The 72,089-nt window shown below is 40.1% G+C and overlaps 3 protein-coding genes across 3 annotated transcripts; 1 reads left to right on the top strand and 2 right to left on the bottom strand.

The window, feature by feature from the left end:
- Positions 1-10,953: 10,953 nt before the first annotated feature.
- Positions 10,954-23,613, bottom strand: LOC119725004 (G-protein coupled receptor GRL101-like). The gene is made up of 14 exons (XM_038196370.1): positions 23,601-23,613; positions 22,946-23,074; positions 22,122-22,487; positions 19,980-20,102; positions 18,584-18,955; positions 17,558-17,668; positions 16,237-16,398; positions 15,548-15,668; positions 14,587-14,658; positions 14,241-14,312; positions 13,537-13,608; positions 13,181-13,252; positions 12,710-12,793; positions 10,954-12,245 (listed from the first exon to the last, which is right to left on the bottom strand). The coding sequence occupies exons 1-14, from the start codon at positions 23,611-23,613 to the stop codon at positions 11,075-11,077; spliced, it is 2,940 nt and encodes a 979-aa protein (XP_038052298.1). The 3' UTR covers positions 10,954-11,074.
- Positions 23,614-26,787: 3,174 nt separating this feature from the next.
- Positions 26,788-35,547, bottom strand: LOC119725007 (CUB and sushi domain-containing protein 1-like). The gene is made up of 10 exons (XM_038196371.1): positions 35,511-35,547; positions 34,763-34,873; positions 33,565-33,930; positions 32,769-33,134; positions 31,989-32,117; positions 30,911-31,276; positions 29,710-29,838; positions 28,641-29,006; positions 27,867-27,995; positions 26,788-27,161 (listed from the first exon to the last, which is right to left on the bottom strand). The coding sequence occupies exons 1-10, from the start codon at positions 35,545-35,547 to the stop codon at positions 26,788-26,790; spliced, it is 2,373 nt and encodes a 790-aa protein (XP_038052299.1).
- Positions 35,548-56,063: 20,516 nt separating this feature from the next.
- LOC119725008 (little elongation complex subunit 1-like) lies at positions 56,064-65,936 on the top strand. The gene is made up of 4 exons (XM_038196372.1): positions 56,064-56,214; positions 61,002-61,280; positions 63,438-63,533; positions 64,154-65,936. The coding sequence occupies exons 1-4, from the start codon at positions 56,064-56,066 to the stop codon at positions 64,339-64,341; spliced, it is 714 nt and encodes a 237-aa protein (XP_038052300.1). The 3' UTR covers positions 64,342-65,936.
- Positions 65,937-72,089: the final 6,153 nt, after the last annotated feature.

Here is a 72,089-nt window from a genome sequence, read left to right on the forward strand (position 1 = left end):
GAGATCTGACTGGCATAAAACCACTGTCTGGAGTATTCTGAAAATATTGAAGAAAAAAATATGCAACGATACTTCTAACGAAATAAGAAATACCCCAAAAATTTTGAAAATAAATATCAGGCAAATATTAATCACATAATTATTGTATGCAAAGACATGATATACGGGTTTTTTTTCTGGGAAAAAAAATAGATTTTCTTCATAACTACTTTTCATATGTTTTAATATAAAGACCTGTAAACAATACAAGTTCCATTTTACAAATAAATCTCTCTTTTTATGAGGGGCGGGTTATTATTGCTAGACGTTTATCTCCTTTACAGTCAACGCACTTTTCTGAATTTCAAATTCACTTTTAATAAAAATAATACCAAAACATAGTTGAATTCTCTTTTGGTCTTGAGTATCTTTCTATATGAAAATGAACAATATTCAAATTCATGTCATAATGCTGCTGTGAAGTCATATTGTTTGTTTGTTTGTTTGTTTTTTTAATCCAACAGCAACTGGATGAAATATACTATGGAACTGAGGCACAATGGACGTACAAACTTTGACATAATCGTGGGCGAAGAACTGGTCTGGTTCCCAGACTTTCAGTCATGGTAATGCTGTGTTCATAATAATCTGGCACCAGACATTTGGATGGTCTGGTTCCCAGACTTTCAGTCATGGTAATGCTGCGTTCATAATAATCTGGCACCAGACATTTGGATGGTCTGGTTCCCAGACTTTCAGTCATGGTAATGCCGTGTTCATAATAATCTGGCACCAGACATTTGGATGGTCTGGTTCCCAGACTTTCAGTCATGGTAATGCTGTGTTCATAATAATCTGGCACCAGACATTTGGATGGTCTGGTTCCCAGACTTTTAGTCTGCTCCTGCTACAATCACACAACGTGGCATCAGACTTTCACTTCAAAGGAACGCTGGCAAAATTGACAAACTTTGACATAATTGTTGCCATAGAGATGGTCTGGTTCCCAGCCTTTCAGTCATGCTAATGCTGTGTTCATAAACAATTTGGCACCAGATTTTTTGATAGTCTGGTTCCTAAACTTTCAGTCATGCTACTGCTATATCATGGAATGTGGCATCAAACTTTTACTCCAGATTCGCAATAAGGATATAGACACACCAGCCAATGCCTCGGTATATGAATTCTTGCCAAAATAATGTTATATTTGTGAAATATATCTGCCAAAATGTACTGTCTTTACTTCCCAAACAAATTCATGTTGTTTTTGTCCTAACAAATCTTCAACTATTTTTCATGTTCACAAATAATTAGTTTTTCTCTGTTTTGGTCATCTGCACTAAAAAAAACTGTAATTTTGGATTGTCCGAGTAGACTGGTTCCGGATTCCTATGTTATCGCTTCTAATAGGAGGTAGGAACCAGCCTGACGCCCCAACCATGGTATCTGAACTAATTCCCCAACTATTGTTGGGACTGGTCGGGTCTGTCCCGTAGTAGGGCCTTAACATCCCTACTTTGAAACATTGTGGATAGCACCAACGACCTTTTCCAACATGCACAGCTTGTCCTCGATCCTCATCGGGGGCACAAACTGGGCTTGGCGTCTCCACTTCTGGGTGACCTCCAGGGCAAAGGTCGGGTTGCTAGGCGACAAGCAGAGAACGGCTTCCGCGGTGAAAACCTGCACTGTCCAGGGAACTGCAACAAGTTCAAGCAATTCAAAAATAGAGATTGATTACTCACCAGACACAGTGACTTGAAATAGTGGCCCGAGTGATATGGGCGCCGTGCGTAAGTACCCCTAGTCTACGGACAAGTTTGCGCAAGGACTATAGTTGACCAATGGTTAACCATAGTTCGACTAACGCTTGCCCGAACTCTGTCTAGTCGACGGTGGTTGACTACGCTAGTCCACTATTTGGAACCAACCTACTGGGGCTGGTTGCATCGCTGGTAACCAATAGCCGCGCGCATTCATAACACTAGCAGAGAGCCAGGATCCAGAAGTTTTGCGATGACATTTTGACCAGCATTTGACACGTTGCACGTTGCTTTCAGTGCGCAGGCGTAAGGTACGTCACAAATCAACCACTAGTCGACTAATGGTCCTTGCCCGAACTTGGCCTAATCAATAGACCACAGCGAATGCCGTGGTCTTTGATATGTGAGCAGATTCGCTGATTAATTAGGCAAGACAACCGCCTCTTGACCTCCTAGATTTGGACCAATCAGTGAGCGCCTTCTATATCGGGTCTTTAGTCATTCACCACTTTCGCAAAATAGACAATGGATAAAAAAAAAACCTGTGTCACGCACTCTGTATCATGTTATGCGATAATGCCCTGCTGTTGTTGTATTATAAAACACTGCATTCGAATTGACCAATCAAACCATTTAGTCCTGATTTGGGAATGAAATGACATCACGATTTAGTAAACTAAAGTAATGCTTAAAGTAAAGCAATGCATATATACAGGAGACTCTTGGCTCCGTGGATAACGGGTGATACTCAGACTAAAGTACCCCCTCAATGGTTTACAAAGGGAGAGTTGGTGGTGTTTGACGCTTGCGCAAAGTTGCTACAAGCTTGTGCGGAATCAAAATTAAAGACATATAGGACTATTTGTAAATACTTCAAACTTAAACTGCAAAAAATATTACGAAATAAACCACTTGATATTGTACGAACTAAACAGTACGAAACATCCTGCAAAATCGTTGAGCCTGGTATGCTGTCGTTCTCAAGAAGAGAGGAATTTTGTACCAGTACCAACAATGGTGCGGACCTAAACATCACCTAACCATCACCCACGGAGCTCGAACGAGTCGTCACGAAGCGCCACCTACTGTTCATGTACCGAGTCCAGGGTGTAGCCCTGCATATTTTTACTTACCACTGGCCGAGGGTTGTTGTAAGACGGCCGCCAACATCTTGAGTAGTTCGCACACAGACTCTTTGTGACTGTCCAGTCCTAAACCGGCAACATCTCCTGAAAAAAGTTCAGTAAAAATACAGCGCAAGTTAAGTCTAGTAAAGCTGGTCCCAGAGCACACAAAAGTTTTATTCAATTGATTCAGAATGGCTATTCTCTGGGAGTCTTTTCATGCATCTGGTTTAAACACAGTGGGCCGGATAAACCCATTCATTAGTGTTACTGGGTAATCATATACAATAGCACTGCCCGATTCACAGGCAACGGTCGGTGGGATAGGCACAAAGAGGACACTGCAGTCTTGCGGTTGCCAAGGCGTTGAATCGTACGTTGCTAAGGCAATTTTATCCGATTACGTAACTGGACGCCACAGACCAAAGAAGTGAACTGATTGCACCCCATAAAACATTGCTTTTTGAACGTTCTGTTTTTGAAAAAAAAAAACATGCTTAGTATGATTTAAATGTTAAATTATAATAGTAGAACAAATCCTAAGCTTCATGTCAGTTCCAAAAAATTGTCGTTATTGATGCAGAACCTTCAATACTAGTTGCTGGTAAAAGACAGCTAATAATCTTTTGAAAAGGTCCCCAAATCGATTTAATTATATTTACTCATACCATCTTAGTACATTCCAAATTTCAGCTTCATCTGTTGTTGCAGATGCTTGTGTTACACTTTCTACTATCACCAAGGTAAGTTTCACCTCAGATTTTTGCCAAGCAAAACAAAACGTGGTCTTCAGGTACGTTACCACGGCCGATTTAGCCGAAATGATTTGGTCAATTCGGCCGCAACGGTGATGTAGCTTGTTATTAGCATATTTATTAGCATGACTCAGGGTGACTTACCGTGGGTCTCGTATATGGACCAATGTTAGCACACCATAGGCTTGGAACGATTCACAGATATTGAAAATACCATTTGTTACGGCTTTGAAAAATGGACACACCCCAAACTATTTTTACAATTTTAATGAAAAATACTGAACACATCGAAACAATTTTTGGGGATCATTATAAGGGAAACAAACTCCAAAAGTGGCATGATGATACTGTCTTCAAAACAGGAGAAATTGATGTTCAAAGATTTTGCCCGCGAACATCAAAAGGTCTGTGTAACGGTAATTTGATCTTGTTTTATTCAAAATAAAGTGTTATGTAAGTGGCCAAATCGGCCGTAGCAACCACAAGACTGCTAGCCTGGCTCTCTTATTGAACTTATTTAAGAATCTGAGTGAGAATAAAACTGTATAAAAATCAGATTACCCACCGATAACTTTCATAGCAGCACAGGCAGAGGCGTCAGCGGGAGACTGCACACAGTGGCCAATTCCGGTTGGCACCGGTTTGTTCTGGCCTGATCCGGTTTGAGGACCGGTTGCTGCATGGGCGGCTTGTTGTACTTGGTGGCTCCAGGCCTTGAGGATCGGCCAGAGTTTTTCCCGAATGAGACGATTGTTGGTCCACTGCAAGCCCAGGTGGTAAGCCAGCAACTCCAGGGCCTTCACAATTTCGTAGGACTTTGGGGTCAGCGCTTGAGTAGGAGATCCTGGGAAAAAAATGAAATTAAAGGGCCATTACGGCCTGAAATCCCGGAAAATTTCATGTTTTGGATTGTTTACTATTTAAAAGGTCTGGTTGAAAGGAAACTGACCTAACGTCATACTGTTACCAAGAAAAGATGGGAAAACCCTGGTCGTTTACATCGGACTCAATGCATGCATGTGCATTGAGTGCAGGTTCAACCAATAAAACGGTAAAAGGCACTGGATTTCATGGAAGTCCAAATTTCACGTGACACTGGAAAAGTGTTTAAGACCAGCCAACCATGTCTTTATCATCCGTTTAAGACCGGCCATGTGGCAGGTTCTTGACCAATGGGAACGGGTAAACTGTCTTAGGTATTTATGAATGTCCCTTTAATAATAGCAGGGCAATTCCACCGAAAAGTGGACATGGCTGAAAAGTGGAAAAGCTATGAAATCTTCAGAACTACAAGCATTGTCGAGCGAGGGCGCGAGTTGCAAATGCGACAGCTGTTTCCTGTACCATGCATTTATCGTCTGGGGGCCACGTGCACTGATCTCTATTTAGGATCTACGGCCCAGGAAACAGCCGTCGCATTTGCAACTCGCGCCCTCGCTCGACAAGCAATTTGCATAAACGCGACGTCACAGCTTGAGGTCATCTCTTGTCACATTCAAAATGGCTGCCATCACCGGACGTTTCACGAGTGCATAATTATGGGCTCCAGAAAGATTCAAGAATATCTCGGAAAATTGAACATCATTACACCTAAGCATCCCAGAAGTGATAGATGGGACATCGTAGAATACAACCATATGTAAGAAATTCCCTGCAAATTTTATGAAAACGTCCTCAGTAGTGCGCGGACCACGGTGTGTGGCCTTAGGTTCAGCGCAGCATACCGCGGCCACACTAGTGGGACTAGGGTTAATATATTACTGAAATGAGAAGGCGCAGACGGAGGAAGCCTTCTGATTTCAGAAGTAGGGTTAGTACAGCCCCACTAGTGTGGCCACGATATTGCTGCAATTATGTACAGTGAAGCAATACTAAGGCCACACAAGTGGGGCTAGGGTTAGTATATAGACCCGTGAACTTGGCGTTGTATACAACGCCACGCGCTTCCCTCGCATAAATACAAGCGAAATCATTATATCTTTTGATCCGCTACATATAAACCTCGTATAATTTTGCCCATAGGTAAATCACTTACTTGTTAGGCTTCCTGTGAATTTACGCGAGTGTTGGATCTGTCATTGTCAAGAAATTCGAAGTAAAATACGGCACAACTTTGTCACAACGAATGTTTTCAAAATGATCAGAAAATCAAAGACAGGCATGACACTCTGGTACCCCGAGTTTCGCATGCGCAAAACGGTAGGAGTCCCACCAGTGGGTACCCGGCTAACAGTCTTACATGGCAGGATGACCGTAATACCATGTAAAATTCTGCTAAACATGCTAAATCCACTTCGAAAGTCTGCCAATCGCCCTGTATATATTGCTGTTCCATTGTGTAAGGGTTTGTTTCAGGGATCTTTCAAAATACTAAGGTTTTTCAAACCAAATGTGCCCATATTTTTCCTGATCTTTTTGATTGTCCTTAATTCATGTAATTTATCTGCATAATTCTGCCGAAAAAAATATTCTGCTTGATTTTCTGTACAACTCATTTTTGTATGCAAATATTCCGTCAAATGTAGCCAAAATTCGGCTAGAACGGTCACTCGATCACAGTAACCGTGCCTGTGGATCACAATACTAATAATAGAGTGTTTTTACTATAGGCCTAGATTGAAGCGTAGCAATGTATATAGCCACGTTCACGGGTCTAGGCCTACAAATGGTACAACAAAAGTGAAACGGAACAAAAACAAAAGAAACGAACAAAGGAAAAGAAAAACTCGTGGAGAAGGAATTTTTGATGGGTAGGTAGACAAAATACGACATTCGCTTTAGTATAGGGCCTACGCGTAACTCACCAGTAAAGAATTTTCAGAGAAGGACCGCTAAATTGTGAAAGTTTCATCGCTGGCCGTTCATTTGGCGTGGCCTCTGTCTGCGTTAATTCCCGTAATGTGAGAAAACCTAGACATAGGAACACTAAACCGTAAATAAGTGTTCCGTTCGCCATGATTGTGGCAGGATTTGTACGCAAATACGACTCCAGAATTTTCGTCAATTCATCATCTGATCATTAAGTCGATACCGGCGATTAAAAACCCATGTCAATATATAGAGGGCTCCCTCTATAGAGGCGTGCGGCGCAAACAAGAGAGGGCGCTTATTAACCACCTTCGAGAGAATCATGACAGCCACGCACGGCAAACTTGCAATTAGCAGGTGTGACCACACCTGTAAAACAGAATTGCTGTTTGGAATCCATACAGATTAAACCACATCTCATCTCTTGAGAAGGTTCAAAGGAGAGCTACAAGATGTTGTTGTGGAGAAACAGTAGTGTGACTAACACGCCGACAACCTTAACCCTAAAGGGGCGGGGGCGGAATCCGCCCCCCCCCCTCAACATTTTCCGTGATAGCCTCTAAAAAAAAAAAAATTTCGCGACCCGAGCTGTTATGACTTTTTAGCCTCGAGCTTTGCGCATCTTTTGATACCAAAAACATAAAAATCGAACCACGGGTTGCCGCGAAGCGAAAAATTTTCCGGCGCTACGCGCCGTGAAAACTGAATTTTCGCATATACGTCGTGTACAAAGAGCAAAATTGCCATTCGTACATATGAATAATTAATTAGCCATAATTCCAAAACCCTTTGACCTATAGTCATGAAATTTCTTGGGTATGTTTAGGAAGAGTTGCTCTATGCATGTGCCGAGTTCCAAAAATTTTCGTCACTCGATGGCCGAGATTTTAGGGGGGGGCGGAATCCGCGGTTGATTGAGCGAATTTCAATATTGGAGGCATCTCTGCGGGCCAGGCAAAAGTGGATACGAGTTAAGGATATTTACTGGTTTGGATCCAGTCATCTGTGAAAATAAAAAAAGGAACAGTCGATTTGAGCGAGATGGTTCAAAGGTTTTCGGGGTATCAAGAAGTGCACCCGGCCCCAAAGAGGTACGTGAGCCAGAGCCGATCGATATACATTCATCTGAGGCTAACAGGGGCACATCCAAGCCGAAGCGCAAACGCTCTCAGAACCAGAAAGAGACTCGGCAGCTGGCCTGAGCTGGCACCTCCAGTAAAGTGGCTGTCCTATGGCTTGTTCAATTGGTCGGTGAGGTCCACCAAGATCTATTTGTTGATTGACACCACTGATCTCTATATAAAGACTGGATAGCTAATACAGAGCCGCACAATGTACGAATTTGACGCCATATTGGTGAGACCGGCTGGTGATCTACAAAGGACAAGTTGCCGTTTTTATAGACAGCATGATTTCTTTTGTAACGTCGCGGTTCACTTGACTTATATTTTGACCACCATCACTGACCAAGGTTAACTACAATTTTTCTAACGTCGTGGTTACTAAAATGCCGCAAATATAATTTTTTCGGCGTTTTGAAATAATAATCACTACGGAAATGTGTCCCTTTTAGAACATCATAATATGTGTACGTGACCAAAATGCGCGTCAACTGTTGATACAACGCGCGCGTATTTACGTGTAGAACGTTCGTATTATACGCGGCCATCTTCGTGAGACCGGGGGCGAATTGGTCAATATGCGAAGTCTACTGTGTGAATGTTGTATGCATATCCGCTATCCAGTCTTTATATAGAGATCAGTGATTGACACCGGTGCCAATGACTTGTTCATAAGATCAACACTTGTACGTACTACCCGTACTACTACACACTGTCGAAAGAACCGCGACCTGATTTAGAATGATGGAACACTGGGGTGAGACAAGTTGATGGAAGACCACTGAAAGTGCTCCGCGCGGCACGCATAGACCTTCGTGTTGGAGAAACTGTTTCCAACATAACTATCCCAGCTATATGTTTGGGATGGATTGGCTGATATTAACTCAAGGCAGCCTGGATTTCCGAAGACTGGAGCTGTGTGTGCACAGGGCCGAAGAGCCCCGCGGTCACATAAAGCCATGGAGGATGAGGTCTACTGTTCAGTGTTTTGTGATACAAAGCAGAGAGTGTTTATGCATCGAAAGTTGTTGAGTCAAACTACATTCATGTACTAATTTTTGACCTATACCTCACCGACTTTAAAGACTGTAACCAGGAGCATCTATGGTCATAAGCCAAATGCCAGTTCAAGGGTAAAACGTCATCTGGAGCATATTTTGTGCCCTTCATCTACAAAGTGTAGTTGTACTTTAGATGAGTTACAGTATTGATTTCAAAGCATACTATCTTCTATTACTGATTAATAACAAGATTTTATTCCAAATATATGAAGGTACAATTTACCGATGGAGTATAAACGCTAGAGAGTTTCCGAATAAAGGAAGCCAATAAATGGAGGCAAAATCATTAATATACCTGTACATGTACCATAAATTCTTGATTACTTACATACATTTTACCGAGCCTAATACCTTTAAGTTACAAAAATAAAAACCAGACACTGAGTACAGCTATAAAACATGTAAGATGATTATTATAATGAAATAATTTGTGCAATTCAAAGGATAAGCCTTTTTCTTTACAACGTTCATTGTTATTGTAAGGCCTATTGTAAGATGATTATTATAATGAAATGATTTGTACAATTCAAAGAATAAGCCCTTTTCTTTACAACGTTCATTGTTAATGTAAGGCCTACTGTATATAAAATAACATAAAAAATGGCAATTTAAAAAAAAGCTGCAATTAGTGATTAATAACAAGATTTTATTCCAAATATATAAAGGTACAATTTACCGTTGGAGTATAACGCTAAAGAGTTTCTGAATAGTTGATATAATAATAATAGTGGATATTAATATAAAGCGCACGTATCCACCAGGACTGGTGCTCAAGGCGCTACATCATTATTACCCCTGCTCATTGGGCACATAAAATATTCCAAATACCATCTCAGCTCCCTGGGGAGTATACAGCTCGATGCAGCCTGTTAGGCGCAAGGAAGCTAATTCAATCACAATAACCATATCTGCCCTCACATGAGGTACCCATTTACTCCTGGGTGCAGAGAAGCAATGAGTGACAAAGTGCCTTGCCCAAGGGCACACGTACCATGACTCCGCGAGGACTCGAACCCACAACCTGCAGCTTTACCCTTAGACCACGAATCAGTGCCCTTAACCACGAGGCCACAGTACTCCACTGAATAAAGGAAGCCAATAAATGGAGGCCACATCATTAATATACCTGTACATGTACCATAATTTCTTGATTACTTACATATATTTAACCGAGCATAATACTTTTAAGTTACCAAAATAAAATTAGAAACTGAGTATAGCTATAAAACATGTAAGATGATTATTATAATGAAATAATTTATACAATTCAAAGGATAAGCCTTTTTCTTTACAACGTTCATTGTTATTGTAAGGCCTATTGTATATAAAATTGTAACATAAAAAACGCGAGTTTGAAGAAAAAAAAGCTGCAAGAAATTCTTTTTAAAGGTAAATGGCACTGACGTCTTTATCTTCATCTATTTTGGCGTTTGAAGTTACACATGCATCTTATTAATCTCAACTGACGTTGTACTACTCTCGAGCTGCAATTATGTACATGATTGCGGAAGACGCTCAGAGTCACACCAAGCCGAAAGAGCAGCACTGTGCCTTGAAAGTCGACATCGAGCAAGCGTGTGAGCCGCAATGGGTTAATTATATTTCGGTATATAAAAGGTCTTAATTGTCACCGTGACAAGACCTTTAATATACCGAAATATAACCTATTGCGGCTCACACGCTTGCTAGATGCCCTGACTCAGCTGAAGATGGCAATGTAGCAGATGAGGATTACAGTGAAGCACAGACCGTAAACACTTACAACTACACAATACTGTTTGGCCAACATTGCTTATTCAGACAGATTTTTGTTGTCTGCTATTGGCACAAGATAAGCAATGTGGGAGCATCGTGCTGGCCTCTGCACAGTTACAATTATGGTGAGGTCCTCAAGATGGGTCAGACACGTCTGACGGATGTATGATGACAGGTTCCCAAAACAAGTCCTATTCAGAGAGCTCACGACAGGAACATGTACGTACCGGACCTCATGGAAGATGTTTGAAATACATGTATGCCATCAAAGGGGATCTTAAAGCATTTGGGATCGACCAAAACTGTTCCTCCTCACAAAATATGCAAGATTCTCAGAATCACACCAAGCTGTGAAGAGCAGATCTGCGCCGTGAAAGGCGACATCAGCGTTGTCCCCAATTGTCCACCAGGAAGGGGATGTAACGTGACCTTTTACTTTACCAAAATAAAACCAAAAACTGAGTACATGTGATTATATAGTATATAAAAGACTAGATGCAATATTATAATGTATACATTAATTTGTTGGTATTACTCTGTTTATAATTTTTAAACGTTTTGGAAATAAATCTGGTAGATTAACAAAAAAGATCCGGCAATAAGTAAATGTTGTTTTATAAACTAAATAACATGGCATCTTACTTTACAGCTATTTTGGGGTTGGAGGAAGTTATATTCTGCATCACCCATATCATCTTTGCTATCGACTTATAATTGGGTTTCTGAGGTCACAGTTTTCACAACAGGAACATTTGATCGGTTCTCTGAATTGGAACGAGCGTTCTTCATGGCCAGCTCATACTTCCTCCTTACAGAAGCAGCCTTCTGTTGTTGGTAGCACAGATCTGCAATGGTATAGAGGTAGGGGTTGAGAGAGGAGTTGATGGGAAGGATGAAAACGACAATCCAGGCATAGGCTTCCGTTGGTATCTCCACCACGCGGGCCTGTGACAGAATACCCATAATGATGACCGGTACCCAGCAGACAAAATCCGTCAGGATGATGGCGGCCATCTTGATGGCCAAACGCTGTTCATCGTCCCTGCTACTGCTGCTCACCTTCTTGCTCGATGCCCGGACTCGCCTGAAGATGGCAATGTAGCAGATGAGGATTACGGTGAAGCACAGAAGGTTGACCCCGAGGAACAGAGCGATGGAGAAGAACCAGGAAGCTCGGTAATCGACAGGATACGGTATCCCCACAGTGATGTTCGCCACGCCCCCAGCATCAATCTGCTGATCCACCACCTCGTATTCAGTAACTTTAGTCATCAGAGGCAGCCCGATGCAAACATCAGAGAGGCCGTAAAAATCAGATGTAGAGTCGGATGCAAGTATTGTTGGAACCAGTCCAATGATCACCGTACCAATCCAGACACACAATGCAGCAATCCGAGATGACTTTGGACGAAGATGGTAAATGCTGAAGGGGAAGACGATTGAAAGAAACCTGTCGATGCTGATGAGGGTGAGAAAGAACACAGAAGCCTCGCTGCCGACGAGTGAAATAAACCCAGCAATCTTGCACATAGGGCTCGTCCGCCATTCCATAGACACCGTAAAATAGCTCTTTCCGAAATACGCATCAGCACTGGCTATGATCAGCATGTACAACCCCATAAGGGCATCCGACACAGCTAGATTAAACACCAGGAAAGACTGAACGACTCGACTCTCTCTGCCTGCCGTCCTTTCCCGACATCGCCACACCATGACATAGATGTTGCCGACGAGGGCGCTAATACCAAGAATCCACATGAATACTTTGAGGACCATTTTAGGCATCAGTTCGCTGCACATGAAAAGTGGAGGCTGTGGCTCGAGCGTCTTACACTCGGACGAGGGGAAGAAACAACACAGTCTGTGGTCATCTACATACCTGCCAGAAGACAAAAACCCAGAAAAGGTTACACAAAAACCCAGAAAATGTTACATAGTGCAGACTGATTTAAAAAATACATTCAATGGTTTCAAGGGCGGATCCAGAGCACTATTTTTTTTGGGGGGGGGGGCCAAACAATTTGTTGGTCCCCCAAAAGGGGGCCAAAAAAATTACGGTGTGGGGTTCGGGGCCCGCTTAAGGACCTCGAAAAAAAAATTGGATTCTAGATGCTCTGTGGTGCGATCTGGGGCAATTTCTGACCACTTTAACCTATTTTTTTTTTTTTTGAGGAAAAAATGGTGCTGTACTCATTGCCTGCCTTTATTGCGACGTCACATAAAAAAAAAATGGTTTCTGTGTTTTTTTTGGGGGGGGGAGGCCATGGCCCCCTTTGCCCCCCTCCCCCTCTCCCGATACGCCCTTGAATTGTTTGGCGAGCAACTTATTATTATTATACTTACAACTCTGTCACATTATCAAGTCCTTGAAATGCATTATCTTCTACTACAAGTCGTGGTAGGCCTTCGATGTTGCGGACAATTATCCTGAAATGAAGTGTTGGTGGTTGGTCAAAATTTGCACCAAGTGAGGAATTCGTTTATTGAAGATTGAATTTATATCAGAAGTATCTAGATAATTATGTATCAAGCTAAAGATCTCCTACTCAATGCTGGAAGATGGACCTTGAACTTTCAAGTTTATACTTCCCCGTTCAAATATAAATGCGAATGTGTGCATTCTTGTCAAGTTTGACTGTCACTGCTGTGAATGTTAAGAGAACTAATGATCAACCAAATTTCATTGTCCTTTGTTTATTTGGTCAGATGGTGTCATTTTTGTTCATCGCTTTAGTGATAGATTGCAGTTAGAGGCCTCGACGTACAAATAATTTGTTATCAAAATGAGAATCCTTCAGCAACATAAGTACTCACAATGTTTTCACCTGGCTGAGACCATCAAATGCATTTGTCTTGATTCTCGTCAATGGCACATCAAAAATTGTACTGAAAGTCAACAGAAGTATGGAAATCAACTTTAATTGGCAAAACAACACCATCCGCTAATTAACTAATAACACGAGTCTCAGGCGTGGCTGCTATGGGGTCTGGGGTGTGCCCCATGCAAATATTTGAAATCTACGATGCGCTCTCCTGCATTACTAAGGCCATTACATGATGCATTTGAAATTTAATCATTAAGTATAGCTTGCCCTTAAAATCGTGCCCATTTTTTAGGTCAATTTGCAAGCTCTACAGGTATGTCTTGTGAAACCGCTGTTCTTACTTACATTCCGCGTAGACTAGACAATTCCTCCATAGCAGAACCTTGCAGCTCTGTTATCAATGTATTTGATAGGTCCCTGTAACACAACAGAGACAACATTTGAGTGAATTCAAAAGTCCACATGGTGCAACAAGAAATAACATTTACTAAATGATTCTGCAATCACCCTGAAAATCCCCCAAATGCATTATTTTAATCATGGATATTCTTTTCTTTGATAATATTTGCCATAAATGAGTACAATGTGTGTTGAATTGTTGGAACAATCGCTCTAAGATATAAAGCCACTATTCCCTCAAAAAACACAAACCGCTTTTTCCTGTACTGCAAAATATGCTTTGAAAGGGAGGCCCACAAATAAATAATCATAATTTTGGCTCACTCCAAAGTTTTTATACCCATGCACAAAGAAAAAATCCAAACAAAATATCAGCTCCCTGTACAGTTTGAAGCTACCATTTCATTGCAAAGCAGCTAAAATCAATCCCAATGACCACCTCTGCCTGCAGTCACAGGTACCCATTTACTTCTGGGTAGGGAGAAGAAATGAGTGACAAAGTGTCTTGCCAATGGACACACGCACTGTAACCCCAGGCTGGACTCGAACCCACAACCTGCAGAATAATACGCACAGACTACGAGTTCAATGCTCCAGACCACGAGGCCACGGTGCATTCAAAAAAAACTTCAGAAAAGATTTTAACTTACAGCCACAACAGGTTTTCCAGGCCGTCAAATGTGTGTTCCTGAATCTCGGTTATGCGATTGTTTTTTAATGACCTATTAATTAAAATATATTTTTAAAAAGTTACGTAGATATAACTAAGGTGACTACAATTAAAGGTCAGAAAGAAACATCATCATGGATATACCAATAAAGAAGCGAGTGACTGAAAAATGGCAATCCCAAAACTGACATTAGAATAACTGAGATTATTAAAGACAAAAATCAAAACTCATTTTGAGATTATTTTGACTTCATAACCAGATAGAAATTGTATTATTTTATAAGCCAAAAAATCTTCAGAACACCAAAATGTTTGCCACTACTCACAACACTTTAAGATGTGATATCGCTTTGAACATTCCCTGGTCCAGCTTACTAATGTTGACTCCGGAGAGCTGACTATTGATTGAGAAAAAATAAAATTCAAGACATTTCGCTCCGTTGGAAGTCAGATGTTTTATACAAATCTGTAACAACATACTTTCTGGGAACATACAGTACAAACTTACCACGTATATTGAAGCAATTTATTAAGGAAGAATGCAACATTTAAGAGACAGTAACTCAAGGTTTACATCGCGGTATACCTCGGGGCTTAACGTCTAGGTTTACTTCCAAGTTTACCGGGATGTTTGCCTCGAGGTTTAACATGATCAAGGTCTACCACGAGGTCAACCTGGAGGTTTACCTCGAGGCCAACCTCGACGTTTACCTCGCATTTACCTCGAGGTTTACCTCGCATTTACCTCGAGGTTTACCCTTGGAATTTGCCTAGAGGGGCTAGGCCTACCTGGAGGTTTAATACCTCTATATTTTTACCTCGAGGTATAACATGATCAAGGTCTACCACGAGGTCAACCTGGAGGTTTACCTCGTGGCCTACCGCGACGTTTACCTCGCATTTACCTCGACGTTTACCTCGCATTTACCTCGAGGTTTACCTCGCATTTACCTCGAGGTTTACCCTTGGAATTTGCCTAGAGGGGCTAGGCCTACCTTGAGGTTTAATACCTCTATATGTTTACCTCGAGGTTTACGTAGGTTTTATGGGTTTTCAATACGGTGTACCCTGGGGTTTAACCTCAATTAGTTACCGCATAAAATTGTGCATTTATCAGCTCTAAGTAACTTTACTTCAATCTTATAATAAGGGGTTTAAAAAATGTGAACATGAAAAGAGAACATGTGAAACTTAGCCTACTTCAATAATCTCGTAATCAATTTTGTTTGTTCCCCATATTTGCTTGTTTGCTAAAACAATGTGACCTTTACTGAATTGGCAACTTACAGAGTGTGTGTTATTAGTGCCAAGCCAGCTAATGTCGAGGAATCCCAGCCATTGTTGCAATGGACTACTAAGTCTGTGCCCTTGTAGCTACACTTGCAACCAACGGGACATCGCTTTATATCTATGATCGCAAGAGGACAGAGTTTTAATCAAGTTAGTCACAAAGTACAATATCAGGTCATAAGTCACGTCACAAGTCAGGTCACAAGTTGGGTCACAAGTCAGGTCACACGTCAGGTCATACGCAAGGTCACAAGCAAGGTCACAGGTCAGCTCAAGCAAACTCACAAGCAAGGTCACAAGTCAGCTTACAAGTCAGGTCACAAGCAAGGTCACAAGTCAGGCCAAAAGTCAGGTCGCAGGTCAGGTCACAAGTCAGGTCAGAGGTCGGGTCACAATCGAGGACATAAAAATCAGGTCACAAGTCAGTTCCAAAATCGGGTCACAATCGAGTATACAAGTCAGGTCAGAAGTCGGGTCACAATCGAGTACATAAAAATCAGGTCACAAGTCAGTTCCAAAGTCGGGTCACAATCGGGTATACAAGTCAGGTTAGAAGTCGGGTCACAATCGGGTACATACAATTATGTCAGGTCACAAGTCAGTTCCAAAATCGGGTCACAATCGGGTATACAAATCAGGTCACAAGTCAGGTCACAAGTCCGGTCACGCAGGTCAAGTGAACATACCGCACTGAATTTCGTCGTCAGACTCTGGGCAGTTCTGCTCTCCGTCACAAACTTGCGCCAGTGGAATGCACTGCGCCTGAGAAAGGTTGCCAGTGAAGGAATAAGACATAGAACTGGTGCTGAGGTTGTTGCACTTGTAGGAACCTAGGCAGAAGATGTCGCCTGTTGCAAAATAAAATTGGGAGAGAAAACATAATGAAATCTGAGAAGTTGAATACTCACTCGTCGATCTACGTCTTTATGACACAACGTTTTGTTTGACAATGAGGCTACAACATTACAGATGGCTCTCCGTATACGTGGAGTCAAACCGCGAGCGATGTACCTGCGTACAGTGCTGTAGCTGAGCTCATCACAAATTCTATTACAAGTCCAGTCCCAAGTCTCGACTGGCGCTGACACTTGCCTTCTACTTTTGTGGCCCAGGTCCCAAGTCTACATGTGTATGGATTCCCCCGTATTTAAACCATTAGTCCCAGTGCTATTATATGTTACTCATTATACCGCCCCAATCCACCCCTGCACTGTATGGCTTTGATGGGTTTACCAAGGAGTAAATACAATGTAATACATGTTAATGGGTTATCTGAGGCTTGCGAGCTACAGTGAAATTCCTCGTAGAATTTCTCTGACAGAATCCTATTTTCTTTCCAATTACAATAGCTTCTTTACCAATTTTCTGACCTATTTTCTCCTAGAAAATAGATTGTATTCCTATTACATCAGAATAAGTAGGTACATATGCATTATTTTATCTCTATTTTTCTTGTCGCCATCCTATATTATTTCTTTTTTTAAAACAGTATGCTATTTTTCGACTATTTTTTGGACACTTTGAAATTTTCACGAGATTCACAGGCTATTTTGTTTTCTATTATGTGGGAATGAGAATATTTCAGATATCCATGGACAATTTTTCCTTCCTATTTTGTGGATTGTACCAACATAGAGATTATCTGCAAGGATCTATGCTTTACATTATTTACATAACGTGTACGTATATCACTCGCAACCATTGTTTGGGAAGACGCCATTTTCGGAAACAAGCTTCCTATTTTTTTTTTAAATAGCATCCAATTTTTAATAAATAGAAACCTATTTTACACTATTTTACTTCTATTTTTTTAAGCAATTTCTTTCACTTTTCATTTTTTCCTATTTTGGGGGTTGGCGAAATACAATTGAAAAAAATAGATTTTTACAAAACATATTTTCAATCAGGAAAAAAGTGTTTTTTTCCTTTTTTTTATGGACCCCTCTTGAAGAATCCTTGGTTCCATTACCGGAAATAAGCAAGAAAACTTTGAGATGACAGACCCACCGCAGTTAAGTTCATCTCCGTAATTTATGCAATCAAGGAAACCATTGCAGCGGGAAGAATTGGTGACACAAAAGCCATTGCCGCAATGGAACTCATCAGGTTGACAAAATGCTAAAAAAAAACAAGAATCACATGAATAATTAAATTATGCTACAGCTATTTCAGATTTGCCACAGTTTTTGGATATTTTGCTGTCATTATTTGTTTTTCTTCGCCGCTTGTTTGTTTCTGTTTCAGTGACATGACATAAATAGGCAAAGTTTTTCAACAAATGTTGGGTTCAAATGTTTTATCAGAAAATCTTTAAAATGAACAGTGGCTTCCTGAAATGACATCATAGCAACAGCGCCCATATTTGTCAAGAAAAGCATGGACAATTTGAAATGTAAAAAAAGGTGCTTTCAAAAATAAAATTAAATAAATTTGATGTCGAATAGTTTTCAAAAATTTAAGAGGAGTAGAAAGTTGCACTAAGTGTGAGCCAAAATTAAATTTATGTTATGAGCACTTGCTAATGCTCATATTATTGAAAAATAAAATAAAACAAAAATAATATGGACAGTTCTGTCAATTAATGCATGCAATTGCTGTCATTTAAAAGTAATATTGTTGAATACGTTGAATTTTATATATGTAGTAATTTTATTCTAATGTGAAAATGAAAACTAAGGAACATAAATCAGAGATAAAGAAGGGTTTTGCAAAAAATTCTCACAAGACTGCACACTGAGAATGGCTGTGATACTTGGTACGGGTACAAGATTTATGATGATCGACTCACTGCAATATCTTCCACATACTGTACTAAAGAGTGATATGAATATGTGTCAAAGAAGTATGGTGGTGCATTATTGCCTCGTTCCCCGTGGGTCCGATCTTGTTGCGCCATGTTGTCTCCCATCATGCCTTACGCGATCAGTGAAGGAACGGAGGAACGCACACGCGCCCATGGAGTCGAGGCTGGAGAATCCCCGCCAGCCTGGCCTAAACACTGAAAATTGCCTTGACACTGGGCACCAGACTTACCCTCCGAATCCTCTTCTTTAATATGATATATCAGAATGGAGAACCCTCGACGTGCGATGATTAGATCGGTCTTCATTTCCAACACGAGAGCTCCGTCATCATGACGCCACGTCACTGTCCGCCTCGAGACATCCGCCCCCGTAAGACGAAAAAGCTCTTTGGGATCCTCCCCATTCCTTAGAAAAACGACATCCAAATAATCGTACGGTTCCTCCATTTCGAAATCCTTGATCCGCATGGTGACAAGTTGCTTCGATTGACCTTTGATGAGCCAGTTGCAGTCGTAGTTATTCGGGTACCGGTTTGGGTAGCGCGGTGAATTGAGGTTAATGATATCTTTGTCGACGGAGATGTTATGCGGTCCACAGTCATCTGTTTTTAAGTAACAATAAAAATAATGGTACAGTTCAGAACTAAATGAATTCCTGAAGTACGGAGTCCGGACAGGTAGAAAAGACAGCAGTTTGGTACAAGTAGTATGGATGCAGTACTCTATCGATTGCCGAAGATCACAAGTGCAATATCACACATTGGTCGCCAGCACATCACACGCCAATTAATTCACAAGTAATTAACAGGGGGTGAAAATTAATAACAAAGGAATGCCTTGAATTGTGACTATTCATTGGTATAGCTTTTAGTTGACAAGGGACTGGATGGTATCTTTTCTGTTTTACACATGTAACACAGCTGGGCCCATTTCTTGTCTCTGCTTACCGTATGCAAAAAGTCCCTGTTAACCGTAGCAGAAAATTCTGTGCTTGCGGTGAGCGAATTTCACGCGTTACTTAGCGAGGAATTTTGGCTTCTGCACATGCGTACATCCCGTAACTAAGGATTCTTACCTACAGGGTTAGCACAAAATTGTTGTGCTAGCGCGGTTAGCACAAAATGGTGATAGTAAGCGCGGATTTCTGTGGTTAGCAGAGCCAAGAAATTGGGCCAAGATGATGCAGCATGGGCCTCTTAAAGGAATTATGGTCATTTGATTTAGTTGCGTTTTGTTCATTTCCATTAATAATAATACCACTCAAACTCCAAAGAAGAATGGTCAAAACTTTACCACGTGAAGTCTCAACTCAGTGGATACAATACTTTTTGAGAAAACAGTGAACAAAAAAACATGCACAACCTTTTGATCGCGAAACACGATACCGTCAAAAGACCGTCAAAAGAACTTTCAACTGTTGAAAATCGCTTATACAGTACTTGATTTCTTCTAAATAACAGCAAGCTGTATTGAATAATTTCACGGGGTGTTACGTACTGGTGTACACGATCTTTAGTAAGCTTTTTGATAATGCTTCTGTATTTTTGAGATAAATGCAAATGATCCTGCATGCTCTTAACAGAAAGCAGTTGCGAAACGATTAATGAATCCATATTATATGCTTACCGCAATAAAATTCATCTGATCCATCTGGGCACAGTGCAATGCGATCACAGGTGACGTCATGTGCCAAACAAATCAAGCCAGATGAGTTATCCTTGCATTTAAATTCATTTTGTGTGCAAGAAACTGCAGCAACAGAGCAAAGAGAAATACAAATTTTAAGTTATGCAGTAAATTCTTCAAACTTTACAAAACAGCAGCAATAACGCAGTAAGCACTATTTCACAGTGTACATTTCACTCACGTCACATTCGCAAACGTATAGTTGCGTTGCATATGCCTAAGTCTGGATCCTACACAACAAATTGTGGTTTTGACTTTGTCTATTTGGGTAGCGGACGTTATACAGTGTACATAACAGGCTTTCAAACAGACCCGGCAGTTGAATAAAATAGAACAGAAGGATCAAAATTTCCAAAAAAAGGGACAAGTACTTTGGAGGATGAAATCAGGAAAAAGTGAAGGCTTTCAGTAGTTTTCGTTGATACTCAATCCACCATCCACGGCATCATAAGCCTCATTTGGCATATTCTGTACTCACAACACTTGTGCTCCATCCTCAACTAAGCTCTTGGAAGTAGAACCCTTCATTGTGTGATTTACATATGACAATTTGAAACACTGTTATGAAAAATACTCGATGTGATTTCATTTTTCGAAGTCATGGGACAAAAAAAGTAGGAAAAAGTAAGGAATTCAAGAAAAAGTTAGGATAAGTATAAGAAAAGGGTAAACTAGAATTATATGTCTGTTTGAAGAACAGAACATAGGACTTTTCTGCATCATATTTTTTATGAGTTTATGGTTTGTTTTGTCCATTTTCAATCAGAAAACGTATATGCAAGAACATAGTTCCATGACTAAGTTCTCAAAACAATAGGACTTTAAATTATGCACATTTAAGATGACGTCTCATGAACCATGATGACGCCATAATGACGCCACTCCAATTTTTGCCTGCAACACGTCCCTATCTATATGTTCATACCAAATTCCAACCCAATCGCGCTTACAGTTTCAAGATATAAAATATTAAAATATACACATTTAGGATGACGTCACATGACCATTGATGATGTCATAATAAATAACATCACTTGTCTAGGGCCAACTTAACCTTAGTCTTTGTCTGTACCTAGTTTGAAGTCAATCAGCTTGCATTTTATGTCATATTTTGCTGGTAGAAAAAATGTAAAAAATTAATAAAAATAATAAAAATCAGGTGATGACGTCATCATTACCACCAAGTTTCAAGATGATCGGACTTAGCATTAATATGTGATTTACGAAATAAGTTAGGTATATTGGCGGATTTAAATGGGATTAATGCCAGAATTAATTGAAAATAACATCTTAAAAGTCTATCTTGCCCCTCTGGTTCCAGAGATATAATAAATGCCGTTTTTCAAGATGGCTACCAGCCACCCTTCTGAATGCTGAGGTCACGATGGTCCGAAACGTAATAAATACCATTTTAGCAGATTTGTCATGCCAGAAATAGTAGGAATCGACACTTCATTTATCGTTATGGCTCATCTGGTTCCCGAGATATCATTTGTTATGTATTTCAATATGGCGTCAGCGGCCATTTTGAAAAAAAATGCTATAAAATGTTTGTCGTCACTTTTAAGAGGTGTATAGGAGCTTTTTTCCCTTTAAATCGGTCCAATTTGTCAAATCCATCAAGAAAAAAAGGTATCCGCAACATGGTCACAGATTTCAGGAAAATGACTCTACTACATGTATAAGGTTTCTTGTAAAACCAAACCATAACTTTAATTTCAGGAATGCCAGTGGTTTTGCTCTAGGGACAGAAAAAAAGAGTAAATTAATTTATTCAGAATTAGCACAATCTCGAAGTATTTTGTGTATTTTGTGAAGTCTCGAAGTATAAACTGTTTCGTGGCCGATATCTTAAAAGCAACGATCATCCTTGTCCAAGATGTTTGAAATTATTCTTGAAACGTTGAATAGCATATTTATACCAATTTTCATGAAATCATTCGTAATTATATATTACGCAAATGTAATTAGTTGTGTAAATCTGCGCTGAGCGACATAAGTTACATGTATGCACTCTTCCGTAAAATCAGCTGCACAACAACTTCAGGAGACATTCCATTATCTTTTCAAGTTGCTACTTACCTTCAGATGTTTCTTGTGTGATCTTTACCTCGAATCCGATCTCGGTTACCGAAGAATCGCTGGTAAACTTCATCCATGCCGTGTGGTTATTGGAAAAGACGGCTAGACTCGTCAGGGAACTGCTAAAAAGACCAATAACAGAGTCACCATCGGAGGACTCGTGGCCGTTGCCAATAGTCAACGTGTCGTATATTTGCTCCGTATTGAATACGGAAAAACGGAAGGCAATCGTGGAGCCTTCATCAACTGTGAAGAACCAAATGCACCGGTCATTGTCGGGATAGTTGTTTGGGTAATAAGGCGAAGTCAGTGTTTCTGAAGTCTGCGTTGAGTTGCTGAGGGCGATGTTGCTTTTTCCGCATGGAACTGCGGAAGAAAATAGAACAGTTAATGAAAAATCAGAAAAAAATACTAGGTTTCTTGTAAAACCAAATTATAGGTTTAATTTGAGGAATGCCAGTGGTTTTGCTAAAGGGACAGAAAAATCTAAATTTGATCAGAATGTACACAAGCCCCAAGAACAAAACATTGTCTTTGGATAACATGGATCCGAGGTGATTCTAATGCGGTATCCGGCCTGCGGCTAGGTGGGTATTGTACGCTGCTGCACGGAAAGTTGCTTGAAAAACGCTTAATGTCATCTGTTTCAAAGATGGCAGGGAAATAAAAAAGAATTACATAGGCTATATTGAGCAAGTGTTAGCTTCTTGATAATAGTTTGGCATGCTTATTTTGGGATAAATTGAAAAGATCACTCATGCCGTTAAGTTTAACAGAGTTTAAGTCAGTTGCAATGATGCTTCATGAATCCGAAATATACTTACGGCAGTTAGATTCATCTGATCCATCTGGGCACAGTGCAAAGTTATCACCGTCACAGGTGTCGTTTGGTGCCAAACAAATCAAGCCAGAGGATACATCCTGGCATGCAAATTCATCCTGTCCACAAGAACCTGCATTCAGCAAAGAGCAGAATAAATAACATGTAACGTTTGCAATCGATTCTCCAAACTTTGCACAATGACAGCAACTTATCAAGCAAAATAATGTGCATTGCCATTACGTCACATTTGACAAACACGTTTGTTTGTTGGGTCTTTTTTTGTAATTATAGTTTGTTTGTTTGTTATATTTTGTTGGGTTGTCGGGGTTGTTTGGCTGGTTATTGGGCTGTTTGTTTGTTTGTTTTTTATTGTTTGTTGGGGTATTGGGGTGATTGTTTGTTTGTTGTTGTTGTTGTTTTTTAATGTTTTGTTTGGGTTTGTTTGTTGGGTAGTTTGGGTGTTCGTTTGTTTGTTGGGTTGTGGGTGGGTGTGTGTGTGTGTGTGTTTTTAGTTTGTATTGTTGTCTTTGTTGCTTTTTGCTTCTTTGACATGTTCAGTTACTCGTGTGATGTCTCTCTTTCATTGAGTCTATGTATTTGAATTTCGTTGCACCTTGATGTTTGGTCTGTGTTGTTGATATATAGGATTATATTACATTTGCTTGCCATTTTGTTTCCAACTAAATTTTTGCTCTGTTTTTATTTTGGTTCATTTACTTTTCATTTACATATTTATATTGATATTGTATAGATTTTATTTAGTTTTGTGTAGACATTTCGAGCATGGGTAGGCAGGCCTTAGACTACAGTGTTTAAGTACACTTTTGTTTACCCTGGCCGGTTTGGAATGTTTTAATGTCCTTGCTATCTCCTCTTCCCTGTCAAACTGTCCACCCTCCCTCCCCCCCCCCCCCAACCCGACCCATTCCTTCTCGCACCCTTCAGTCAGTCGTCTGGTCATACTTTTTCAATTTCCAATTTTTGTTTACTTTATTATAAATGTTTGCTTTGTCATTGTAAATGTGTTCATTTGTTGGCCGAATAAATAATAATAATGTAGTGAGACGTCTTTTACGAGGCACCGTACAATTGGCACACAGCCCAGAAAAATGTATACAAACGCGCACTCAGTGCATGCCGTGAACGCGCGAATATCAGCCCTTTTCTGCCTGCACACCAAAGTGTGAGTATCGTGTACAAAACTTGTGCTTGAAAACCAACGTTTTAGTTTCAAATGAGCAAAATTTGTTTTATCTTTACATTCTAATGTCATAATGCAAGTTCTCTGCTACCGCTGGGCTAGGTTTTAGTTTATTTCATGTTGACAAAAGGAGTGATTTGGAGGTGAATTAGTCTTCACAATCTCAAAGTTTTAATCACCGTGTGTCACATGTTGATTTATTGCAATACGACTGTTTCATGTCAGGTGCAATATAAAGGCCTAGTTCACAACACAGCCGTACACTTGCCAGGCGTTCGGGGAACTTCGGGGAACCTAATTAAAATATTAGAACCGGTGAACCTTGGGAACCTCACTTTGAATCTGGGAACTTTAGAAATACAACCTTAGTAATTTAATATATTTTATCAGTGGCAACTGTGTCACAATTTATAGAGCTAGAAACTGAATCTATTATCTTATCAATACTTTTTGTAACAGTTGTTTTTGTGAGTTCAAATTGAGATCAGGTGTTAATTTAAACTATTGTAATCGATTTTTGTGAACAAGTTCATGAGACCAAGCATAATTTGACTCCTGTTTTGATTTTGTCTTTTTGTCTTGTTCTGTCCTTGGCGTCCTTAAATCTAATCATTTGAGCGGACCTCCTTACTGGCGTACCGCTACAAAAGTGGCATCGTAGACAGGATGCCTTGGACAATGTAGGATAAACATTTTCCTTGATTGTAAATTATTAAGTTTCCCCGAACGCCTGTTCCTCGCTCCGACCGCCTGTTCCTCGCTGTGGCCGACTATTTATCAAGGAGCGTGGTACAAGATGGGATTTACTCTTGCTGTTCCCATGCAACATGTTTCTCCACATTCACCAGGCTGTGATGCGCCGTTTCACTTGTTGAGGGACATGATCATCTCTTCCATTTTGTATTATTGACTGGGCTGCATTTTTTTGTATTGTTGTCAGCAGGTTCAGTATTGGACACTTGTAGTTTTAACCTTCATACTTTTGTGCAATTTTATCTTCCATGTGAAGTTTATTTTGACTTTGGTATTCATTATTTTGTAGATCTGCATTTGTACAGATAAAGCCATTTGGCCTACGTGTAGCTGGGATACATTTTATTGAAGTCAAATTTGTGTGCACAGTTGGTTTGTATGTTGAATATGGCCTGATTGGTTTTTTTGCTGACTTAATTTGCAGACCCTAGTATATTTTGACATATTGACGTGCATTTGATGATGATTTGAAGTTTGACGTGCATTTGATGATGTGCATTTAATATTGTGTCTGTGCATTTTTGTCTATTTTTGACATGATTCAGTCTGTATTTAGGCTGTAATTTTTGGTTGGATTTTGTGTGTACAAGTTAGGTCATTGTATCCCTTGTAGGAGTGACAATAGGCTGTATTGTGACCCTGTTATATCTGTGTAGGAACAGATGTTTGGTCAAATTTGTGAAGCCTTGTATTGGCATGTACACTGTAGGCCGTAGGTGGTCATTTATATCACAACCATGGTTTTGCCAGACAGTATTGCTAAGTCACATCAGTTTTTAGCACAAACTATTGTCAATGTGTTTTCAAATTTATTGGAGGATGGTCATGATGAGGTCCACTCACTTAATGAACAGCCTTTTGAATCTGTTGATTCCATATTTAAGCTAAGTGTAGCTAAGTCAATACAGACAGCACTCAATGAGCATGCTGCTATTTTACTCAAGTTTGTTGAAGACCAACAGGTCAAAAACCTGGAAAGTTTGTCTTCTGATAATGGTGTCCCATTTGGTGATATTCCCAGTGAAATTAGTGTGACAAATGTTGATTCTGAGCCAGTAGTTATTGTCCCTGCATGTACTGATGTAGCAGATGTTCTAGAGGTAGAGGTGTCAGAACAGATTTTGATAAAACCCGTTGATGGTATTGTGGACGTACTGTTTGTAACAGTTGTTTTTGTGAGTTCAAATTGAGATCAGGTGTTAATTTAAACTATTGTAATCGATTTTTGTGAACAAGTTCACGAGACCAAGCATAATTTGACTCCAGCTTTGATTTGTTTCTTTTTGTCTTGATTTGTCCTTGGCGTCCTTAAATCTAATCATTTGAGCGGACCTCCTTACTGGCGTACTGCTACAATAATAATAATGACAATAATAATAATAACGTGTGCGTTGCATAAGTTTGCAATTTACGCAGCAAATTATGACTTTGGAATGAAACAATTAAAAACACACCCCCTATTTAGGCCTATTAGTCTGTATAGTCTAAATTCATTGGTCACTTCCCAACTTATTAATGTTTACGTATAAGAAAAGTAACGTCTTGAATGTACATGAGTAAGTATTATTTTGTCCTTGACAGAAATTTGAGTGTGACCGCCTGCTTCTGAAGAAGCACACAATTTTTTTTTTCCAAAAAGGCAAGCATAGCTGATCCAAAAACTGTTCGCGATTGATGTCTTAAAAGCAGTGTTCATCCCTGTCCAAGATGTTTGAAATACTGAATACGTTGAACAGCAAACCAATTTTCATGAAATCATTCGTAATTATGTATTACGCAAATCTAATTAGTTGTGTAAGTCTGCGGTGAGCGACATAAGTTACATGTATGCACTCTTCCGTAAAATCAGCTGCACAACAACTTCTGGAGACATTCCATTATCTAAGTTTCTACTCACCTTCAGAACTTTCTTGTGTGATCTTTACCTCGAATCCGATCTCGGTTACCGAAAAATCGCTGGTAAACTTCATCCATGCTGTGTGGTTATTGGAAAAGACGGCTAGACTCGTCAGGAAACTGCTAAAACGACCAATAACAGAGTCACCATCGGAGGACTCGTGGCCGTTGCCAATGGTCAACGTGTCGTGTGTTCGCTCCGTATTGAATACGGAGAAATGGAAAGCAATCGTGGAGCCTTCATCAACTGTGATGAACCAAATGCACCGAGCTTTGTCGCGATAGTTGTTTGGGTAATAAGGCGAAGTCAGTGTTTCTGAAGTGTGTGTTGAGTTGCTGAGAGTGATGTTACTTTTTCCACATGGAACTGCGGAAGAAAATAAAAAACAGTTAATGAAAAATCAGAAAAATACTAGGTTATTGTTAAACCAAACAATAAGTTTAATTTCAGGAATGCCAGTGGTTTTGCTCAAGGGACAGAAAAAAAACTCAATTTAATCAGAATGTGCACAGGCCTGAATTATAAACCATTGTCTTTGGATAACATGGATGCCCACTTTATTCTGATGCGGTATCCGGCCTGCGGCGAGGCGGTGATGTACTGCACGCTGCTGAACGGAAAGTTGATATCTGGTTCGTATACCTTGTAAGTTTGAACGTGATTTGAAGAATGAAAAAATGGCTATTGGTCACATTGCATGAAAGTGGAGAATTCACCGTAGTGTTTTTATTAAAACGAGATTTCACAAAAAGAATGATTCTTGAAACAGAAAATGTGTTAAATTTTGAAAGAGAGGGTAACTTAGATTTAGCTAGGGTAACATATTTTTCATGTGCTATTCTAAAATTAAAGTGGTGATAACAATAATGTGATGCTTGAATAAAGCTTAATGTCATCTGTTTCAAAGATGTGGGAGAGAAAAAAATTACATATGTGGAGCAAGTGTCAGCTTCTTGAAGACAGCTCGGCAGGATACTTTTGGGATAAATTGAAAAAAATCACGCATGCCTTTAAATTTAACAGAGTTTAAGTCAGTTGCAATGATGCCTCATGAATCCGAAATATACTTACGGCAGTTAGATTCATCTGATCCATCTGGGCACAGTGTAAAGCCATCACCATCACAGGTGTCGTCAGGTGCCAAACAAATCAAGCCAGAGGATTCATCCTGGCATGCAAATTCATCCTGTCCACAAGAACCTGCATGCAGCAAAGAGCAGAATAAATGACAGGTAACGTTTGCAATCGATTCTCCAAACTTGGCACAGTGAACAGCAACTTATCAAGCAAAATATTGTGCATTTCATTAACGTCACATTTGGCAAACTCGTGTGCGTTGCATAAGTTTGCAATTTGCGCAACAAATTATGACTTTGAAATATGGACAATTAAAAAAAACCTCTCTAGGCATATTAGTCTGTAGTCTCAATTCATTGGTCACTGCCAACTTGTTAATGTGACGTAAGAAAATTTACGGCTTAAACGTACATGAGTAAGTATTATTTTATCATTGGCAGAAATTTGAGTGTGGCCACCTGCTTCTGAAGAAGCCACAATTTTTTTTTTCAAAATGGCTAGCATAGCTGATTCAACAACTGCTTTATGACCAATGTCTTAAAAGCAACGATCATCCTTGTCCAAGTTGTTTGAAAATAATATTTAAAACGTTAAACAGCATACCAATTTTCATGAAATCATTCGTAATTATATATAACGCAAATGTAATTATAGTTGTGTAGATCTGCGGTGAGCGACATAAGTTACATGTATGCACTCTTCCGTAAAAAAATCAGCTGGATAACAACTTCAGGAGACATCACATTATTTTTTCAAATTGCTGCTTACCTTCAGGTCTTTCTTGAGTGATCTTTACCTCGAATCCGATCTTGGTTACCGAAGAATCGCTGGTAAACTCCATCCATGCCGTGTGGATATTGGAAAAGACGGCTAGACTCGTAAGGGAACTGCTAAAAAGTCCAATAACAGAGTCACCATCGGAGGACTCGTGGCCGTTGCCAATGGTCAACGTGTCGTGTGTTCGCTCCGTATTGAACACGGAGAAACGGAAGGCAATCGTGGAGCCTTCATCAACTGTGATGAACCAAATGCACCGAGCTTTGTAGCGATAGTTGTTTGGGTAATAAGGCGAAGTCAGTGTTTCTGAAGTCTGTGTTGAGTTGCTGAGAGTGATGTTACTTTTTCCACATGGAACTGCAGAAGAAAATAAAACAGTAAATGAAAATCAGAAAAATATAGGTTTCTTGTCAAATCAAACAATAAGTTTAATTTCAGAAATGCCAGTGGTTTTGCTCAAGGGACAGAAAAAAAACTATATTTAATCAGAATGTACACAAGCCTGAATTATAAAACACTGTCTTTGGATAACATGGATCCAACGTTATTCTGATACGGTATCCGGCCTGAGGCTAGGTGGTGATGTACTGTACGCTGCTGAACGGAAAGTTGATGTCTGGTTCGTAGCTACCTCGTAAGTTTGAACGGAATTTGAAGAATGAAAAAATGGCTATTGGTCACATTGCATGAAAGTGGAGAATTCACCGTAGTGTTTTTATTAAAACGAGATTTCACAAAAAGAATGATTCTTGAAACAGAAAATGTGTTAAATTTTGAAAGAGAGGGTAACTTAGATTTAGCTAGGGTAACATATTTTTCATGTGCTATTCTAAAATTAAAGTGGTGATAACAATAATGTGATGCTTGAATAAAGCTTAATGTCATCTGTTTCAAAGATGAGGGAGAGAAAAAAATTACATATGTGGAGCAAGTGTCAGCTTCTTGAAGACAGCTCGGCAGGATACTTTTGGGATAAATTGAAAAAAATCACGCATGCTTTTAAGTTTATCAGAGTTTAAGTCAGTTGCAATGATGCCTCATGAATCCAAAATATACTTACGGCAGTTAGATTCATCTGATCCATCTGGACAATGTGCAAAGTTGTCACCATCACAGGTGTCGTCACGTGCCAAACATATCAGGCCAGAGGATACATCCTGGCATGCAAATTCATCCTGTCCACAAGAACCTGCATGCAGTAAAGAGCAGAATAAATAAAAGGTAACGTTCAGCAATCGATTCTCCAAACTTGGCACAGTGAACAGTAACTTATCAAGCAAAATATTGTGCATTTCCTTTATGTCACATTTGGCAAACTCGTGTGCGTTGCATAAGTTTGCAATTTGCGCAACAAATCATGACTTTGGAATATGTACAATTAAAAAAAAAAACAATCTAATTAGGCCTATTAGTCTGTATAGAGTATAATTCTTTGGTCTCTGCCAACTTGTTTATGTGACGTGAGAAAATTAACGGCTTAAACGTACACGAGTAAGTATATATATATTATTTTATCATAAGATGGAATTTTGCGTCGGGGTGATATAAATCAAATTAGGTTTTGCCCTTCAACGACGTTTGAACACTGTATACTCAGTGTGTTACCTCCCGAGTGAAAGTTGGAAAAATTACTCGGGTGGAACTCGAACCAAACGTCGTTGAAGGGCAAAACCTGATTTGATTTGTATCACCTCGACGCAAAATTCGATGACAGTTCATGCGGTACCCGCTGCTATGTACATCAGATTCGAACCAGCCAACCGATCATCTCGGTGGTCGAGTGGTAAGACGTCTGCACTAGAAAGCAGGAGGTCTCGGGCTTGAGTCCCACCCGAATAATGTTTCCAACTTTCAATCGGGAGGTAACACACAGAGTATACAGTGTTCAAACGTCGTTTAAGGCAGAACTTAATTTGATTTCTTATTTTATCCTTGACACAAATTTGAGTGTGGCCGCCTGCTTCTGAAGAAGCCACTTTTTTTCAAAATTGCAAGCATAGCTGATTTAACAAATGCTTCGTGACGATGTCATAAAAGCAGCGATCATCCTTGTCCAAGATGTTTGAAATAATATTTAAAACGTTGAACAGCCTATCAATTTTCATGAAATCATTTGTAATTATATATTACGCAAATGTGATTACATGTAGTTGTTTAAATCTGCGGCGAGCGACATAAGTTGCATGTATGCACTCTTCCGTAAAATCAGCTGCACAACAACTTAAGTAGACATCACATTATCTTTTCAAGTTGCTACTTACCTTCAGATCTTTCTTGAGTGATGTTTACCTCGAATCCGATCTCGGTTACCGAAGAATCGCTGGTAAACTCCATCCATGCCGTGTGGTTATTGGAAAAGACGGCTAGACTCGTAAGGGAACTGCTAAAACGACCAATAACAGAGTCACCATCGAAGGACTCGTGGCCGTTGCCAATGGTCAACGTGTCCCATTTTCGCTCCGTATTGAACACGGAGAAACGGAAGGCTATCGTGGAGCCTTCATCAACTGTGATGAACCAAATGCACCGGTCATTGTCGGGATAGTTGTTTGGGTAATAAGGCGAAGTCAGTGTTTCTGAAGTCTGCGTTGAGTTGTTGAGGGTGATGTTACTTTTTCCACATGGAACTGCGGAAGAATATAAAACAGTTAATGAAAAATCAGAAAAATCCAAGGTTTCTTGTCAAACCAAACAATAAGTTTGATTTCAGGAATGCCAGTGGTTTTGCTCAAGGGACAGAAAAAGACTAAATTTAATCAGAATGTGCACAAGCCCGAAGTATACAACATTGGCTTTGGATAACATGGATCCGAGGTGATTCTGATGCGGTATCCGGCCTGCGGCTAGGCGGTGATGTATTGTACGCTGCTGAACGGAAAGTTGATGTCTGGTTCGTAGCTACCTCGTAAGTTTGAAAATGATTTGAAGAATGAAACATTGGCCATTGGTCACATAGCATGAAAATGGAGAATTCACCGTAGTGTTTTTATTAAAACACAATTTCACAAAAAGAATGATTTTTGAAATAGAAAATGTGTTAATTTTCGAAAGAGAGGGTAACTTAGATTTAGCTAGGGTAACATGTTTTACATGTGCTATTTTAAAACTAAAGTGATGATAACAATAATGTGATGCTTGAATAACGCTTAATGTCATCTGTTTCAAAGATGGCAGGGGAATGAAAAAGAATTACATAGGCTATTTTCAGCAAGTGTTAGCTTCTTGATAATAGTTTGGCAGGATACTTTTGAGATAAATTGAAAAGATCACGCATGCCTTTAAGTTTAACAGAGTTTAAGTCAGTTGCAATGATGCCTCATGAATCTGAAATATACTAACGGCATTTAGATTCATCTGATCCATCTGGACAATGTGCAAAGTTATCACGATCACAGGTGTCGTCACGTGCCAAACAAATCAAGCCAGAGGATACATCCTGGCATGCAAATTCATCCTGTCCACAAGAACCTGCATGCAGCAAAGAGCAGAATAAATAACAGGTAACGTTCAGCAATCGATTCTCCAAACTTGGCACAGTGAACAGTAACTTATCAAGCAAAATATTGTGCATTTCATTTATGTCACATTTGGCAAACTCGTGTGCGTTGCATAAGTTTGCAATTTGCGCAACAAATTATGACTTTGGAATATGGACAATTAAAAAAAAATCTATTTAGGCCTATTAGTCTGTATAGAGTCTAAATTCATTGGTCACTGCCAACTTGTTAATGTGACGTAAGAAAATTAACGGCTTAAATGTACATGAGTAAGTATTATTTTATCATTGACAGAAATTTGAGTGTGGCCACCTGCTTCTGAAGAAGCCACAATTTTTTTTTCAAAATGGCAAGCATAGCTGATTCATCAACTGCTTTATGACCGATGTCTTAAAAGCAACGATCATCCTTGTCCAAGTTGTTTGAAAATAATATTTAAAACGTTAAACAGCATACCAATTTTCATGAAATCATTCGTAATTACATATTATTATTACGCAAATGTAATTAGTTGTGTAAATCTGCGGTGAGCGACATAAGTTACATGTATGCACTCTCCCGTAAAATCAGCTGCACAACAACTGCAGGAGACATTCCATTATCTTTTCAAGTTGCTACTTACCTTCATAGCTTTCTTGAGTGATCTTTACCTCGAATCCGATCTCGGTTACCGAAGAATCGCTGGTAAACTTCATCCATGCCGTGTGGTTATTGGAAATGACGGCTAGACTCATCAGGGAACTGCTAAAAAGTCCAATAACAGAGTCACCATCGGAGGACTCGTGGCCGTTGCCAATGATCAACGTATCGTGTGTTCGCTTCGTATTGAACACGGAGAAACGGAAGGCTATCGTGGAGCCTTCATCAACTGTGATGAACCAAATGCACCGGGCATTGGTGGGATAGTTGTTTGGGTAATAAGGCGAAGTCAGTGTTTCTGAAGTCTGGGTTAAGTTGTTGAGGATGATGTTTCTTTTCCCGCAAAAACCTGTAGAAGATAAATAAGAATGTGAATGAAAAATCAAAAAAATCGACTAAGGTTTCTTGTAAAACCAAGCCATAACTTTAATTTCGGGAATGCCAGTGGTTTTGCTCTATAGGGACAGAAAAATAACTAAATTAATTTATTCAGAATTAGAACAATCTCGAAGTATTTTGGGAAGTCTCGAAGTATAAACTGTTTCGTAACCGATGTCTTAAAAGCAACGATCAGTCTTGTCCAAAGTGTTTGAAATATTTTAAACGTTGAACAGCATACCAATTTTCATGAAATCATTCGTAATTATATATTACGCAAATGTAATTAGTTGTGTAAATCTGCGGCGAGCGACATAAGTTACATGTATGCACTGTTCCGTAAAATCAGCTGCACAACAACTTCAGGAGACATTCCATTATCTTTTCAAGTTGCTACTCACCTTCATAGCTTTCTTGAGTGATCTTTACCTCGAATCCGATCTTGGTTACCGAAAAATCGCTGGTAAACTTCATCCATGCCGAGTGGTTATTGGAAACGACGGATAGATTCGTCAGGACACCGCTCCAAAGACCAATAACAGAGTCACCATCGGAGGACTCGTGGCTGTTGCCAATGGTCAACGTGTCCCATTTTTGCTCCGTATTGAACACAGAGAAACGGAAGGCAATCGTGGAGCCTTCATCAACTGTGATGAACCAAATGCACCGAGCATTGTCGGGATAGTTGTTTGGGTAATAAGGCGAAGTTAGTGTTCCTGAAGTCTGTGTTGAGTTGCCGAGGGTGACGTTGCTTTTTCCACATTGAACTGTGGAAGAAAATACAACAGTTAATGAAAAATCAGAAAAAAATACTAGGTTTCTTGTAAAACCAAACAATAAGTTTGATTTCAGGAATGCAAGTAAGATTTGAGGCTTTGCATGGTGGAGATACTAAATAATGAAAGGTTTGCGGAAACACCATGTGCGAATAATTTGTCAACTAAGAGAATGGTTCTGAAAAAGAACCAGAGGTATAAACTCGACGTTCCGGTCAGTATGCTCTGACCGTCTTCAGGTTGCAAGTTGTTTTTCTCTAGGGACAGAAAAAGAATAAATTAATTGATTCAGAATGTGCACAAGCCTGAAGTATTAAACATTGTCTTTGGATAACATGGATCCAACGTTATTCTGATGCGGTATCCGGCCTGCGGCTAGCGGTGATGTACTGTACGCTGCTGAGCGAAAAGTTGATGTCTGGTTCGTAGCTAGCTCATCATAAGTTTGAATATAACTGGAGGCTCGAAAGACTGGCCATTGGTCACATTGCATGATGGTGGAGATTTCACCGCAGTGTTTTTTTTTATGTAAACAAGTCAGTCGCAAAGTGATTCATTGATCCGAATTATGCCTATACCGCAATTAGATTCATCCGATTCATCTGGGCACAGTGCTTCGACGTTTCCCGACTTTCTTCGTGCTGTGTAGCCAAACTTCTGTGTTTATAACCTTCAAACTCAATCAGTTAAATACTGGTCTTTCTCCTAGAATTCTGTTGCCCCGAAGTATTCGCCGATGGCTGCCTCGCAAAGCCACGTCACCGCCCGGTCGTCTGCAAGGTGAGGTGCTGAGAGGCTGCATTGGAACCGCTGAAAAAGGCACCTTTGCAGATATTTTCTATCGTTTCCACAGTACTGCCGGTACTAAGAGGGGACACACTGCTGCTCCACTTATGGAAGGTAGACATGCAGGGTCTGTGGCCGCTCCTGAATCCTGCTCGGTCAGGGGAGAAAAAAACATCGACAAGAATTAGTGGAGCGATGTGGTTGAGGATCACTGTTTCAAGGAGCTTGTAGCAGATGGAGAGGAGCTAGATCAGTCTGTATTAACTGGCTGCTAGCTTCGGGTCTTTCCCAGGCTTGGGTATGGCAATGACATTCGCTGTTATCCACGTGTTGGGAATCTATTTGTCATAGATCACCCGGCTGAGGAATTTGGTTAGCAAGTTGATGGCTTGGTGTCCCAAGTTCTTGATGAATTATGGGTAGGCCCTATATACATCTGGTCGTATCCAGCGCCTTACCTGTTTCCAAATTCCTAACTGCGCTAGTGACTTCGAGTGGTGTGAAGGATGAGGGAGACTAGGTCATACGAGTTTAAGCTGTTTTTCATGCTTGATGGACGTGTTTCTTGATTTCTTTCTTTCTTGAGTGGACGCTGGGTCTACTGGAGGTTGGGATTGGCTGTTGTCCCACACCGAGTTAGCATAAGAGTTTACAGCTTTTGCGGCTGTATAATGTGTGAAGTCTACACTGCTTGTTGTTTCTTCCCATGCCCAGCGACTACGTCTGGCATCATTGAGGGCCGGAATGAGTTATCGGAGATCTCAGCGTTTCCGGTATCTACGTACTGTACTCCGTCAGAATGTTGTCGGCATTCTTCATCATATTGAGGCCAGGTGTATAGGTCGGTCTGAAGCCGTGGGGAATATGACGTTTCGCAGCTTTTGATATAGCCCGAGTGAAGCGGTCATAGGCTTTGTTGATTGGAATGTTCTGGGGGATGCAGAAAATGCTTCACTCCAGGTCACTGGTGAAGCTTGTCCAGTTGGCTTTTCGGACGTTCCATCTTGGTTTCTGGACGGATTTGATGATGGGCAGAGTCAGATACCGATGTCGATTGCGCATACGTACGATGGGCCTGTGTTGGACGCATGGAAACCCAGGAAGGGCATTTGGCTGGAAGGAGACATCCGTCCTTCGATGAGACCCAACAGAGGTCTGGAGAGTGCTGCGTATACCCAGCGAACCGATCTGATAGACCCGTGTTGTTCATGTCCAGCACCGTAGGTGAGTGTCTGCGTGGTTGGACTATTCCGTGACACATTTGCCATTCCTGTCGTTGCTATTGTATCACCAGATGGCGTGGTGGCTATTGAAGTCGCCAACATAAATGGCTGGGTAAGGTAACATAGAAAGGAGGCTTGTAGACATTCGTGATCGAGTAGTCTCCAACCGAGATAACATCGTAGATGTTGGACTATCTACAAACGATGCATCAGTGACGCTGGAGCGGACAGAAGTGGCGCGGCAATATTTTTCGTGGCCTGAGGCTGCAATTAATGAGGTCAAAGTTGGTGATGGTGAACCTTGATCGTGGGTCTTCGGTAAATATTCTACTAAAGGAAGAAAAACGTCGTTGACGAATTAAATCAACGTGAACTTACCATCGCACAATATACCATTCGCCAGAATGATCAGAAAGAAAATGCGCCATTCTTGATGATATCTCCTCCTGGTCTGCATTGTTGAACGAGGCACTGACTACACTGCCTTATGCTGTACTTGTAAAAATACAAAAGACGGACCAGTCGGGCGACACCTACTGGAGATATAAAAAAAACTACAATATCTAAAGAATCGGTCACAAATTTAAAGGATTATAAATTTTGCTCTTTTTGCACTTTTGTTCCTGTACTGCCATACGTTTCAAGTGGGCCCGGTTTTATAGTCCAGTAAGAATTGACGAGGACCCTGACATTTAGTTAACAATATTCTGCTGGCAATGTGTTAATTGGCACTCCATCTATCTCGCAAACATTCAACCACAATCAACTATTGGGAAATGTGTTAATTAATTTAAAAACAAAAGGCATGATGACATATAATGAAAGGCGTGTATTTCCGATAACTCAGCGAAATCCTACTCTTTGTCTAAGCAAGGATCCTTGCTTCTTTCCAATTAAAAATAATATAAAATGGTAAATTTAAGAGCGTCATTGTTGTCATCGATACTGTTGTAATCTTCGTCATTAAAATACCGAGTGGTTACTCTCCTCAAAACTGTTGAAAATTTCAAGAACAGATTGCCCTAATAGATACCGATAAGTCAATTCCATTTTTACCCTGCCGAATTTCATTTTAACCCTAAAGGGGCCGGGTTATTTTGACCATCTCTCAGCCGGGGGGGGGCGGATTCCGCCCCCCCCCCCCTAAGATCTCGGCCATCGAGTGACGAAAAATTTTGAAACTCAGCACATGCATAGAGCAACTCTTCCTAAACATGCCCAAGAAATTTCATGACTATAGGTCAAAGGGTTTTGGGATTATGGCTAATTAATTATTCATATGTATGAATGGCAATTCTGCTCGGTGTACACGACGTATATGCGAAAATTCAGAAAATTGTTCGCTACGGGCCAACCCGTGGTCCGATTTTTATGTTTTTGGTATCAAAAGATGCGCAAAGCTCGAGGCTAAAAAGTCATAACAGCTCGGGTCGCGAAAAAAAAATTTTTTAGAAGCTATCGCGGAAAATGTTGAGGGGGGGGGCGGATTCCGCCCCCCCCCCGGCCCCTTTAGGGTTAAAGTGGCGTAATGGGGGAGGCCCCCCCCCCCCCCTCATTGAGGACTCCCTCACCCCAACCCCTTTTCGAGTTTTGGGAGACAGAAGTAAGCATTTTATTGTTAAAATTTATTGAGAGCACCTACTCACGGACGTCGCTACGGGGGGGGGGAGGGTGTCACACCCAAATTAGTCTGTTTTGTCGGCAAAATCATGGTGCCGTCGGCAATAAAGAAAATGAAGAATGGAGAAGGAAGGGGAAAGGAAGGGGGAACAAGGAAAAATGGAGAATGGAAATAATAAAAACAGCGCTGCTAAAATCCGGTTCTGTAACCCATGGTAAAAGACTGTACATTCTGTCATGCCGGCCGCGCGAGGTCACTTCATATGGCGGTTGACACTACAGCTGTGCAAAACACACGCACGTGCTCGCTCGCGGGCAGTTCAGTTACGAATTGAGCTGATTCTTAGTGACGATTAAAAAATCATGGATCAAGCTAAAGAGGGCAAATCTCGAAAGAAAGTCAAGCTACAGTCTGCTGTGATGTTTGTGATGTAATATATCAATTTTGATGACCCACCCCCATCTCCCTACACTCTAAAAACTGAAGTGTTGGATGTTAACAATTTCGAAGTGTTACTACCAAAACAACATTTCAAATGTTGCAAAAGGTTATTCCAACTCTTAGTAATGCTAAAGTTAACCAACTTCAAGATGTGACTTTTCACATTTTAAAAGGGTTGTGAGCTTTTCTGCATAGACGCATGCGCAGTAATGTATTAGGCGACTGAGCATTTTGATTGGATAGTGAGTTCAGCGCGCCGCGCGCGCGCACTAGATTTTTTTTCCGTCCGAGCTCCAATATGGCGTTGCGTTCTCCATAAATTTTTGTCCTACATCGACCAACATCGCCGACCATCATGATATAACCAGCTGAGTAAAGGTGATATTTTTTATACTGAGATATTAGCGAAGGGACACTGCACATTTTGATGTTAATACTACTTTTACATCGTACGAAATTGACGGATGATTTTCGACCTTCTAACAGATGGGTGTCGCTATACATTGTACGTGTACGTACATATGTGCATTTGATTTGCGTGATGTTTCGACGATGTAAGTACGTATCTTACAATAGAGAGAAGTATGACCAATCTTTAATCTGGTCAAAATTTTGGGTGGTATTACGTAGAGAACTCTCATCCTGGACGTCAGTCGTAATGCAATGAAGACTTCGTCCAACCTGGGCTACAGACAGCACGTACGCACACAACACGTTACGTGCAATCACTGCATGTCAAAAAGTCACACACAATAGCGTCAAAAACCGTAAAATACTGTCGCAAAGACATATGAAATACACTGAAATCCTACTCACCCGGACACCAAGGGGTGGGCAGGAGTTCCTCCTGATCACCAAGACCAGGCTGGAGTCTCCAGGCTTGGGTTTTGAGTGTCGTTTGCTGCCAGAAAAAGTACTCTGTTCATGCAGCTTCAACCATCATGGAAAGAGAGGACATGACAAGCTCCCGCGGAACCAAATAACACGGTACGCTAGTTTATATATCCGTGCGCAGTAAAATGTACGATAATCATTACTTAACTAAAGTCACCGAATCAATATTAGGAAAAAAAATTCAATTTAATTTATAAAACAATTCTGGATGGTTATCCCTACCCAAATGTGTGTAACCTATTATTATTGGAAAAAGTGGTACAATAACTACTTTCCCTTCAGGCGCGGCAACACTATGAAGTATGCAGTAAACAAACTGCTCGGTGCTATGCTACAAGGCGAATTGAACTGTTGAACGTATGGGCTACAAGATGCAGATCCCCACAAAAGTAAAAGTCTATTTACCATGGATAGCCTTCTGTGACAACACAGAGTCAAAACATTTAACATCTACATGTACATACCATCGAGTTATTAAAACAGTTTGGTTCAAATTCAACCACACATATCCCTCATAGAAAATCTCTGGCAAAATCCTGTTATTCCTATTTTAAATGCATTTAAAAGCTATTTTCTCCTGGAAAATATGACAAAATAAGTAGACGCAGATGCACTATTTTATCCCTGTTTTTTGTTGCCACTCTACTTTATTTCTATTGTTTTTTAAATACAAACTATTTTTTTACTATTTTTTGGAGACCTGGATATTTTATTAGGGTCCATGGACTATTTTTTGGCCATTTTCTGGACACTAAGACACGGTTATGAGAACCATAGCCTATTTATTTCCTATTTTGTGGGACTTCGAATAATATCTGAAATCAATGGATTATTTATTTCCTATTTTGTGGACAGTATGTGCTCAGTACAACACAATCGGAATGACAAGCAATTAATTTGCATACCAGATAAGAAACATCCTGTGTGAGTGGCAAGTTTGAATTTTGTTAGTTGCATTCTGCAAGCCATTTGTGAAGTGCAGTAAAGATGTGTGCAACGGGGGCAAGTATCTGGGGTTAAAATGCATTAAAATCACTGTAACGGAGTGACAAGTGCACCACATGGTTTGTGATTTTCCAGGACTATTATGAGTAATATTCATGTGCCTTAATCAAGCTGTATTTGGCTGAGCACAAGCATGCACATTCATAGCATCCCAGGTCAAATAAAATAGAGAAAAATATATTTCTTTCATATTTAAAATACATTTTAAAAAAAATTCAGTTGTATTTAGCCACCCCCAAAAAATAGGAAAGAAATATTTAAAAAATGAAAAATATATTCTTAGAAAATAGAGCCTGAGGTAAAATACAGGTACAAATAGGTTGCTATACATGTAAATACAAGTCATGTAGTATACATGTACATGTCCATGTACACAATTTCAACATCTTTAGCAGTCCTTCGTACATGAAGTGAGCAAACAATACGACTGAATAATAATGAGCTCCGTGCGCTAACGAAAAAAGGGCGCTCTTTTACCTAACAACGACGTCCCATGGGCGGTACATTTCGCTGGTTGACGCGCACCGTCCCTTGTGTGTGACGCGCGTACACCAGGAGCACATTTTGGCGGCCCTTGAACTGGAACATGTTTCTGACGTCACAGCCGTGACCTGAAACATGTTTCCTGCGCACCGCGAAAACGACTGACCGGAAAATTGTTAATGACGTCGTGTTACTGCCTACGTGAAAAATCATTCACGCGGCGACCGCGGACATGATTAACAATAACATTCAAAGCAAAAGTGGGAGGTTTTTTTTTATAGCGTTTCCCTAAAGTTCTAAAAAGAGTAGGCCTGATATTCTGTATCAACTTTCGTACCAATTGAAGGTAAAAACCCACTATTTAAACCCCATTTATAGTAAAAAGTAACGTCGTCTGCTAAGCTTGTTTACCTTTCCGCCATATTGAAACATAAGTGAACCGACCGGAAACCTCGGTTCAACTTTGGTCGAAAAAATGACGTCATTTCAGTGTAACCGAAGCGCCAAAACGGCCGCGAACCAGAAACACGTTTACGGTCACAGCGCCAAAACGTGCTCCTGGGAATTTGTTCTATGTAGGCCTACACGCAGTGGCCGCGCACCCCCAACTGTACTTCCTTTGCCGGTGAGGGGGTACTTGTGAACGGAGCGGATAGAAAATAAAAGTCTATTTACCATGGACAGTAATCATTCCGTGGCAATACAGAGTCCAAACACTAAACATCTACATGTACATGCGTATATACCATGAGTTATTAAAACATTAAAACGTTTCCTTGTCCTAAATATGTGGGTTTGGTAACAGTTACGCTGTGACTGATCATCATTACGGCCATGTATTAAATTTCCGTAAAATAAATTAAATGACGATGGGATACTGCAACAATTACTCCCTGTCTGCGTGCACATAAATTACATCTCGTACAAACAAGATCACACTTTAAAGCTGCAAACCCTTTGTCAATTTGTGGGCAAGTCCCATACACAACCAAACTTTTACCCTTTACGATATTCATGAATTTCAGTGGTTTTTGTTATTCTACTGTTTGGGCTTCTGCAAGGAAAGTACCCAAAATAATTTGTCTATATTTTGCGATAATTGATAAGGACCCCTTATTTAAGAAAAATGGCTTTACGTATGAGACAGAAACGGGCTTTTTCCTTGGACTAACACCTTATAGTCACGACAAGGATACCACCAGCATACAGCTATATGATGTCATCTGAAGTGACTGTTAACTGGTACCAAATCGACTGGTGAATTGTAAATTGTAACCTGCACTCAAAAGCTGTTCCACATTTCTGAACCTGTAAGCAGCAATCCTACTATAATAACATGAATTGTCACATAAATGATTTCATGTACAAAAAGACGAATGGCTATACTCACCTACACAGAAACTCCTCCACTGTACAGTACTTCACACGTACCTGTGGCTGGCTTTAACAAACGATGCTCATAATTTCACCCAGAATCCAAATCTAACACTGCAACACTTAAAAGGTAAATTGAGGAGAACCGTGAATCCAACTTTACTATCGAAGGCAAAGGCACACAAATGATGAAACCACTTCCGCCCAGACCCTATATCTATGGTACAGCTGACGTCATGATAGGCAGAATTGGACAATATTGTCACGCCCCCTATGGCTCCCGTTTCCCATAAAATGTGAATGGTTGGCTTCCTTTTGAAAAACTGAGCAAATCACATGATATTAGACTGGAGACCTATCATCAAAAGACACGAGTAAATGATGACTGGCAACGTCCTCGTGTTTCTACTATCTTATTGGTTGCCCTAGTTTTTACAACTGTGCCGTGCCACCTCCATTATAGTTTGAATGGCCTACTTCTTGGTTAAAATAAAATTCAGTCGGTTAACACTTGTCTATTCTGTCCGCAACGGCAAGAGGAATTACCACTTCTCCATAGTACAGTACATAGGCTTATACAGCGACACTCATGTTTCACACTTAACGCAGCACCCTACTGGTACTAGTCTCGGTTCTCAACACTCCTTGTTGATAGAGTCATTTTCCTGATATCCGTTACCATGTTGCGGATACCTTTTTTTCTTGATGGATTTGACAAATTGGACCAATTTAAAGAAAAAGATAGCTCCTATACACTTCCCAAAAGTGACGGTAATAAGGCGAAGTCAGTGTTTCTGAAGTCTGCTTTGAGTTGTTGAGAGTGATGTTTCTTTTTTTCGCAAAAACCTGTAGAAGATAAATAAAACTGTAGATGAAAAATCACAAAAGGACTAATAGTAGGGTCATTTTCCTGGAATCCGTGACCATGTTGCGGATACCTGTTTTTCTTGATGGATTGACAAAAAGGGCCATTTTTAAGAAAAACAAATTGCTCCTATACACCTCCCAAAAGTGACGGCAAACGTTTGTTATAATAGCACTTTTTCAAAATGGCTGCCGACGCCATATTGAAATACATAACAAATGATATCTCGGGAACCAGATGAGCTATAACGATAAATGAGGTGTCGATTCCCACTATTTCTGGCATGACAAATCTGCTAAAATGGTATTCATTACGTTTCGGACCATCGTGACCTCAGCATTCAGAATGGCGGCTGGTAGCCATCTTGAAAAACGGCATCTATTATATCTCTGGAACTAGAGGAGCAAAATAGACATGAGATGTTATTTTCAATTAATTCTGGCATTACTACCCATTGGAATGGTTCTTTTGACGTTCAGGGACTACCATGACCTGCTATTTGAAGATGACTGCTGTCCGCCATCTTTCAAAACGTCAATCTGCAATATTATCTCTTGCGCCAGAGGCTCTTGGTATGAGGAGCCATCCCATTTAAATCTGCCAAAACCTAACTTATTTGATTGGTTATTTTGAGTTTTATCTTGATACCCATTTCTTTCTGTTATAACTTCAAACATTTTGTTTTAAATTAATTTGTTTTACTGGCTTTAGTAAATTTGTTCTGCATTGCATGGTTTTTTATATACACATGTTTTGCCTTACATATAGTTGGCATGGGCGTCGCCAGGATTTTTTTCTAGAGGGGGGCAAAGCACATTTTCTCCCAAATCCCTGCATTTTCCCGATTGATCATTTTTTTCGAGGGTCGGCAGGGACATTTTCCCCCGCCCCCCCCCACCCTTAAAATTAACAACAATATGATTTCGCCCCTTCCCCCCCCCTTTTTTTTTCTCCTTTTTTTTTTTGCCCCCCCCCCCCCCGCGACGCCCAAAATAGTTGCCATTTGATTATTTTGATTTTTTATTTCGCGTGCAATTGTAATAAATCTGTTGCTTGGACGCAAATGAGATATAGGGGAAACAAATAATCTTGGTTCTTTGCTGCAGCCAAAAGCAGCTATTTATTAGACCAAAACCTCTTGAGATAACCAAACGATGGACCATCACTATGGTCCCTTAAACGTGTTAGTGGGCACACCTGACCCGAACCAGTTAGACCTTTACTTTGGTCACATAGAAGTTTGGTCAAGTTTCTTGCTGAAAAGCTGCAACGCAATGACGGCCGCCAAGCCTCGTGGTCTAGGCTAAAAACCGAGGCCCTTGGACAGACCTTTCATCTGATTGGTCAGGGTTGGATATCATGAATCTTCATTGGTCAATCTAAACTTCAAATCTGCATATCAACCAAATAAGACCATATTTGGTAAGGAATTTGTTTCCTTCGGTTTCTTGCGCAATTGTACTGAACGTCAACACAACTTCAGATTTCGCAACCAACCCGAGACAAAGGCTGAACGTTGTTTGTTGCGCAAATCAAAAACGACATAAAAACTTTAAAGTGTACCAAGTATAAAGCATTTTATCTTTCAGAGATAAAATCAATTATCATGCATGTGGTTAACAATTCGTTTATGTTCACTTCCTTGTGTTTGATATGTTTTTATTTATTCGGCTGATTCATCTGTTTATATATATTTTTGTTTCGATATCGTTTTTACTTTAAAAATTGATGCTTAGCTTTGATTTATGACTATTTGCATAATAACAATTTGTTTTAAAATGTATTTGTTTTACTGGCTTAAGTAAATTTGTTCTCCATTGCATGGTTTATTATTTACACGTTTTGCCTTACATATACACTCAACCAAAAAAGAAAGTCCCCCTTCCAATACTTTTTGTCTAACTCAAAATCTACTGAGCACTTTTCGCTCAAATAACGTACAGAAATTCCTTAGCAATCCAGCCATACTCTTTATTTAGTCAAAAACAGTGCTAAAATGGACGAATTAATGAAATTTATGACAAATGATACCAAAAACACTTGCACTTTTGTATACGTGCAAGTTGTGTTTCACACTAGCCTTGCACGTATGTACAACTTTTTTCCGGTACCATTGGTCATAAATTGCATAAATTTGTACACATAATCACTGTTTTGGGCCAAACAAAGAGTACGGCTGGATTGCTAAGGATTTTTTTTGTACTGATCAGTCGCAATTTGAGCAAGGCGTGCCCAGTAGATTTTGAGTTGGACAAAAATGTATTAAGGGGGACTTTATTTTTTGGTTGAGTGTATACTGAGTGACTATTGTGTTAAAGAATACCAATAGTAAGTCTCCCACTTCTCAGTGAGATATTATTTAAACTGTCATCTTCAGTACAAGACTCCCAGTTCCTTGGTTGTGCTGTAACTCTCCACCGTCTCGTCTGCTCTCCATTGTCAACAAGTTCTCAGATGTTCATACAATCCACCTGAACCAGTAACACAGTAACATTGAATAATTGTAAAACATTATCCTTTCGTCGTTTCACAACTCAAAATGCAAGTCGTTTTTACAGAGTCTGTGACTATTGTTTCATAATTCTTATCTAGGTTTTACATTATATGTTTATGAATTACAAAGGCCCGCATTACAAAGACTTCAAAATGTTATGTTATTTAAATTCAATCAACATTTATTCCCCTGAATGCCACAAGTTTTATAATACAATAAACAATGTCATTCCAGGCGCGGTTCTACGGGGGGGGCTAGGGGGGGCTGTAGCCCCCCCCCCCCCCAAATTTTGTCTAGCCCCCCCAAAATAAATTCCGTAAAAAACAAATTTCTTTAGCAAAAAGAAGGATTGTGACGTACATGATTGTGAACGGTCTCCCTCTAAAGAAGAAATAGCCGTGACAATGGGTGCATTAGTTAATATAGTGCAAGGGCGGATCCAGGAGGGGGGCCAAAGGGGGCCATGGCCCCCCCCCCCCAAAAAAAAACAGGAACCAATTTTTTTGTTTATGTGACATCGCAATAAAGGCAGGCAATGTGTACACCACCATCTTTTCCTCAGAAACAATTGGTTAAAGTGGTCAGAAATTGCCTCAGATCGCACCACAGAGCATATAGAATCCCAAAAAAAATTTGGGCCCCCCACCCAAAAAAATGTGTTTCTGGATCCGCCCTTGCTATAGTGTGAATGATTTTAGGATTTTATTGGCGCTCCCCATTGAAATATGGCATGAGCCCCCCCCCCCCCCCCCCCCCCCCCCCCCCCCCCCCCCCCAGCACCACCTTTTGATTTTCGGAGGCCTAAGTGTCTGGAAAAAATAACCGGTCAACATTTCAGCACGCCTCCCTGAAAAAAATTCTGGATTCCACCGTGCTAGCCCCCCAAAAATATTGGTTATAGAACCGCGCCTGCATGCAACTAGTCATAAACCAAAGCTAAGCATCAATATTTAGGTAAAAACGATAATGCCATTATTGAATAATCATGCAACTAGTCATAAACCAAAGCTAAGCATCAATATTTAGGTAAAAACGATATCGAAACAAAAAGATAAATAAACAGATGAGTCAGCTGATTAGATCAAAACAAATCAAACACAGGGAAGTGAACATTAACAAATATTGTTAACCACATCGATACCCAACAGTTTCATAACAATCGCACGCGAAATATACAATCAAAATAATCAAATGGCAAGTATCATGGGCGTCGCGAGGGGGGGGGGCAAGCAAAAAAAAGGGAGAAAAAAGGGGAAAGGGGCGAAATCATACTATTGTTAATTTTAAGGGTTGGGGGCAGGGGAAAATGTCCCTGCCCACCCTCAAAAAATGATCAATCGGGAAATGCAGGAAAATGTATGGATTGGGGGGGGGGGGAATATGCTTTGCCCCCCTTTAGAAAAAATCCTGGCGACGCCCATGCCAACTATATGTAAGGCAAAACATGTGTAAATAATAAACCATGCCATGCAGAACACAATGTACAAAAGCCAGTAAAACAAATTAATTTAAAACAAAATGTTTGAAGTTATAACAGAAAGAAATGGGTATCAAGATAAAACTCAAAATAACCAATCAAATAAGTAGTGGCGGATTTAAATTGGACGGCTCCTCATACCAAGAGCCTCTGGCGCAAGAGATGTTATTGCAGATTGACGTTTTGACAGATGGCGGACAGCAGTCATCTTCAAATAGCAGGTCATGGTAGTCCCTGAACGTCAAAAGAACCATTCCAATGGGTTGTTATGCCAGAATTAATTGAAAATAACATCTTATATGTCTATTTTGCTCCTCTGGTTCCAGATATATAATAGATGCCGTTTTTCAAGATGGCTATATACGCCGCCATTTTTAATTTTGAGGTCACGATGGTCCGAAACGTAGTGAATACCATTTTAGCAGATTTGTCATGCCAGAAATAGTGGGAATCTACACCTCATTTATCGTTGCGTTATGGCTCATGGGCCCAATTTCATGGAACCCGTAACGGTTAGTGAGAAATCGCCACTAACTATAACGGAAAATTCCGCGCTAACGGTTAGCGTATTTCACGGGTTAGCAAGGAATTTTGGCTTGTGCGCATGCGTACTTCCCGTAACTAAGGATTCTGTGCTTACAAGGCTAGCGCAGAATGTTTGTGCTAGCTCGGTTAGCACAAAATTGCGGGCCGTTAGCACAAAATTCGGCGTTACGGATTCCATGAAATTGGGCCCTGTTTCCCGAGATATCACTTGTTATGTATTTCAATATGGCGTCAGCGGCCATTTTGCAAAAAAGTGCTTGAAAAAAGTTTGCCGTCATCACTTTTGGGAGGTGTAGGCCTGTAAGAGCTATTTTTTCTTAAAATGGGCGAACTTGCCCTGTGATAGCGGTTCGTGCGTATAGCGGTTCGTGGCTGATAGCGGTCTGTGTGTCATAGCGCCCTCTATCAGCGATGGTTCGTGATAATGGTTTTTGGGTGGGTTGATTGTGCGCTGGTTGAATAAAAACACAAAGAGCGTCGAGAACCGAGACTTTACTGGTACGCGCGTAGATATTTAAATAAATTAGGTTGATCCTATATACGCCATAGGTTATTCTGAAAATCTAAGTATCGCCATAGGCAGTGGCGTAGCAACCGGGGGGGGGGGGCGTGGGGGGCGACCGCCCCCCCCCCCAATAAAACCTTGTCGCCCCCCCCCCCAGTCGCCCCCCCCCCCAACTGAGATTTTGAGTTTCTAAAAAAATTATCATTGATCTACATGACGCAATGGGCCCTATTATGTACTACAATGTATCTTTTACTTAGAAAATATTGGTTAAAGTGGTCAGAAATTGCCTCAGATAGCACCACAGAGCATTTAGAATCCAAAATTTTTCGGGGCCCTCAAGCGGGCCCCGAACCCCACGCCTATAGCTCAGAATTCTGGTAGCTGATTCATGACTCCAACCTCGAAAACAATGTTCACAAAATTTTCTTATGCCTTTAGCTGAGAAAACCTCGAAAATTATGTTTAAATTATTATCTTTTGTGCTAAGATAATTATTGGTTAAAGTGGTAAGAAATTGCCTCAGATCACACCACAGAGCATCGAAAATCCAAAAAAAAATTCGGGGCCCTAAAGCGGGCCCCGAACCCCACGCCAATATCTTAGAATACCGATAGCTGATTCAATGTCTCCAACCTCGAAAACGATGTTCAAATAATAATCTTTTGCCAAGAAAATATAGTTAAAGCATGGAGGAAAGTCGTAAGAAATTGCTTCAAATCACACCACAGAACATCTAGAATCCAATTTTTTTTTCGGGGCCCTTAAGCGGTAAGGGCTTCACGCTTCGCGCTTGCATCAGTTATGATCAAGGTATGTCCCCCCCCCCCACTTTTGAGAAGCGATTGACGCCCCTACTTGACGCCCCCCATGAAATGTTCCAGCCCCCCCCAGCGCCCCCCCCCCCCCCCCACTGAAAAATTCCTGGCTACGCCACTGGCCATAGGTCACGTACTCTGAACTTAAAATGTACCCAGACTATGCTGTTGTTTTTACAATGGTATATTTACTCACTAAATATTTACCTACAGACGCGTACACAGCAAGCCAGAATGCTTATTATATAGAATCTATGGGCTCCATGCACAAGTGCCCCTCCAACGGCCAGAAAAGGAGAGTTGGGGGTGACCTAGACTGGTTCCCGGTTCATCCAATGCATATTTCGAATGATCCAAAGTTATTGGGGCGAAGATTATTCTGATTACCACTGAGTTCCATTGTTTTGGAAATAGTATGTAAAAACCTTTAGGGGACAGTTCGGGGAAACAAAAATGTGAACACAACCAGACATATTCCCCGTCGCGTTTTTTCCATACTGGCGAATGGGTGGCACCAGTGAAAATAGCTCAAAAATTTACTTTTTTTCAAAAAAATGGATGATTTTTGCCCAAATCTGCAAATTTATGCGAGTTAGAGTATTGATTAATGTTCCTCTTGCATCCAGATGAATTTCTGCCTTGATGTGAGAAAAGTCAATTTTTGGCCGATTTTGACTAAAAATGTAAGGCCAACCCCTTGCATTTTTTTCAATTTTGGCCAAAAAAATGAAATTGCTTGAAAGTTGCTAGAAAGATAGCTTAAGGGCCCTAGAACGCATTCCAAATTGATTGCTGGACAGATGTGCTATTAAAGGGAAACTTCTGTCGAAAAATTAAGTGAAAATCTCTCCAAAATTTACTCTTTTTTCAAAAAAAGGATGATTTTTGCCAAATTCTTCAAAATTCTGCGTGTTAGAGTATTGATTGATGTTTCTCTTGCATCCAGATGGATTTCTGCCTTGTTTTGAGAAAAGTCACTTTTTGGCCGATTTTGACTAAACATGTAAGGCTAACCCCTTGCATTTTTTTCAATTTTGGCCAAAAAATGAAATTGCTGAAAAGTTGCTGAAAAGATGCCTAAAGAGCCCTAGAACGCATTCCAAATCGATTGCTGGACAGATGTGCTATTAAAGGGGAAATTCCGTCGAAATATTAAGGTAAAATCGCTCCAAAATGGTTTTGCCCAAAAATGGATGATTTTTTGCCCAAATCTTCAAAATATAAGGCTAACCCCTTGAAATTTAGCCCAAAAAATGACTTTTCTCCAAACTTTTCAAAAATTCGTCTGATGCAATAGGAGCATCATCACTATTCAAATACCCCAATTTTTGAAGATTTGAGCACAAATCATCCATATTTGTGGAGAGAACAAAAATTATTTTTGACTGATTTTACCCCAAATTTTGACGCATTTTTTTCTTTGGAATAGCACATCTGTCCAGAATTCGAGTTGGAAAGTGTTCTAAGGCCCTTAGGACATCTTCCCTGCAAGTTTCAAGCAATTTCATTCTTCGGCAAAAAATGACAAAAATGCAAGGGACTTCACTTACTTTTTTGATGAAATTTGGGCCTTACTTTTTGATGAAATTTGGCCAAACATGACTTTTTTCCAAACTCTTCAGAAATTCGTCTGGATGCAATAGGAGCCTCAATCAATATTCAAAGACCCCATTTTTTTGAAGATTTGGGCAAAAATCTTCCATATTTGTAGAGAAAAAAACAAATATTTTTTTGACTGATTTTACCCCAAATTTTGGCGCATTTTGAATAGCACATCTGGAAGTCAAGTTGGAATGTGTCCAAAGGCCCTTTAGGCTTCTTCCCTGCAAGTTTCAAGCAATTTCACTTTTTGGCCAAAATTGAGGAAAAAAAATGCAAGGGGTTTTTACATTTTTGATGAAATTTTGCCAAAAATTCACTTTTCTCCAAACTCTTCAGAAATTAGTCTGAATACAAGAGGAGCCTCAATCAATACACAAAGACCCAAAATGTTGAAGATTTGGGCAAAAATCATCATTTTGTTTGTGAAAAGAAATATTTTTTGATAAATTGATTGACGCAAAATTGTCGACGCATTTTCTTTCTTTGGAATAGCACATCTGTCCAGAAGTAGAGTTGGAATGTGTTCTGAGGCCCTTAAGGCATCTTCCCTGCAAGTTTCAAGCAATTAAATTTTTCGGCCAAACTTGGAAAAAAAATTCCCTTACATTTGTTATCAAATTGGGGGAAAAAATTCTACAACCGCTTCAGAAATTCGTCTGGACGCAAAGGGGCTGCAAGCAATATTCAAAGATCCAAAATGTCCAAAAAGGCAAAGTGTTTTTTTTATTTTTGTAATAAAAAAAATAAAAGTTTTGAGAAAAGTCACTTTTTGGCAGATTTTGACTAAAAATGTAAGGCCAACCTTGCACTTTTTTCAATTTGGGACAAAAAATTGAAATTGCTTGAAAGTTGCTAGAAAGATGCCTTAAGGGCCCTGAAACGCATTCCAAATCGATTGCTGGACAGATGTGCTATTAAAGGGGAAATTCCGTCGAAATATTAAGGTAAAATCGCTCCAAAATGGTTTTGCCCAAAAATGGATGATTTTTTGCCCAAATCTTCAAAATATAAGGCTAACCCCTTGAAATTTAGCCCAAAAAATGACTTTTCTCCAAACTTTTCAAAAATTCGTCTGATGCAATAGGAGCATCATCACTATTCAAATACCCCAATTTTTGAAGATTTGAGCACAAATCATCCATATTTGTGGAGAGAACAAAAATTATTTTTGACTGATTTTACCCCAAATTTTGACGCATTTTTTTCTTTGGAATAGCACATCTGTCCAGAATTCGAGTTGGAAAGTGTTCTAAGGCCCTTAGGACATCTTCCCTGCAAGTTTCAAGTAATTTCATTCTTCGGCAAAAAATGACAAAAATGCAAGGGACTTCACTTACTTTTTTGATGAAATTTGGGCCTTACTTTTTGATGAAATTTGGCCAAAAATGACTTTTTTCCAAACTCTTCAGAAATTCGTCTGGATGCAATAGGAGCCTCAATCAATATTCAAAGACCCCATTTTTTTTGAAGATTTGGGCAAAAATCATCCATATTTGTAGAGAAAAAAACAAATATTTTTTTGACTGATTTTACCCCAAATTTTGGCGCATTTTGAATAGCACATCTGGAAGTCAAGTTGGAATGTGTCCATAGGCCCTTTAGGCATCTTCCCTGCAAGTTTCAAGCAATTTCACTTTTTGGCCAAAATTGAGGAAAAAAAATGCAAGGGGTTTTTACATTTTTGATGAAATTTTGCCAAAAATTCACTTTTCTCCAAACTCTTAAGAGGAGCCTCAATCAATACACAAAGACCCAAAATGTTGAAGATTTGGGCAAAAATCATCATTTTGTTTGTGAAAAGAAATATTTTTTGATAAATTGATTGACGCAAAATTGTCGACGCATTTTCTTTCTTTGGAATAGCACATCTGTCCAGAAGTAGAGTTGGAATGTGTTCTGAGGCCCTTAAGGCATCTTCCCTGCAAGTTTCAAGCAATTAAATTTTTCGGCCAAAATTGGAGAAAAAAAATTCCCTTACATTTTTGACCAAATTGGGGGGAAAAAATTCTACAAATGCTTCAGAAATTCGTCTGGACGCAAAGGGGCTGCAAGCAATATTCAAAGATCCAAAATGTCCAAAAAGGCAAAGTGTTTTTTTATTTTTGTAATAAAAAAAAAATATTAAGGGATTTACCTAAGAAATACACGACATCATTCGAGATAAACATTCATCATTGTTGAATCTTTTCTATGCATTTGAATGTGTAACGCTATTAACTGTTTTTTAATTAATTAAATATGGAAATATAGGAGTTGTTCAAAATAAAAAGTTTAGTTTTGACTCATTCTTCATCAATGCATTACTTTCCCCACAAATCTTGGGGGTAAATACCCACAAATTACTATGGAAACAAAATGAAGAAAACTACAATTTTAAATAGAGATCTGACTGGTATAAAACCACTGTCTGGAGTATTCTGAAAATATTAAAGAACAAAATATGCAACAATACTTCTAACGAAATTAGAAATACCCCCAAAAATGGTGAAAATAAATATCAGGCAAATATTAATCACATAATTATTGTATGCAAAGACATGATATATGGGTTTTTTTTCTGGGAAAAAAAATAGATTTTCTTCATAACTACTTTTCATATGTTTTAATATAAAGACCTGTAAACAATACAAGTTCCATTTTACAAATAAATCTCTCTTTTTATGAGGGGCGGGTTATTATTGCTAGACGTTTATCTCCTTTACAGTCAATGCACTTTTCTGAATTTCAAAAAGTCACTTTTAATAGTAATAATAACAAAACATAGTTAAATTCTGTTTTCGTCTTGAGTATCTTCCTATACAAAAATGAAAAAGCCAATCAAACTCAAATTCATGTCATAATGCTGCTGTGAAGTCATATTGTTTTGGTATTTTTTTAGTTTTTTTTTTAAATCCAACAGCAACTGGATGAAATAAACTATGGAACTGAGGCACAATGGACGTACAAACTTTGACATAATCGTGGGCGAAGAACTGGTCTGGTTCCCAGACTTTCAGTCATGGCAATGCTGTGTTCATAATAATCTGGCACCAGACATTTGGATGGTCTGGTTCCCAGACTTTCAGTCATGGTAATGCTGCGTTCATAATAATCTGGCACCAGACATTTGGATGGTCTGGTTCCCAGACTTTCAGTCATGGTATTGCTGTGTTCATAATAATCTGGCACCAGACATCTGGATGGTCTGGTTCCCAGACTTTCAGTCATGGTAATGCTGTGTTCATAATAATTTGGCACCAGACATTTGGATGGTCTGGTTCCCAGACTTTTAGTCTGCTCCTGCTACATTCACACAATGTGGCATCAGACTTTTACTTCAAAGGAACACTGGCAAAATTGACAAACTTTGACATAATCGTTGCCATAGAAAATGATAGAGATGGTCTGGTTCCCAGTCATGCTAATGCTGTGTTCATAAAAATTAGACACCAGACATTTTGATAGTCTGGTTCCCAAACTTTCAGTCATGCTACTGCTATATCATGGAATGTGGCATCAAACTTTTACTCCAGATTCGCAATAAGGATATAGACACACCAGCCAATGCCTCGGTATATGAATTCTTGCCAAAATAATGTTACATTTGTGAAATATATCTGGTCTGCAAAGATGCACTGTCTTTACTTTTCAACAAATTCATGTTGTTTTTGTCCTAACAAATCTTCAACTTGTATTTTTCATTTTCACAAATAATTAGTTTTCTAAGTTTTGGTCATCTGCACCCAAAAAAGCTGTAATTTTGCATTGTCCGAGTAGACTGGTTCCGGATTCCTATGTTATCGCTTCTAATAGGAGGTAGGAACCAGCCGGACGCCCGAACCATGGTATCTGAACAAATTCCCCAACTATTGTTGGGACTGGTCGGGTCTGTCCCGTAGTAGGGCCTTAACGTCCCTACTTTGAAACATTGTGGATAGCACCAACGACCTTTTCCAACATGCACAGCTTGTCCTCGATCCTCAACGGGGGCGCAAACTGAGCTTGTCGTCTCCACTTCTGGGTGACCTCCAGGGCAAAGGTCGGGTTGCTGGGTGACAAGCAGAGAACGGCTTCCGCGGTGAAAACCTGCACTGTCCAGGGAACTGCAACAAGTTGAAACAATTCAAAAGTGGATGGTTGATTACTCGACAGACACGGTGACTTGCTATAAGCTTATGCGGAATCAAAATTACAGACATACAAGATCATTTGCAAATACTCAAAAATTAAACTGCAAAAAAAATATTAGGAAATAAACCACTTGATATTGTACGTACAAAACAGTACGAAACATCCTGCAAAATCGTTGAGCCTGGTATGCTGTCGTTCTCAAGAAGAGAGGAATTTTGTATCAGTACCAACAATGGTGAGGACCTAAACATCACCTAACCCTCACACACGGAGCTCGAACGAGTCATCACGAAGCCCACCTACTGTTCATGTACCGGTCCATGGTGTAGCCCTGCGTATTTTCTAATCAACACTTACCACTGGCCGAGGGTTGTTGTAAGACGGCCGCCAACATCTTGAGGAGCTCGCACACAGACTCTTTGTGACTGTCCAATCCTAAAGCAGCAACATCTCCTGAAAAATGTTCAGTAAAAAAGACAAAGTAAGTGTAAGCCTTGTAAAGCTGCTCCCCACAGCCTGCAGACATTTTATTCCATTGGTTCAGAATACCTTTTCACTGAAAGTTTTTTCCAGGGGTGAGACCTGACATCAATGAAAAATCCACAAACTTCGGTTGACATGTATATCATGCATGTATTATTGTATATGTACATGCATGTACATTTATTATGTACATGCATGTGTACATATCGCCACGTCAGTGCAACAAGGTCGTAACTCGATTCTGCAACAAGGTCGTCTCTCGCACGAATACGCTTTGTGCAACAAGGTCGTAACTCGCGTATCGCGACATCAATTGACTTTGTGTGTAAATCCCGTTTATTTTAAGCGAGACACAACCTTGACATTGAAAACTCACGTGTCACGTTCATGGGTCACACGCCATTTTAGGAAATACGCCCTTGTTGCACCGACAAAACGATATTATGTATGTGTGATATTATGTATGTGTGCATATACATGTACATTTTATGTACAATACTTTGTACATGTAACTACATGTATAAGTACCATGCTTATTATAAACAACATTAAAATTATTACACCCATTTTTTATGCATGCACACGTACATGTTTAAAGGCTACAAAAACAGGGGCAGAAAATTTGGCAATTTTTTCAATTTTTGCAATTCATCGCGTGATGAAACAGAAAACACTGGAAGTCTGGGATTAGGAAGACAGCTCACCAACTTTCCGAAAATCCTGAAACAAATCCAGAGAAATCTCGCCCCTGCTTTTCATGCATCTCGTTTACACACGATGGGCCAGATTTGACCCTTTCATTTGTGTTACTGGGTAATCCTATACAACAGCACTGCCCAATTCAAAAGCAACAGTCAGTCAGTCAGTCAGTCAGATAGGTACAACGAGGGCGCCAGCAAAAAAGTAAACTTACTACTTCGATGCAAATATCCAATATGAAAACATATTGCGCATACAATGTATATTTTTTTTTCAAGAACCAAATCTGTGAGACCTCAAGTAAAATTTCAATAATAGTTTAGAAAACTTCTGACAAGGCATTTTGTAGTTTTTAATGGGGGCAAAAAAATGAAAATTATGAGGTAAATTTTTTAAAAAATTTTTTTAATATGTAATATGGTTTTCGAGACGGCCTGGTGTTATTTTCCACATTGAAAATAACAAATTTGCAGGCAAATAACTTTATTCGGAGTTCTAATTCATAATTCCTCTGAAGGATCTGACATTCACTATGCAGAATTGGAATAAGGAAAAACGCTGTAAAAGGGATCAGATAACCCACCGATAACTTTCATAGCAGCACAGGCAGAGGCGTCAGCGGGTGACTGCACGCAGTGGCCGATTCCGGTTGGCGCCGGTTTGTTCTGGCCTGATCCGGTTTGGGGACCGGTTGCTGCATGGGCGGCTTGCACTTGGTGGCTCCAGGCCTTGAGGATCGGCCAGAGTTTTTCCCGAATGAGATGATTGTTGGTCCACTGCCAGCCCAGGTGGTAAGCCAGCAACTCCAGGGCCTTCACAATTTCGTAGGACTTTGGGGTCAACGCTTGAGTAGGAGATCCTGGGAAAAAAATGAAATTAAAGGGCATTACGGCCTGAAATCCCGGAAAATTTCATGTTTTGGATTGTTTACTTAAACTATTTAAAAGGTCTGGTTGAAAGGAAACTGACCTAACGTCATACCGTTACCAAGAAAAGATGGGAAAACCCTGGTCGTTTACATCGGACTCAATGCATGCATGTGCATTGAGTGCAGGTTCAACCAATAAAACGGTAAAAGGCACTGGATTTCAGGGAAGTACAAATTTCACGTGACACTGGAAAAGTGTTTAAGACCAGCCAACCATGTCTTTATCATCCGTTTAAGACCGGCCATGTGGAAGGTTCTTGACCAATGGGAACGGGTAAACTGTCTTAGGTATTTATGAATGTCCCTTTAATAATAGCAGGGCAATTCCACCGAAAAGTGGACATGGCTGAAAAGTGGAAAAGCTATGAAATCTTCAGAACTACAAGCATTGTTGAGCGAGGGCGCGAGTTGCAAATGCGACAGCTGTTTCCTGTACCATGCATTTATCGTCTAGGGGCCACGTGCACTGATCTCTATTTAGGATCTACGGCACAGGAAACAGCCGTCACATTTGCAACTCGCGCCCTCGCTCGACAAGCAATTTGCATAAACGCGACGTCACAGCTTGAGGTCATCTCTTGTCACATTCAAAATGGCTGCCATCACCGGACGTTTCACGAGTGCATAATTATGGGCTCCAGAAAGATTCAAGAATATCTCGGAAAATTGAACATCATTACACCTAAGCATCCCAGAAGTGATAGATGGGACATCGTAGAATACAACCATATGTAAGAAATTCCCTGCCAATTTTACGAAAACGTCCTCAGTAGTGCGTGGACCACGGTGTGTGGCCTTAGGTTCAGCGCAGCATACCGCGGCCACACTAGTGGGGCTAGGGTTAATATATTTCTGAAAAGAGAAGGCGCAGACGGAGGAAGCCTTCTGATTTCAGAAGTAGGGTTATAATAGCCCCACTAGTGTGGCCACTATATTGCTGCACATATGTACAGTGAAGCAATACTAAGGCCACACAAGTGGGGCTAGGGTTAGTATATAGACCCGTGAACTTGGCGTTGTATACAACGCCACGCGCTTCCCTCGCATAAATACAAGCAAAATCATTATATCTTTTGATCCGCTACATATAAACCTCGTATAATTTTGCCCATAGGTAAATCACTTACTTGTTAGGCTTCCTGTGAATTTACGCGAGTGTTGAATCTGTCATTGTCAAGAAATTCGAAGTAAAATACGGCACAACTTTGTCACAACGAATGTTTTCAAAATGATCAGAAAATCAAAGACAGGCATGACACTCTGGTACCCCGAGTTTCGCATGCGCAAAACGGTAGGAGTCCCACCAGTGGGTACCCGGCTAACAGTCTTACATGGCAGGATGACCGTAATACCATGTAAAATTCTGCTAAACATGCTAAATCCACTTCGAAAGTCTGCCAATCGCCCAGTATATATTGCTGTTCCATATTGTAAGGGTTTGTTTCAGGGATCTTTCAAAATACAAAGGTTTTTCAAACCAAATGTGCCCATATTTTTCCTGATCTTTTTGATTGTCCTTAATTCATGTAATTTATCTGCATAATTCTGCCGAAAAAATATTCTGCTTGATTTTCTGTACAACTCATTTTTGTATGCAAATATTCCATCAAATGTAGCCAAAATTCGGCTAGAACGGTCACTCGATCACAGTAACCGTGCCTGTGGATCACAATACTAATAATACTATAGAGTGTTTTTACTATAGGCCTAGTGGCCCTAGATTGAAGCGTAGCACCAGCCACGTTCACGGGTCTAGGGTTAGTACTACTAGGCCTACAAATGGTACAACAAAAGTGAAACGGGACAAAAACAAAAGAAACGAACAAAGGAAAAGAAAAACTCGTGGAGAAGGAATTTTTGATGGGGGTGGGTAGACAAAATACGACATTCGCTTTAGTATAGGGCCTACACGTAACTCACCAGTAAAGAATTTTCAGAGAAGGACCGCTAAATGGTGAAAGTTTCATCGCTGGCCGTTCATTTGGCGTGGCCTCTGTCTGCGTTAATTCCCGTAATGTGAGAAAACCTGGAAAAAATTCCATACTCGGACGTCACTTTTTTCAATTAATTTTCTAGCGCCAAAAGTTACATCTTTTATGGTTATTCCTCCACTTTCCCTCCTCTACTCTCACCCTCTCCTTTCCTTAATTTCTATTTATTAATCAGTCAGTTACTTCATCGGGATTCGAACCTCTGGCGCTTGCTTGATACACGAGACTCTTAACCGCTAGGCCGCGCACGATCGCTGTTGCAATCATCAATCTTTGGACGTATTTGAAGTATCCATTGAAATAAACTAAATATTCATGAGAAAATAAATATTCATAATGACGTATTGAACTATCATTGGCAGGCTCATGCGACGTCATGGTTGTTGATGTCACGTGTATAACGTACCCATGTCTTTTCAGCCACTACAATCAGTTTTGACCGGCTGCTTCAAGTTAGTTCTGCACGACGTATGCATCCAAAATGTGCTCTAAAAACACATTTTGAGTACATTTTTTTCACCTTTACACAGCTTCCTGGATTTCTTTTGGTTCAAATGACAAGGTGAGGTGACAATAAATATGTTTGGCAGCAGATAAATTGACATCCGAGTATGGAACTTTTCCCACGGGAATTAACGCAGACAGAGGCCACGCCAAATGAACGGCCAGCGATGAAACTTTCACAATTTAGCGGTCCTTCTCTGAAAATTCTTTACTGGTGAGTTACGCGTAGGCCCTATAGCTATACAAAGCAAATGTCGTATTTTGTCTACCCACCCCCATCAAAAATTCCTTCTCCACGAGTTTTTCTTTTCCTTTGTTCGTTTCTTTTGTTTTTGTCCCGTTTCACTTTTGTTGTACCATTTGTAGGCCTAGTAGTACTAACCCTAGACCCGTGAACGTGGCTATATACATTCATGACATTGCTACGCTTCAATCTAGGCCTATAGTAAAAACACTCTATTATTAGTATTGTGATCCACAGGCACGGTTACTATGATCGAGTGACCGTTCTAGCCGAATTTTGGCTACATTTGACGGAATATTTGCATACAAAAATGAGTTGTACAGAAAATCAAGCAGAATATTTTTTTCGGCAGAATTATGCAGATAAATTACATGAATTAAGGACAATCAAAAGATCAGGAAAAATATGGGCACATTTGGTTTGAAAAACCTTTGTATTTTGAAAGATCCCTGAAACAAACCCTTACACAATGGAACAGCAATATATACAGGGCGATTGGCAGACTTTCGAAGTGGATTTAGCATGTTTAGCAGAATTTTACATGGTATTACGGTCATCCTGCCATGTAAGACTGTTCGTCGGGTACCCACTGGTGGGACTCCTACCGTTTTGCGCATGCGAAACTCGGGGTACCAGAGTGTCATGCCTGTCTTTGATTTTCTGATCATTTTGAAAACATTCGTTGTGACAAAGTTGTGCCGTATTTTACTTCGAATTTCTTGACAATGACAGATCCAACACTCGCTTAAATTCACAGGAAGCCTAACAAGTAAGTGATTTACCTATGGGCAAAATTATACGAGGTTTATATGTAGCGGATCAAAAGATATAATGATTTCGCTTGTATTTATGCGAGGGAAGCGCGTGGCGTTGTATACAACGCCAAGTTCACGGGTCTATATACTAACCCTAGCCCCACTTGTGTGGCCTTAGTATTGCTTCACTGTACATAATTGCAGCAATATCGTGGCCACACTAGTGGGGCTGTACTAACCCTACTTCTGAAATCAGAAGGCTTCCTCCGTCTGCGCCTTCTCATTTCAGAAATATATTAACCCTAGTCCCACTAGTGTGGCCGCGGTATGCTGCGCTGAACCTAAGGCCACACACCGTGGTCCGCGCACTACTGAGGACGTTTTCATAAAATTTGCAGGGAATTTCTTACATATGGTTGTATTCTACGATGTCCCATCTATCACTTCTGGGATGCTTAGGTGTAATGATGTTCAATTTTCCGAGATATTCTTGAATCTTTCTGGAGCCCATAATTATGCACTCGTGAAACGTCCGGTGATGGCAGCCATTTTGAATGTGACAAGAGATGACCTCAAGCTGTGACGTCGCGTTTATGCAAATTGCTTGTCGAGCGAGGGTGCGAGTTGCAAATGTGACGGCTGTTTCCTGTGCCGTAGATCCTGAATAGAGATCAGTGCACGTGGCCCCCAGACGATAAATGCATGGTACAGGAAACAGCTGTCGCATTTGCAACTCGCGCCCTCGCTCGACAATGCTTGTAGTTCTGAAGATTTCATAGCTTTTCCACTTTTCAGCCATGTCCACTTTTCGGTGGAATTGCCCTGCTATTATTAAAGGGACATTCATAAATACCTAAGACAGTTTACCCGTTCCCATTGGTCAAGAACCTGCCACATGGCCGGTCTTAAACGGATGATAAAGACATGGTTGGCTGGTCTTAAACACTTTTCCAGTGTCACGTGAAATTTGGACTTCCATGAAATCCAGTGCCTTTTACCGTTTTATTGGTTGAACCTGCATGTAGTCATGCACATGCATGCATTGAGTCCGATGTAAACAACCGGGGTTTTCCCATCTTTTCTTGGTAACGGTATGACGTAAGGTCAGTTTCCTTTCAACCAGACCTTTTAAATAGTTTAGGTAAACAATCCAAAACATGAAATCTTCCGGGATTTCAGGCCGTAATGGCCCTTTAATTTCATTTTTTACCCAGGATCTCCTACTCAAGCCCTGACTCCAAAATCCTACGAAATTGTGAAAGCCCTGGAGTTGCTAGCGTATCACCTGGGCTGGCAGTGGACCAACAATCATCTCATTCGGGAAAAACTCTGGCCGATCCTCAAGGCCTGGAGCCACCAAGTACAACAAGCCGCCCATGCAGCAACCGGTCCTCAAACCGGATCAGGCCAGAACAAACCGGTGCCAACCGGAATCGGCCACTGCGTGCAGTCACCCGCTGACGCCTCTGCCTGTGCTGCTATGAAAGTTATCGGTGGGTAATCTGATTCTTATACAGTTTTTTTCTTACTCAGATTCTTAAATAAGTTTAATAAGAGAGCCAGGCTAGCAGTCTTGTGGTTGCTACGGCCGATTTGTCCACTTACATAACACTTTATTTTGAATAAAACCAAGATCAAATTACCGTTACACAGACCTTTTGATGTTCGCGGGCAAAAGCTTTCAACATCAATTTCTCCTGTTTTGAAGACCGTATCATCATGCCACTTTTGGAGTTTGTTTCCCTTATAATGATCCCAAAAAATTGTTTCGATGTGTTCAGTATTTTTCATTAAAATTGTAAAAATAGTTTGGGGTGTGTCCATTTTTCAAAGCCGTAACAAATGGTATTTTCAATATCTGTGAATCGTTCCAAGCCTATGGTGTGCTTACATTGGTCCATATACGAGACCCACGGTAAGTCAAGCTGAGTCATGCTAATAAATATGCTAATAACACGCTACATCACCGTTGCAAGCCAAATTGACCAAATCATTTTGGCTAAATCGGCCGTGGTAACGTACCTGAAGACCCCGTGTTGTTTTGCTTGGCAAAAATCTGAGGCGAAACTTACCTTGGTGATAGTAGAAAGTGTAACACAAGCATCTGCAACAACAGATGAAGCTGAAATTTGTAAATATAAGTAAATATAATTAAATCGATTTGGGGACCTTTTCAAAAGATTTCCACGACTATTAGCTATCTTTTACCATAGCTGCCAACTGTTACTAATTTTTCGTAATTATTACGAATTGTTTGTTAAATTACGAAAATACGATTTGCCACTAAAACATTACGAATTTCCCATTTTCTACCTCCTGAAAAAAAAAATACTTGTAAAGTATCGTTTTTGACCGAAAACTTCTGGCAAAATGTCGCGATAATGGATGGACTGGTGACAAGTCTAATAAGAATGCAGTCAAGCACCTGATAGACATCAATGCAGTGTGCGCAGTGGAGTACTTGAGGACCAGACTAAAACTATTTTTCAATGGTGTGTCATTTGTGTGCATCTCGTGGATGTGTGGTTGTGTGTACTGTATGTGAGTACTTTTCAGTGACGATCGTGAGCACAGTTGGTCGCTTATTGCCGCGTTGAGACCCATCAGCGCAAGAATTTAATCATGGAATTTAATAAGAGTATGGTTGGAATAATTGGTATTACAGTTTGAGTTTGTCACAACGTCCAGAAAAGATAAATCAGCATGCGTTTGCAAGGTATGTTGGCGGGATATTTCTATTGCATACGGTCATGACGGTGGCCCTAAATCATTGTGTGTAAAAACATTGATAGAAACTCGAAACTCGAAACTCCACATCGATAGCATGCATCTCAAAAAAAATATGCGCACATTTTATTATTGTTGTTATTTATTTGACTCCAACAAACAAATATTAGACATTAAAAAAAATTAATTAAAAAAATTAATTACAAATTTTTTTTTTTTTTTTATTATTATTTTTTTTATTATCTTTTGGCCTACATTACATTATTATTCACAACAAGAAGGGTATGCACATGTATGTGTACATGTAAACCATGTACCTGTACTCGATGTTGGTAAAGCTTTTGATAAAACAAGCAGTTGAAAATGACCGCGCAGGTTGATTACTAATTGGGATTTTGAAATGTTGGCAGCTATGTTTTACCAGCAACTAGTATTGAAGGTTCTGCATCAATAACAACAATTTTTTGGAACTGACATGAAGTGTAGGATTTGTTCTACTATTAGAATTTAACATTTAAATCATACTAAGCATGTTTTTTTTTTTCAAAAACAGAACGTTCAAAAAGCGATGTTTTATTGGGTGCAATCATTTCACTTCTTTGGTGTGTGGCGTCCAGTTACGTAATCGGATAAAATTGCCTTAGCAATGTACGATGAAACGCCTTGGCAACCGCAAGACTGCCGCGTCCTCTTTGTGCCTATCCCACCGACCGTTGCCTGTGAATCGGGCAGTGCTATTGTATATGATTACCCAGTAACACTAATGAAAGGGTTGCATCCGGCCCACTGTGTTTAAACCAGATGCATGAAAAGACTCCCAGAGAAGAGCCATTCTGAATCAATTGAATAAAACTTTTGTGTGCTCTGGGACCAGCTTTACTAGACTTAGCTTGTCCTGTTTTTGTTACTGAACTTTTTTTCAGGAGATGTTGCCGGTTTAGGACTGGACAGTCACAAAGAGTCTGTGTGCGAACTCCTCAAGATGTTGGCGGCCGTCTTGCAGCAACCCTCGGCCAGTGGTAAGTGTTAATTAGAAAATACGCAGAACTTGCATCAATAGTAGACAGTGCATCAATAGTAGACAGTGCATCAATAGTAGACAGTGCATTGCGACAACTCCGTGTGTGAAGCTACACTCATACCCACTGCCCAAACAGGGCGCTGGGAAGAACTAATCTCTTTAGGATGTATGACGTAAAGGTTGTGTATCAATAAAGAGAGAGAAATTACTCTTCAATATTTATAACCTATGCATCGGATCATGAAATGCTTGAAAAATTGCCTTCACATGGACACTGATTGTCACATACTTTTTGTGGTAAGACAAGAGTGAATTTTTTGATAATCGTGTGTTCAATCACCGTCCATGCGCAGAGGTAAATGGCGATTTGAAAATAAACAATCATGGTGAGTGCGCACAGAGGTGATCCAATCAATGGCTTTAAATGGGAGCTAGCTACTGGTTCCCATATTTTTAAGGGGGGGGGGGGAACAGTCTCCCCAACTGTCCCTTTGTAAACCATTGAGGGGGTACTTGTGCACGCGGAGTCTACAGCACTATTAAGACCACTATTTCAAGTTGATGTGTCTGTCGAGTAATTAACACTCATCCGTTTTTAAATTGTTTCAATTGTTGCAGTTCCATGGACAGTGCAGGTTTTCACCGCGGAAGCCGTTCTCTGCTTGTCGCCTAGCAACCCGACCTTTGCCCTGGAGGTCACCCAGAAGTGGAGACGACAAGCTCAGTTTGCGCCCCCTATGAGGATCGAGGACAAGCTGTGCATGTTGGAAAAGATCGTTGGTGCTATCCACAGTGTTTCAAAGTAGGGACGTTAAGGCCCTACTACGGGACAGACCCGACCAGTCCCAACAATAGTTGGGGAATTAGTTCAGATGCCATGGTTGGGGCGTCAGGCTGGTTCCCACCTCCTATTAGAAGCGATAACATAGGAATCCGGAACCAGTCTACTCGGACAATGCAAAATTACAGCTTTTTTGGGTGCAGATGACCAAAACATAGAAAACTGATTATTTGTGAAAATGAAAAATACTAGTCGAAGATTTTTTAGGACAAAAACAACATGAATTTGTTGAAAAGTAAAGAGAGTGCATCTTTGCAGACCAGATATATTTCACAAATGTAACATTATTTTGGCAAGAATTCATATACCAAGGCATTGGCTGGTGTGTCTATATCCTTATTGCGAATCTGGAGTAAAAGTTTGATGCCACATTCCATGATATAGCAGTGGCATGACTGAAAGTTTAGGAACCAGACTATCAAAAAATCTGGTGCCAAATTGTTTATGAACACAGCATTAGCATGACTGAAAGCCTGGGAACCAGACCATCTCTTTGGCAACGATTATGTCAAAGTTTGTCAATTTGACCAACGTTCCTTTGAAGTAAATGTCTGATGCCACATTGTGTGAGTCTGGGAACCAGACCATCCAAATGTCTGGTGCCAAATTATTTTGAACACGGCATTACCATGACTGAAAGTCTGGGAACCAGACCATCCAAATGTCTGGTGCCAGATTATTATGAACACAGCATTGCCATGACTGAAATTGGTTACTCCAGCTCATCAACACCTGCCTCGCCACACAAACAATACCTAAAGTGTGGCAAAAGTCGAAGGTCATCGCCCTCCTAAAACCCGGAAAAGACCCAATGCATGTCAAAACTTATCGTCCCAAAGTCACACTTTCAAGTTGCTGGAATATTTCCTCCTCAACCTTCTTGCCTCTTCATTGAGAAACAACTGATACAGGAACAGGCAGGCAGGCTTCCGTCCCGGCAAATCTACAACGGGACAGCTTCTAAACCTCACTCAGTACATTAAGGACTGCTTCCATCAGAAAAAATATATCACCGGCGCTGTCTTTGTTGATCTTACAGCTGCTTTTGACAGTGTTAACCGTTGCTGACTCCTTCAGAAGATCCTGGACATGACAGCAGACCTGACCCTTATCCAGTTTATTGGTGTTCTATTGAAGAACCATCGTTTCTTTGTAGTATTCAAAGGCAGAGTAGAGTACGTCTTCAAAGGAACGGTCCCCCAAGGGAAGACGTTGACCGATGTTCTTGACCAGTCACAGCAGTGCTTCACTGTGAGTCACCTGAAAGCGATCAACCCTGCTATTAAGACCCAAGTGTGTGCCTCCAGGGTTGACCAGACTGGTGGCGTCTCCCCCACTACATGAGATGCCAATCAAGCCTGCAGAAGCCTTACCTGCAGGATCCAATGCAGGATGGAAGACCTGGAGGTGCTTAAATCACCTCCGCTCTGGATTGGCTCGCACCAAAAGAAGTGGGGATTTTCCTCAACCGACAAACACCCTGTGCGAGTGTGGTACTGCAGAGGACACTTTACAACATTTCATATTTAGATGCCAGACACTAAAGGGTTGGTCATATTTAGGCCCTAAAAGGGGGGGGGGGCGGATTTTCCCTCTTTCAACTTTTTCCGCGATACTCTTGAAAAAAATTATTTATTTCGCGGCCTGAGCTGTCCTGACTTTTTAGCCTCGAGTCTTGCACATCTTTTGATACCAAAAATAAAATTCGAACCACAGGTTGCCGCGCAGCGAAATATTTTCGGCGCTACCCTCCGTCAAAACTGAATTTCCCCATATACGTAGTGTACACAATTGAATTACCATACGTGCTTATGAATAATTAATTAGCCGTAATTCCAAAACCCTTTAACCCATAGTCATGAAATTTCTTGGGTTTGTTCATGTTATGTTGTTCTATGCATGTACCAAGTTTCATAATTTTTCGTCACTCGATGGCCGAGGTCATGGGGGGGCGGAATCTGCGTGAGATGGTCAAAACAACCCGGCCCTTTTCGGGCAAAAGTGACATTTTCCCATGTTTTCTTCAGGAAAACCCATAAATACATTAATAGTAACATTTATTATTATGGAGAAACTCTCAACCAAATACAATATGTGCTCACTTGCCTCGAAAATCTTCGCAAACCCTTCCGAAAGGCAAATTTTAGGTGAAAATGGAAAAAATGGCAACATCAATTTTCTTGTTCTCAGGACTCATAAGATTACATTTATAATGGTTGCCGTAAATTAACATGACATGCCAACGGAAGTACATTGGCCCCCCACTAGCAGGTGAAAGTTGCGTTTTTGACATATTGCTGACACTTGATCGCTCATGGATAGATGGCAGTCGAGGATTACACCTAGATTTCTGCACTTGGAGGATGACTGAATTACAGTTTCACCAATGACGATGCGGTAATACTGTGAGTAATCGTTTTGGCTGACAAAGTGTGCAATTGAGAGTTTTTTGGTGGGGTATGCCTGAGATCAAAATCACTTGTGAAATGCGATCAAAACCTCGGTTTGCTCCATAATTATACTCCCCCGATCAGTCGGCACTATTTTGGAGCTATACGGCACTATTTTGGAGCTATTTTACGGCGGGAAAAAGACTGTTAATAGTAGTAGTAGAAACATTTATTCAATGTTGCCATTTCCACACAATAAAATGTTACAATGCCGTGTAAACATTATTATACAGAATAAAATGCAATGAATTATGTAATTGTGTATTTACGCTTACTTGAACAGAATGCTCGTAAAATGAGGATTTTGTTTTAAAATTAATATTTAATTATGGTTTTCCCAGTTACTTCAACAATTGTATAATATAGCATTCCTTGGAAAGATACTTTAATTTCGTTCCAGAACGTCGTTGGGCTCCATTGTTTATTCCGAATTCGAATGTAATTCCTATTATGTCTCCAGTGTAATTCGCAAATATAATATAAAGCATTCAGATTCGTCCACGTTTCGGGAAATTCGTCTAATGTGGAGATAGGTGTTGAATTAAAAAAACATGCTTTATTATTTTTTTAATTTGTTATTCGTAGTTTCGTTTCCTTTCGTTTCCTTTCGTTTCCTTTCGTACTTTCGTTTCGTTTCGTTTAGGTATATGTTCTGATACCTTTATATTTGCGGGCCGCGTTCCTGTACTTCTGTCAGAAGTCAGCACAGTTAATCAAAAGACATCGTCGGCAATGTTTTTTTTTATTTTTTTTTATTTTCGTCTTTAAATCTCTTCGTACATTTCTGTTACTGAATATATTGTAGTAAATTTTGTAATAAATTGTGTGTAGGGCCTACCTATATTTCCTATGAATCCCAAGTAAAATTAATACAATAAATTAATGCAAAATTATATTGAGCATTATTTTCTCTCGCCCATTGTTGAAAGTCTCGAACGAGACGATGATGGATCCATAATTTTACCTGATTTCAGTGTTCCTTTTTTTCTCAAAGAGAGAAAATTTATTTTGTCTGACAAGTCTTGCTTTCTGGTACTAGGCCCTACTTTCAAACCTGTGAAATCATTGGCTGTTCTTGACTAAACTAATCACTCTTGCAAAACACAGCATTGTTAATATTGTTTGTAAAAAATAATGAGGAAGTTTGAGGGGAAAAAAACAATGACTATACCGGTACATGTTTTTGAACATTTTGAAATAGGCCTATATACCTTTTGTCCGGAACAGCAATGTGTTTACAATCTATCCAGTTCCCTTTCCCACACAGTTCCTGAATAAATAAACCTCGAAAAAAATACACTTTTTTGTAAATTTCAGTTGCCAGTAGGCACTGAGAGCTATGGGTTTATTCTAATAAACTGTTATGTTGAGAAATTGACTCCTACTTTTTTCACTTTAGTCATGAAACTTCTTGGGTTTGTTCATGTTATGTTGTTCTATGCATGTACCAAGTTTCATAATTTTTCGTCACTCGATGGCCGAGGTCATGGGGGGGGGGGGCCCGGAATCTGCGTGAGATGGTCAAAACAACCCAGCCCTTTTCGGGCAAAAGTGACATTTTCCCATGTTTTCTTCAGGAAAACCCATAAATACATTAATAATAACATTTATTATTATGGAGAAACTCTCAACCAAATACAATATGTGCTCACTTGCCTGGAAAATCTTTGCAAACCCTTCCGAAAGGCAAATTTTAGGTGAAAATGACCCATGAACTTTGACCTCAGGTCAAGGTCACTAAAGGTCAATGGAAAAAATGGCAACATCAATTTTCTTGTTCTCAGGACTCATAAGATTACATTTATAATGGTTGCCAAAAATTAACATGAAATTTCGACGGGAACCCAAATCTGCACATTGGCCCCCCTACTATTTCGTAACTCACGCCGTGCTTGCGCTGCTACGAATTGACTCTGTTTTTACTCCAGACACTGCATACAAAAACAAACGCTAATGTGTAACGCATATCCAGGCACCAGACTGTTCCTCATTTGCATACGTGTTCAAAAATCTTGCACATGCAAATGATCCAATACCAGGGTGAGAGATAGAGCAGGTAGTGGTGGGCGCGTACTGCTCGACACCCTGGGGACGAGGTTGCCGCTATCCAGTCTTTATACAGAGATCAGTGACCGCTATCACAGGCCAAGTTCGCGCAAGGACTGTAGTTGACCAATGGTTAACTAACGTTTGCCCGAACTCTGTCTAGTCGACAGTGGTTGACTAGTACTACTAGTATACAGTTATTGAGTGGCTCAGCAAGGTAAAATCTGGACTTTTCCATTTCACGAGGCGAAGCCGAGTGAACTGGAAAAGTCCAGATTTTACCGAGCGATAATATTCCTCCCATTTCACTATTTAAAGCCACTCGATATTTGTTTTATATAACTGACATATAGATCCTTGTCATTTGATATATTTGAACTATTATTTCAATACAGAACTGGAGGAAAATGTATTTGTCTCTTCCAAACCACCCTTTCACGAAAATGTTTGAACCCAACACTGTAGCGCTGGCTCTTTGGAACAGTACGCGCTATGCGCAACGCTGAACGCGCTCACCAGCATGCATTTGCACACAAATACCGCGTCACGATCCTAACTGTTGAATAGTATTTCCCATTCCCCATGGGCGGATAGTACATTTTGAGCCGCGGCGTGAATGGGAGCAATAACGAATGTCATGTGATGTGAGTTCCACCAATCAAATGACTAGGATCTGTATGTCAGTTATATAACGTCGACTATTTGGAACCAGCCTACTGGGGTTAATTGCTTCGCTGGTAACCAATAGCCGTGCGCATTATAACGCTAGCAGAGAGCCAGGATCCAGAAGTTTTGCGATGACCCAGACCCAGGACCCAGAGTTCATTTACATACCTCATACATTCAGCAGTCATTTACGAAGCCTAGTGATCGACTTGAAACAGACCACAAAAAAAAATGTGAAAAATCTTGACGATTTCGGTGGCTTGTCCGTAAAAAAAACGCCAGTTCCAACGGCTGTCGTCCATTTTAATTCGCTAATTATGTAAATGTATGCATCACGTGGTGACATCGAAAAAAAATCTGCGTGCGCGATGTATGTGGGTACCACACCGCTTTCAGGCGCCGCAAGTGAGTTAAATTTTCGTCTGGTGCGTTGTCGTGGAGAGCATTCTCGTTGTCTTGGCATGACTAATCTGCTAAAATGGTATTCACTACGTTTCGGACCATCGTGACCTCAAAATTCAAAATGGCGGCTGGTAGCCATCTTGAAAAACGGCATCTATTATTTATCTGGAACCAGAGGAACAAAATAGACATATAAGATGTTATTTTCAATTAATTATGGCATTACAACCCATTCGAATGGTTCTTTTGACGTTCAGGGACTACCATGACCTGCTATCTGAAGATGACTGCTGTCTGCCATCTTTCAAAACGTCAATCTGCAATATTATCTCTTGCGCCAGAGGCTCTTGGTATGAGGAGCCATCCCATTTAAATCCGCCACTACCTAACTTATTTGATTGGTTATTTCTTTCTGTTATAACTTTCAAACATTTTGTTTTAAATTAATTTGTTTTACTGGCTTTTTTTATACATTTTGTTCTGCATTGCATGGTTTATTATTTACCCATGTTTTGCCTTACATATAGTTGACATGGGCGTCGCCAGGATTCTTTCTAGAGGGGGGCAAAGCATATCCCCCCCCCCCCCCAATCCCTACATTTCCTGCATTTTCCCGATTGATCATTTTTTTGAGGGTGGGCAGGGACATTTTCCCCTGCCCCCAACCCTTAAAATTAACAACGATATGATTTCGCCCCTTTCACCTTTTTTTTTGCTTGCCCCCCCCTCCCCCTCGCGACGCCCATGATACTTGCCATTTGATTATTTTGATTGTATATTTCGCGTGCGATTCGATTGTTATGAAACTGTTGCTTAGCGATGTGGTTAACAATATTTATTGATGTTCACTTCCCTGTGTTTGATTTGTTTTTATCTAATCAGCTGACTCATCTGTTTATTTATCTTTTGGTTTCGATATCGTTTTTACCTAAATATTGATGCTTAGCTTTGGTTTATGACTAGTTGCATGATTATTCATTGATGGCATTTTCTATTTTCTCTAACCCTCACATCTATACATTCATCCCATGTTCTCCATTTGGGTTGTCTGATTGTTAGTTTCTGTAACTGTTGAGTTGACATTCCGGTTTCGTTTTGTCAAGGCATCTCCATATAAGCCCGCGGCTTTGAAAGATGCCTGTATAATTGCCTTCATAGCTACATGTTTGATCTTGTGTAATAAATGGCATTGTTTATTTGTATTATAAAACTTGTGGCATTATGGGGAATAAATGTTGATTGATTTAAATAACATAACATTTTGAAGTCTTTGTAATGCGGGCCTTTGTAATTCATAAACATATAATGTCAAACCTATATAAGAGTATGAAACAATAGTCACAGACTCTGTAAAAACGACTTGCATTTTGAGTTGTGAAACGACGAAAGGATAATGTTTTACAATTATTCAATGTTACTGTGTTACTGGTTCAGGTGGATTGTATGAACATCTGAGAACTCGTTGACAATGGAGAGCAGAAGAGACGGTGAATAGTTACAGCGCACCCAAGGAACTTGAAGTCTTGTACTGAAGATGACAGTTTGGATAATATCTCACTGAGAAGTGGGAGACTTACTATTGGTATTCTTTAACACAATAGTCACTCAGTATACACTCAACCAAAAAATAAAGTCCCCCTTAATACATTTTTGTCTAACTCAAAATCTACTGGGCACGCCTTGCTCAAATTGCGACTGATCAGTACAAAAATTCCTAAGCAATCCAGCCATACTCTTTGTTTGGCCCAAAACAGTGATAATGTGTACAAAATTATGCAATTTATGACAAATGGTACCGAAAAAAAGTTGCACATATTACGTGCAAGGCTAGTGTGAAACACAACTTGCACGTATACAAAAGTGCAACTGTTTTTGGTTTCATTTGTCATAAATTTCATTAATTCGTCCATTTTAGCACTGTAGTTTTGACTAAATAAAGAGTATGGCTGGATTGCTAACGAATATCTGTACGTTATTTGAGCGAAAAGTGCTCAGCAGATTTTGAGTTGGACAAAAAGTATTGGAAGGAGGACTTTCTTTTTTGGTTGAGTGTATATGTAGGGCAAAACGTGTAAATAATAAACCATGCAATGGAGAACAAATTTACTTAAGCCAGTAAAACAAATACATTTGAAACAAAATGTTTTTA

The sequence above is a fragment of the Patiria miniata genome, unplaced genomic scaffold (genome assembly GCF_015706575.1).
Source record: "Patiria miniata isolate m_02_andy unplaced genomic scaffold, ASM1570657v1 HiC_scaffold_18, whole genome shotgun sequence".
Classification (NCBI taxonomy): domain Eukaryota; kingdom Metazoa; phylum Echinodermata; class Asteroidea; order Valvatida; family Asterinidae; genus Patiria; species Patiria miniata.

What these genes read in the sequence shown, in the direction of transcription:
- LOC119725004 (XM_038196370.1), bottom strand. An exon ending in ATCAGATGAATCTAACTGCC is followed by an intron (nt 22,488 to 22,945) that starts GTAAGTATATTT and finishes TTTCTTCCGCAG; the next exon opens with TTCCATGCGGAAAAAGCAAC. An exon ending in CGGAGATGAACTTAACTGCG is followed by an intron (nt 16,399 to 17,557) that starts GTGGGTCTGTCA and finishes ATTTTGCAACAG; the next exon opens with GCGACATCTTCTGCCTAGGT.
- LOC119725007 (XM_038196371.1), bottom strand. Translation starts at nt 35,547, where the DNA reads ATGATGAAGAATGCCGACAACATTCTGACGGAGTACA. An exon ending in GATAGAAAATATCTGCAAAG is followed by an intron (nt 33,931 to 34,762) that starts GTGCCTTTTTCA and finishes TTTCTTCCACAG; the next exon opens with TTCAATGTGGAAAAAGCAAC. An exon ending in ATCAGATGAATCTAACTGCC is followed by an intron (nt 27,162 to 27,866) that starts GTAAGTATATTT and finishes TTTCTTCCGCAG; the next exon opens with TTCCATGTGGAAAAAGTAAC.
- LOC119725008 (XM_038196372.1), top strand. Translation starts at nt 56,064, where the DNA reads ATGGGCGGCTTGCACTTGGTGGCTCCAGGCCTTGAGGATCGGCCAGAG. An exon ending in ACTTTGGGGTCAACGCTTGA is followed by an intron (nt 56,215 to 61,001) that starts GTAGGAGATCCT and finishes TTTTTTACCCAG; the next exon opens with GATCTCCTACTCAAGCCCTG. An exon ending in TGCTGCTATGAAAGTTATCG is followed by an intron (nt 61,281 to 63,437) that starts GTGGGTAATCTG and finishes ACTTTTTTTCAG; the next exon opens with GAGATGTTGCCGGTTTAGGA.